This window comes from Pelobates fuscus, chromosome 10 (genome assembly GCF_036172605.1).
Source record: "Pelobates fuscus isolate aPelFus1 chromosome 10, aPelFus1.pri, whole genome shotgun sequence".
Taxonomy (NCBI): Eukaryota; Metazoa; Chordata; class Amphibia; order Anura; family Pelobatidae; genus Pelobates; species Pelobates fuscus.
In genome coordinates this window covers 17171787-17243875 of record NC_086326.1, presented here as the reverse complement: position 1 = coordinate 17243875, position 72089 = coordinate 17171787, and the positions used below count along the sequence as shown (strand labels likewise).

The 72089-nt window shown below is 42.8% G+C and overlaps 1 protein-coding gene across 1 annotated transcript; it reads right to left on the bottom strand.

Moving 5' to 3' along the window:
• Positions 1-46315: 46315 nt before the first annotated feature.
• PPRC1 (PPARG related coactivator 1) lies at positions 46316-68057 on the bottom strand. The gene is made up of 14 exons (XM_063435300.1): positions 67970-68057; positions 61751-61894; positions 61250-61402; positions 60824-60904; positions 57264-60315; positions 57108-57161; positions 55628-55685; positions 55257-55324; positions 53901-54738; positions 50806-50967; positions 50528-50585; positions 48594-48715; positions 47855-48006; positions 46316-46712 (listed from the first exon to the last, which is right to left on the bottom strand). The coding sequence occupies exons 1-14, from the start codon at positions 68048-68050 to the stop codon at positions 46609-46611; spliced, it is 5127 nt and encodes a 1708-aa protein (XP_063291370.1). The 5' UTR covers positions 68051-68057; the 3' UTR covers positions 46316-46608.
• Positions 68058-72089: the final 4032 nt, after the last annotated feature.

Below are 72089 nucleotides of genomic sequence, written 5' to 3'. Positions count from 1 at the left end.
CTCCATGGCGATTGAACTGTATGTATGTGATCTGAGCGCCATTCGGTAATAATGTGCGCTCAGATCTAAGCTATCTGGGGATAGGTAGAATGTGTATGTTATATGTGATAAATGTAACAGTATGTATTTTAATGTCTTTTATTGTCCTTTGTCTGCCATGTGGTTAATGGAGTTTTGCCTCTGCCCTGGGGGATAATTGGATTACTTTCCAATTATCTCCAGGACAGAGAGGAGGGATTGTGATGCATTGTGGGATTGTAAGCTTGTGATTGGTCAATGTCCAATATGTTTCCCAGTCTTCCATCTGGTCCCCTAGGGGAGTGTCCACCAGGTGGGAGACCTGCATAAAAGCCGGGCAGGTAGTCCCAGTAAATCAGTTCTACTTCACCCTCAATTTGGAGTCCTGTCTCTTATTGGGGGAATCTGCTACAAGGGATTGCTATGCTCTGCATATTCCCTTGCTATAATCACTCCCAAGCTCTTTTAAGAGCTCGTTCCTGCTTCGCTCTGAAGGAAGAGAGGTTCGGCCTGCGGTGGTTGTGGTGTCGGCTAGAGTGCTTGGAATCCTTAAGAAGCGCTAGGAGCATCCATCAACGGAGGTACCCAGTCGGGGTGCCAGGTGATCCGTTACACTTACTTCCTCTACGTCTCCTGAATACACCCCTTTGTCAGTTGCGCCTTCTGTCTCTTTAAGAAAGGGTTGACTTGGCTAGCGTGCAGCCTAGGACTCTTCTGTTCCATCTGACACGCTGGTTCCTGGTCCGCGGTGCCACTCGTGGGTTGCAGCACCGCTTGTCTCCACATCAACACGGCTAGTCGATGTCGGTGAGCGGGTCGGCCACGTGGAGCGGGGGGATGTGCTCCGGGCCGGCGTCTCTGTGTAGACAGAGGGAGACGCGGTGTGGGGGCGCGAGGTAAGAGTGCGGCGGAGCTGAGGCAGTTTCATTCAAAAAAATTTGTAATATTTGCAAATCCCATAACACCGCAGCATCCAGAAAGCGAGCATGAAAAAATCATTGCCGGGGGTCTTTGGAAATAATGCAAAAACCCCAGGTGGTGACAGAGCTGCTTTAAATCAAGACCTAAATATGAAGGACAAAACTGAGGCTAAGGTAGCTAAGCTGTGACAGATAAGGGGTCACAAAGCAGATCTACAGCAATTTCAGAACTGCAACTCTCATTATCCTTTGCCGCTCTTATGCAACATTGGAGGAGAAGCTCTTGAACAGTTAGGATTCAACCGTTTGGCCACGCCGATGTAAACAAGCACAAAATGGACAAATAACCCATTCAGGTTTCACGGGGTTATTCAGTAAAGTGGACTCAAAGTGAACTTCATATCGTAGATCAAAATAACCAAATTGTAAAAAAATATTTCAATTTAAATTTCTGCTCATTTACACCTTAGCGAGTAACTACGAATCCTTAATGTTTTTTCAGCTATTTTCTCAGAATTTTGTGGTGGTTAGTGTTTCGTGACAGTCAGGTGATTTTAACGCTTGCTAATGTGTGTTTACAGGTAGAACAGAAATGCAAACTTCCTGATAATTTTATCATTGTCTGTTTCTTTCTAAAACAAACACAAAACGCCATTTATTATCCGAGAATTGCAGACAATTACATACGTTAGCGTAAAGTCGCAGATTCCGAAAGAAAATCCCTAATTGCTATTTTTCCATCTAATTTAAAGCTAAAATTTCCCTTTTCAATTCTTTGTTTAGTGAAGAATCCCATAATCAGGCTACGCCCAGGTGTCTGAATACGAGAAGCAAATAAGACAAGCTCCTAAGGGGTAAACTTGGCAACCAAATGTGATTGTTTATTGAACTAAATGTTACTTTAAAACGTGCAAAACACAAAAGGACAACTTGTTTACTGATACATTCCCTTCTGAAATAACATTTCGCAGTCACTGTGTATTTCCTAAAGCTGCTCAGGCAGATTTTATAAACACCCCCGAGGCTGTGATTTGACTAGTGAGAGGTAGCTGAGATTTTCAAACCTTTCTTCCGAATCGCAGTGCTACGCTTTGGAAGTAAATTCCCTGCAGCAAAACTGCATAAAGACTTTTTAAAATTCCGCTTACGCCGTCTGCATTTGCAAGATGTTTTGGGTTAATAAATAACTGAAATTATGTGAAAAGAATGAACGGGTAAAGATTTGGTAGGTTTTTTTTGGGGGGGAGGGGTTTTGGAAGATTTTTTTAATTCAGCTACTAAGTGTAACACAATCTTAACAAATCCATACACTGTTCATCATTTCAGAAGTTGTGGTGCTAGGTGAGTAAACGACCAGGGACGTCAGCCCAAGGCCCCATCCCACATATATAATGACTTAGTATTTTATAGATATAGATGCAGAGCTTAAGGTAAGTATAACTCACCTGAGTTTCACCCTCAGATAAGACCTCCGGGGGTCTTTGTGTGTGTGTGTGTGATGGATGTCAATCTCTCTCCCTCCCTTGTCACTCTCTTTCTCCCCCTCCGCCCCCCCTTGTCACTCTCTTTCTCCCCTCCCTCCCTTGTCACTCTCTTTCTCCCCCTCCCTCCCTTGTTACTCTCTTTCTCCCCCTCCCTCCCTTGTTACTTTTTCTCCCCCTCCCTCCCTTGTCACTCTCTTTCTCCCCCTCCCTCCCTCCCTCCCTTGTCACTCTCTTTCTCCCCCTCCCTCCCTTGTCACTCTCTTTCTCCCCCTCCCTCCCTTGTCACTCTCTTTCTCCCCCTCCCTCCCTCCCTTGTCACTCTCTTTCTCCCCCTCCCTCCCTCCCTTGTCACTCTTTTTTCTCCCCCTCCCTCCCTCCCTTGTCACTCTTTCTCCCCCTCCCTCCCTCCCTCCCTTGTCACTCTTTCTCCCCCTCCCTCCCTCCCGTGTCACTCTCTTTTTTCTCCCCCTCCCTCCCTTGTCATTCTCTTCCTCCCCCCTCCCCTACCTCTGTTGTAGCGTGGCCGAGCTCTGTATGGTCTGCGGGTACAGGGAGCTTTTGTTTCCTGTACCCGGCCGGACTAAAAGGAAGTGCACACTGAGTGTGCACTTCCTGTTAGTCCGGCCGGGTACAGGAGACAGATGCTCCCTGTACCCGCGGACCATACAGGGCTCGGCCACGCTACAACAGAGGTAGGGGAGGGGGGAGGAAGAGAATGACAAGGGAGGGAGAGGGAGAAAAAAGAGAGTGACAAGGGAGGGAGGGAGGGGGAGAAAGAGTGACAAGGGAGGGAGGGAGGGTGCCCCCCATTCCCCCCTGGTTCCTACGCCCATGGTCTTTGCACAACATGCCCCTCGAAGGTGACAGACCTTCCTAAAGCTCTACCCAAAACCCAGAACCAGGTCTGTAGCGGAATGCAGTATTATAATCCACGATCTCCGCTGGTATCACAGGAAAATCCACAGTCAGCGCTAGAAAGCAAGGCAATATCCCATCCTCCCAATAACCGGACGAAACACAGTTTGGGAGTCAACTAACTTGCTTTATTCACAGACTTCCATATTTATGCAGTTCCCCTTGCAAGGGGTTTCCTTACAGATGTTACAGGGGATTTCTCCCATCAGGCAGTGTAATTATCCCAACAGGCATTGCTGCACGAGAGGGATACTCCCATTAAAATGGACGATTAAGTGGATTATCCCCTCGTGCAGCAAAACTGACAATTCACATAATATTCATCGCTTTTATACGAACAACCGTTCGGTAGATAGCTGGGGTCTGCGGGCACATTTAGTGAGAATACCGCTCAGATCCCAGCTAAACTAACCGAACGCCGCACGAAATACATTTAACCATCGAGTTCGGTTTGAAACTACCGAACGCCGATGGGGAACATAATGTGATGAGAGCGGAACTCCCGAACGCTCTGGAAGTCCAGCGGTGTTCGTATCATCGAGTAGCCGCTTTCAGTTCCAGGCACTCGACGACCGAACACCGCTGCAGAGACAAAGGATCCAAGATGGCCGACCGCCGCATGGTCGGTAGTCGAACGACGGCCACCTAGGAGAGCCTTTAATTACCGATTGCAACATTGTTGCAATCGGTTAATGAGCGCCACACGACTCTAAGTGTGTGGTCTACCTGGGGAGCCCGTATTCGTTTGACGAACCGCCCGGATAGCCGCGGTTCGTCGAACGAAGTGTTTGCATGCTGGTAGCTTACGGCTGCCAGCATGCGAACTACCATAATACAATACACACACAGCAAAATATACACAGTACCCCATACAGCCTACGGACAACCTTTCTACAGTACAGTCCAGAAGTGGCTAGGTTTGCCACAATGCTCCCCCAGAACCAAGCCGGCATACACAGTCTGATCCCAACGGATCGGCTTGGGGATGTCCTGGAGAGGACTCACAGATCACTTTTCAAGTTCAGTTTGTCTGGATAACCCGTCGGCGTTACCGTTTTGTTTCCCTGGGCGGTAATGTATGGTGAAGTCGAAGGGCTGCAGCGCCAAACTCCAGCGCAGCAGCCTGGCATTGTCCCCAGCCACACGGTTCAGCCACACAAACGGGTTGTGATCTGTGAGTAAGGAAAAAGGTTGTCCATACAAATACGGCTGTAGCTTTTTGAGGGCCCACACCACGGCCAGGCATTCTTTTTCAATGGCGGCGTAGCTTACTTCACGGGGTAACAACTTTCGGCTCAAGTAAGCTACGGGATGTTCTCCACCATTTGCTCCAACTTGGCTCAGCACTGCTCCCAATCCAAACATTGAAGCGTCTGTGTGGACAAGAAATCTTTTAGTTGGATCAGGAGCCGTAAGTACTGGAGCATTAGTTAAAGCATTCTTGAGTTGTTGAAATGCCTGCTCACACTCTGGGGCCCAGACAACCTGTAGGGGAAGGTTTTTGCGGGTCAAGTCTGTCAGGGGTTTGGCCAGGGTACTGTAGTTGGGTACGAACTTTCTATAATACCCTGCAGTACCTAGAAAAGCTAACACCTGGGTTTTGGTCCTTGGGGGGGGGGCCACTTTGCTACGGCCTCAATCTTGGCTGGCAAGGGTTTCTGTTGCCCACACCCCACTCGGTGCCCCAAATACTGCACTTCGGCCATCCCTATGTGGCACTTACTGGGTTTGAGGGTTAACCCTGCCTCTCCAATACGATCTAGTATAGCCCCTATGTGTCGTAGGTGCTCTTCCCAGGTCTGGCTAAATATGGCGATGTCATCTAAGTACGCACCGGCGTAATCTTGAAAGCCGTCCAGTAGCCGATCTACCATCTGCTGAAAGGTGGCCGGAGCGTTTTTCATTCCGAATGGAATGACCCGGAACTGGTACGGGCCAAACGGAGTGACAAACGCCGACTTGGGGATGGCATCATCGGCTAGGGGAATTTGCCAGTATCCCTTACACAAATCGATGGTAGTGAGATACTGGCCCCGTGCCATCTTATCCAACAGCTCGTCTATTCGGGGCATCGGGTAGGCATCCGACACCGTTTTGTCATTTAGCCTCCGGTAGTCGACACAGAACCGGGTCGTGCCATCCTTCTTAGGTACCAGCACTACCGGCGATGCACAGGGGCTATCTGAGGGTTCGATAACCCCTAGCTGTAACATCTCGTCTAACTCAGCCTTCATATGGGTCCTGACTGACTCTGGGACCCGATATGGAGCCTGTCGCATAGGTAGCTGTCCCGGGGTTTCGACTCGGTGGGTGGCCAGCGGAGTGTACCCAGGCAAATTGGAGACGGTAGCCCCTTTAGCTACGATCAGTGCTTGTACCTGGGCACGTTCCTGAGGGCTTAGCCGCTCCCCCAGCTGAACCCCCCGGTAGGGCTCTATCTGCTCTTCCGGCTCTAATAGGTCAGGTAGGGGCAGGTTTTCCTGATCCTCGGAGGCTGAGGCACATATCGCCGTCACGTCCTCTATCCTCTCATGGTAGGGTTTGAGCATGTTCACATGGAGCATGCGTCTCTTCCCTACCCCTGAGCAGGGGCCGATCACGTAGGTGGTGTCACATTTCTGTTCCACCACCTGGTATGGGCCTTGCCAGATGGCCTGCAGATTATCTGTGCGGACGGGTTTTAAAATCAAAACCTTCTGTCCCACTTGAAAGCTGCGGTCCCTGGCTCCCCTATCGTACCAGCGGCGCTGGCGTTGTTGGGCCGCCTGGAGATTGGTGCGCACAGTCTGAGTCAGTGCCTCCAGACGGTCCCGGAACTCCAGTACGTATGATACAATAGGGGTTCCATCTGAGCTATTCTCTCCCTCCCAGTGCTCCCTAATTAGATCTAATGGGCCTCGTACCCTCCTTCCAAACAGTAATTCAAACGGGGAGAATCCTGTCGATTCCTGGGGGACCTCTCTATACGCAAAGAGCAGGTGAGGTAAAAACCTCTCCCATTCTTTATGTGTTTCCCCAAACGTACGGAGCATCTGCTTCAGCGTACCGTTGAATCTCTCGCATAGTCCATTGGACTGGGGGTGGTAGGCAGAATTGACGATGGGCTTAATGCCACATATCTTCCACATATGTTGGGTGACCTCGGCTGTGAATTGGGTGCCCCTGTCAGATATTATTTCTTGGGGGAACCCCACTCAGGAAAATACCTTCATTAACGCTTCAGCCACTGTTTCAGCGTGAATATTCGATAGGGCTACGGCCTCGGGGTATCTGGTGGCATAGTCCACTATAGTTAGGATATATCGCTTTCCAGAGGGACTGGGTTTTGGTAGGGGCCCCACTATATCTACAGCTACCCTACTGAAAGGTTCTGCAATAATAGGGAGGGGACATAGCTTGGCTTTGTGGCGGTCACCTCGTTTACCGACCCGTTGGCAAACGTCACAGGAGGTGCATTATTGTCGCACATCCTTAGAAATTCCGGCCCAGAAGAATGCATGGGTTAACCGGTACCGGGTACGGGTCATCCCTAGATGCCCGGACAAGGGGATTTCGTGAGCAATTCGCAGTAGTTCCTGTCTATATTTTTGGGGAACTACTAGCTGTTTGGTTGTCACTGTGACGGACCCTCCTATTTCTCTTTCTGCGATGCGGTACAGTAGCCCTTTCTCCCATGTGTACCGCTCCCCCTCTAACCCTGCCTGGTCAGTGTGGACTCTGTCCCGATATATCTGTAGGGTGGGGTCTGACTTTACCTCTGCCTCAAAGGTAGTTGGGGTATCCCAGGACATGTGTGTCATGTGGGGGTCATGGTCTCTTACCTGAGCCTCAGAGTGCGTTGGTGGAGCCGTGGTGCGAGCCTGTTGCCGGGTAGTCACTGGATGGGCTTCCTGGTATGGAGCCTGGGGTATAAAAGCAGAAGTCATTTGGCCCAAGTCATTCCCCAGTACAACATCCGCGGGTAAATTTTGCATGAGACCCACTTCCACAGTCCCCTCTCCCACACCCCAATCCAAATGCACCTTGGCAGTGGGTAGCCTGTACACTGCTCCCCCTGCCACTCGCACTGCCACTGATCCGCCAGTGTGGGTTGAACCTGGGACTAAATGAGGTGCTACCAAAGTTAGAGTGGCCCCGGAATCTCGGAGCCCTTGTACCTCCCTACCTTCCAGGGTCACCAGCTGGCGATGATGCTGCCTGTTGTCAGTGGCTCGAACCGACATCACCTCGTGGACTACTCCTAGAGGTTCTTCAGTCTGAGTGCTCAATATCTCCTGGGTGGCTGGTGCTACTTGGTAATGATGAGCAGCGGCCCTTGGTGTCAAATTTTGTCGGACTTGGTTCCATGCTTGCCTGCTCCGGTTCTGAGTGCACTCTCGGGAGATATGTCCCCACTGTTTGCAGGTGTGACACTGGATGTTAGCCCGGCCGTTGTATCGGGAGGGAGGAGGTGGATTACTTAGCGTTGATCTAGGCAGTGGCTAGACTGTGGGGCCGGTAGGTGTAAAGTTACTGGGTGACACGGGGGGTCGAGGATAAGTCTTATTTAGGGGTCCGTGATGTCTCCTGGCATCAAAATGTTGGTCAGCTAGTCGAGCCGCTTCCGTTAGGGTGAGGGGTTTCCGATCTCTCACCCATTCTTGTGCCTCTGGGGACAAGCCATTAAAGAATTGTTCCAGCAGCATTAACTGCCTCAGTTCCTCCATAGTAGTGGCGTTGCTGGCTTGTATCCACCCTTGCGATGCTTGGTCCAGCTTGTGCGCCCACTCTGCATGGGAATCTTTTTCTGGTTTGCGCAAGCCTCTGAACTTACGCCGGTATGCCTCTGGGGTAATGGCATACCTCTCTAAAATCGCCCTTTTCACTTTTGGGTAGTCTTTGCTGTCCTCTCGGGGTACAGCGCGGTAGGCTTCCGCTGCCCTACCCGATAGTTTGCCTGCCAGTAGAGGTACCCATACGGCTGGTTCCAAGTCGTGCAGATCACACAGCCTCTCGAAATCTTGTAAATACCCGTCAATCTCATCTTTTTCTTCACAAAACACCTTAAATGCGTGATATGGGATTTTGGGCTTTACCTGTCCGTAAATGGAGGCAGTAACGGACTCTGCCCTGGACGGTGGTTCCGGTGTGCGGTTTGCTATCAGATAATCCTGCACATCTGACATCAGCACGGTCAATATCTCCAAGGGTACTGGCTGTGGCAGAAACTCCATCCTGGTTCTCAGCTCTTTCTGGTACGGGGTCTCTTCCATGGCTGGTGGAGGTGTAGCACTGCGAGCTCTGTCTCCCTCCATCAGTTCAGCGATCAGTATAATCAATCTCCATACGAATTGCCCTTTGCTTTCCTTGTTCGGTAGTTTCAGCTTACACGAACACCGCTTTTCGGCTGTAAGGTTGGATCCCGTCGCTTGCCACCAATTGTAGCGGAATGCAGTATTATAATCCACGATCTCCGCTGGTATCACAGGAAAATCCACAGTCAGCGCTAGAAAGCAAGGCAATATCCCAATCCTCCCAATAACTGGACGAAACACAGTTTGGGAGTGCACACTGAGTGTGCACTTCCTGTTAGTCCGGCCGGGTACAGGAGACAGATGCTCCCTGTACCCGCGGACCATACAGGGCTCGGCCACGCTACAGTGAGGGAGTGACAGGAGGGAGCGCTGAGCGCTTCCCTCCTGTCAGCCCCTCTCCTCATGCTGCACCCGGGCGGTGCACCCTCATGGATGCACCAGCCCGGGCAAAGCTGCAGCCGCCTGAGGCTCTCTGCAGAGCGCTCGGGCGGCTGCAGCATAAGGGGGGGGCGGCGGAGCTGGGGGGGATTTCACCATAACCTGTCCCCCCCACATGATTTGCTGGGGGGATGCGTGCCCCCCATCCCCCCCGGTTCCTACGCCCATGGTCTTTGCACAACATGCCCCTCGAAGGTGACAGACCTTCCTAAAGCTCTACCCAAAACCCAGAACCAGGTCTGTAGCGGAATGCAGTATTATAATCCACGATCTCCGCTGGTATCACAGGAAAATCCACAGTCAGCGCTAGAAAGCAAGGCAATATCCCAATCCTCCCAATAACCGGACGAAACACAGTTTGGGAGTCAACTAACTTGCTTTATTTACAGACTTCCATATTTATGCAGTTCCCCTTGCAAAGGGTTTCCTTACAGATGTTACAGGGGATTTCTCCCATCAGGCAGTGTAATTATCCCAACAGGCATTGCTGCACGAGAGGGATACTCCCACTAAAATGGACGATTAAGTGGATTATCCCCTCGTGCAGCAAAACTGACAATTCACATAATATTCATCGCTTTTATACGAACAACCGTTCGGTAGATAGCTGGGGTCTGCGGGCACATTTAGTGAGAATACCGCTCAGATCCCAGCTAAACTAACCGAACGCCGCACGAAATACATTTAACCATCGAGTTCGGTTTGAAACTACCGAACGCCGATGGGGAACATAATGTGATGAGAGCGGAACTCCCGAACGCTCTGGAAGTCCAGCGGTGTTCGTATCATCGAGTAGCCGCTTTCAGTTCCAGGCACTCGACGACCGAACACCGCTGCAGAGACAAAGGATCCAAGATGGCCGACCGCCGCATGGTCGGTAGTCGAACGACGGCCACCTAGGAGAGCCTTTAATTACCGATTGCAACATTGTTGCAATCGGTTAATGAGCGCCACACGACTCTAAGTGTGTGGTCTACCTGGGGAGCCCGTATTCGTTTGACGAACCCCCCGGATAGCCGCGGTTCGTCGAACGAAGTGTTTGCATGCTGGTAGCTTACGGCTGCCAGCATGCGAACTACCATAATACAATACACACACAGCAAAATATACACAGTACCCCATACAGCCTACGGACAACCTTTCCACAGTACAGTCCAGAAGTGGCTAGGTTTGCCACAATGCTCCCCCAGAACCAAGCCGGCATACACAGTCTGATCCCAACGGATCGGCTTGGGGATGTCCTGGAGAGGACTCACAGATCACTTTTCAAGTTCAGTTTGTCTGGATAACCCGTCGGCGTTACCGTTTTGTTTCCCTGGGCGGTAATGTATGGTGAAGTCGAAGGGCTGCAGCGCCAAACTCCAGCGCAGCAGCCTGGCATTGTCCCCAGCCACACGGTTCAGCCACACCAACGGGTTGTGATCTGTGAGTAAGGAAAAAGGTTGTCCATACAAATACGGCTGTAGCTTTTTGAGGGCCCACACCACGGCCAGGCATTCTTTTTCAATGGCGGCGTAGCTTACTTCAAGGGGTAACAACTTTCGGCTCAAGTAAGCTACGGGATGTTCTCCACCATCTGCTCCAACTTGGCTCAGCACTGCTCCCAATCCAAACATTGAAGCGTCTGTGTGGACAAGAAATCTTTTAGTTGGATCAGGAGCCGTAAGTACTGGAGCATTAGTTAAAGCATTCTTGAGTTGTTGAAATGCCTGCTCACACTCTGGGGCCCAGACAACCTGTGTGGGAAGGTTTTTGCGGGTCAAGTCTGTCAGGGGTTTGGCCAGGGTACTGTAGTTGGGTACGAACTTTCTATAATACCCTGCAGTACCTAGAAAAGCTAACACCTGGGTTTTGGTCCTTGGGGGGGCCACTTTGCTACGGCCTCAATCTTGGCTGGCACGGGTTTCTGTTGCCCACACCCCACTCGGTGCCCCAAATACTGCACTTCGGCCATCCCTATGTGGCACTTACTGGGTTTAAGGGTTAACCCTGCCTCTCCAATACGATCTAGTATAGCCCCTATGTGTCGTAGGTGCTCTTCCCAAGTCTGGCTAAATATAGCGATGTCATCTAAGTACGCACAGGCGTAATCTTGAAAGCCGTCCAGTAGCCAATCTACCATCCGCTGAAAGGTGGCCGGAGCGTTTTTCATTCCGAATGGCATGACCCGGAACTGGTACGGGCCAAACGGAGTGACAAACGCCGACTTGGGGATGGCATCATCGGCTAGGGGAATTTGCCAGTATCCCTTACACAAATCGATGGTAGTGAGATACTGGCCCCGTGCCATCTTATCCAACAGCTCGTCTATTCGGGGCATCGGGTAGGCATCCGACACCGTTTTGTCATTTAGCCTCCGGTAGTCGACACAGAACCGGGTCGTGCCGTCCTTCTTAGGTACCAGCACTACCGGCGATGCACAGGGGCTATCTGAGGGTTCGATAACCCCTAGCTGTAACATCTCGTCTAACTCAGCCTTCATATGGGTCCTGACTGACTCTGGGACCCGATATGGAGCCTGTCGCATAGGTAGCTGTCCCGGGGTTTCGACTCGGTGGGTGGCCAGCGGAGTGTACCCAGGCAAATTGGAGACGGTAGCCCCTTTAGCTACGATCAGCGCTTGTACCTGGGCACGTTCCTGAGGGCTTAGCCGCTCCCCCAGCTGAACCCCCCGGTAGGGCTCTATCTGCTCTTCCGGCTCTAATAGGTCAGGTAGGGGCAGGTTTTCCTGATCCTCGGAGGCTGAGGCACATATCGCCGTCACGTCCTCTATCCTCTCATGGTAGGGTTTGAGCATGTTCACATGGAGCATGCGTCTCTTCCCTACCCCTGAGCAGGGGCCGATCACGTAGGTGGTGTCACATTTCTGTTCCACCACCTGGTATGGGCCTTGCCAGATGGCCTGCAGCTTATCTGTGCGGACGGGTTTTAAAATCAAAACCTTCTGTCCCACTTGAAAGCTGCGGCCCCTGGCTCCCCTATCGTACCAGCGGCGCTGGCGTTGTTGGGCCGCCTGGAGATTGGTGCGCATAGTCTGAGTCAGTGCCTCCAGACGGTCCCGGAACTCCAGTACGTATGATACAATAGGGGTTCCATCTGAGCTATTCTCTCCCTCCCAGTGCTCCCTAATTAGATCTAATGGGCCTCGTACCCTCCTTCCAAACAGTAATTCAAACGGGGAGAATCCTGTCGATTCCTGGGGGACCTCTCTATACGCAAAGAGCAGGTGAGGTAAAAACCTCTCCCAGTCTTTATGTGTTTCCCCAAACGTATGGAGCATCTGCTTCAGCGTACCGTTGAATCTCTCGCATAGTCCATTGGACTGGGGGTGGTAGGCAGAATTGACGATGGGCTTAATGCCACATATCTTCCACATATGTTGGGTGACCTCGGCTGTGAATTGGGTGCCCCTGTCAGATATTATTTCTTGGGGGAACCCCACCCGAGAAAATACCTTCATTAACGCTTCAGCCACTGTTTCAGCGTGAATATTCGATAGGGCTACGGCCTCGGGGTATCTGGTAGCGTAGTCCACTATAGTTAGGATATATCGCTTTCCAGAGGGACTGGGTTTTGGTAGGGGACCCACTATATCTACAGCTACCCTACTGAAAGGTTCTGCAATAATAGGGAGGGGACATAGCTTGGCTTTGTGGCGGTCACCTCGTTTACCGACCCGTTGGCAAACGTCACAGGAGGTGCAATATTGTCGCACATCCTTAGAAATTCCGGGCCAGAAGAATGCATGGGTTAACCGGTACCGGGTACGGGTCATCCCTAGATGCCCGGACAAGGGGATATCGTGAGCAATTCGCAGTAGTTCCTGTCTATATTTTTGGGGAACTACTAGCTGTTTGGTTGTCACTGTGACGGACCCTCCTATTTCTCTTTCTGCGATGCGGTACAGTAGCCCTTTCTCCCATGTGTACCGCTCCCCCTCTAACCCTGCCTGGTCAGTGTGGACTCTGTCCCGATATATCTGTAGGGTGGGGTCTGACTTTACCTCTGCCTCAAAGGTAGTTGGGGTATCCCAGGACATGTGTGTCATGTGGGGGTCATGGTCTCTTACCTGAGCCTCAGAGTGCGTTGGTGGAGCCGTGGTGCGAGCCTGTTGCCGGGTAGTCACTGGATGGGCTTCCTGGTATGGAGCCTGGGGTATAAAAGCAGAAGTCATTTGGCCCAAGTCATTCCCCAGTACAACATCCGCGGGTAAATTTTGCATGAGACCCACTTCCACAGTCCCCTCTCCCACACCCCAATCCAAATGCACCTTGGCAGTGGGTAGCCTGTACACTGCTCCCCCTGCCACTCGCACTGCCACTGATCCGCCAGTGTGGGTTGAACCTGGGACTAAATGAGGTGCTACCAAAGTTAGAGTGGCCCCGGAATCTCGGAGCCCTTGTACCTCCTTCCCTTCCAGGGTCACCAGCTGGCGATGATGCTGCCTGTTGTCAGTGGCTCGAACCGACATCACCTCGTGGACTACTCCTAGAGGTTCTTCAGTCTGAGTGCTCAATATCTCCTGGGTGGCTGGTGCTACTTGGTAATGATGAGCAGCGGCCCTTGGTGTCAAATTTTGTCGGACTTGGTTCCATGCTTGCCTGCTCCGGTTCTGAGTGCACTCTCGGGAGATATGTCCCCACTGTTTGCAGGTGTGACACTGGATGTTAGCCCGGCCGTTGTATCGGGAGGGAGGAGGTGGATTACTTGGCGTTGATCTAGGCAGTGGCTAGACTGTGGGGCCGGTAGGTGTAAAGTTACTGGGTGACACGGTGGGTCGAGGATAAGTCTTATTTAGGGGTCCGTGATGTCTCCTGGCATCAAAATGTTGGTCAGCTAGTCGAGCCGCTTCCGTTAGGGTGAGGGGTTTCTGATCTCTCACCCATTCTTGTGCCTCTGGGGACAAGCCATTAAAGAATTGTTCCAGCAGCATTAACTGCCTCAGTTCCTCCATAGTAGTGGCGTTGCTGGCTTGTATCCACCCTTGCGATGCTTGGTCCAGCTTGTGCGCCCACTCTGCATGGGAATCTTTTTCTGGTTTGCGCAAGCCTCTGAACTTACGCCGGTATGCCTCTGGGGTAATGGCATACCTCTCTAAAATCGCCCTTTTCACTTTTGGGTAGTCTTTGCTGTCCTCTCGGGGTACAGCGCGGTAGGCTTCCGCTGCCCTACCCGATAGTTTGCCTGCCAGTAGAGGTACCCATACGGCTGGTTCCAAGTCGTGCAGATCACACAGCCTCTCGAAATCTTGTAAATACCCGTCAATCTCATCTTTTTCTTCACAAAACACCTTAAATGCGTGATATGGGATTTTGGGCTTTACCTGTCCGTAAATGGAGGCAGTAACGGACTCTGCCCTGTACGGTGGTTCCGGTGTGCGGTTTGCTATCAGATAATCCTGCACATCTGACATCAGCACGGTCAATATCTCCAAGGGTACTGGCTGTGGCAGAAACTCCATCCTGGTTCTCAGCTCTTTCTGGTACGGGGTCTCTTCCATGGCTGGTGGAGGTGTAGCACTGCGAGCTCTGTCTCCCTCCATCAGTTCAGCGATCAGTATAATCAATCTCCATACGAATTGCCCTTTGCTTTCCTTGTTCGGTAGTTTCAGCTTACACGAACACCGCTTTTCGGCTGTAAGGTTGGATCCCGTCGCTTGCCACCAATTGTAGCGGAATGCAGTATTATAATCCACGATCTCCGCTGGTATCACAGGAAAATCCACAGTCAGCGCTAGAAAGCAAGGCAATATCCCAATCCTCCCAATAACTGGACGAAACACAGTTTGGGAGTCAACTAACTTGCTTTATTCACAGACTTCCATATTTATGCAGTTCCCCTTGCAAGGGGTTTCCTTACAGATGTTACAGGGGATTTCTCCCATCAGGCAGTGTAATTATCCCAACAGGCATTGCTGCACGAGAGGGATACTCCCACTAAAATGGACGATTAAGTGGATTATCCCCTCGTGCAGCAAAACTGACAATTCACATAATATTCATCGCTTTTATACGAACAACCGTTCGGTAGATAGCTGGGGTCTGCGGGCACACTTAGTGAGAATACCGCTCAGATCCCAGCTAAACTAACCGAACGCCGCACGAAATACATTTAACCATCGAGTTCGGTTTGAAACTACCGAACGCCGATGGGGAACATAATGTGATGAGAGCGGAACTCCCGAACGCTCTGGAAGTCCAGCGGTGTTCGTATCGTCGAGTAGCCGCTTTCAGTTCCAGGCACTCGACGACCGAACACCGCTGCAGAGACAAAGGATCCAAGATGGCCGACCGCCGCATGGTCGGTAGTCGAACGACGGCCACCTAGGAGAGCCTTTAATTACCGATTGCAACATTGTTGCAATCGGTTAATGAGCGCCACACGACTCTAAGTGTGTGGTCTACCTGGGGAGCCCGTATTCGTTTGACGAACCGCCCGGATAGCCGCGGTTCGTCGAACGAAGTGTTTGCATGCTGGTAGCTTACGGCTGCCAGCATGCGAACTACCATAATACAATACACACACAGCAAAATATACACAGTACCCCATACAGCCTATGCACAACCTTTCTACAGTACAGTCCAGAAGTGGCTAGGTTTGCCACAAGGTACATTCCTAACCCCAAACAGGTTCTGTGAATCGCATTATGGTTATTTTAATGAATTCAGAGAATTATGTAAAGCTATATTTTTAAACACCTCACCTACTGTATTAACCCTACACCTACTGTATTAACCTCACACCTACTGTATTAACCCCACACCTACTGTATTAACCTCACACCTACTGTATTAAGACCACACCTACTGTATTAAACTCACACCTACTGTATTAAGCCCACACCTACTGTATTAACCCCACACCTACTGTATTAACCTCACACCTACTGTATTAAGCCCACACCTAAGGTATTAACTTCACACCTACTGTATTAACCTCACACCTACTGTATTAAGCCCACACCTACTGTATTAACCCCACACCTACTGTATTAACCTCACACCTACTGTATTAACCGCACACCTACTGTATTAAGCCCACACCTACTGTATTAACTTCACACCTACTGTATTAACCTCACACCTACTGTATTAACCCCACACCTACTGTATTAACTTCACACCTACTGTATTAACCTCACACCTACTGTATTAACCCCACACCTACTGTATTAACCTCACACCTACTGTATTAAGTCCACACCTACTGTATTAACCTCATACCAACTGTATTAACCTCACACCTACTGTATTAAGCCCACACCTACTGTATTAACCCCACACCTACTGTATTAAGCCCACACCTACTGTATTAACCTCACACCTATTGTATTAAGCCCACACCTACTGTATTAACCCCACACCTACTGTATTAACCTCACACCTACTGTATTAACCTCACATTTACTGTATTAACCCCACACCTTCTGTATCAACCTCATACCTACTGTATTGACCTCACATTTACTGTATTAACCCCACACCTCCTGTATCAACCTTACACCTATTGTATCAACCTCACACCTACTGAATTAACCCCACACCTGCTGTATTAACCCAACACCTACTGTATTATCCTCACACCTACTGTATTAACCCCACACCTACTGTATTAACCTCATACCAACTGTATTAACCCCACATCTGATGTATTAACCCCATACTATGCTGTAATGACCCCACACCTGCTGTATGAACACCATACACTTACTGTATTAAACCCACATTTGCTGTATTAACCCCACATCAGCTGTATTAACCCTGGGGCATGTTATCCATTTCATTCCACCTGCTAGAATTTTGGGCGGATTCCCCTTCCCCCCCCCCCCCCCCCCCACTCTATTACCTCCATCATGTAATGTATAGTGTAAATGTTTCCAGTGATGTCATTGATAAAGAGGAGGAGCCCAGAAACGCCATACCATTATTCTTTATATACATTTAATTCCCACGGTTACAGTAAAGCAAACATTGTAACTGCCAAAATACCACATCCATCTGCAGGACGGGGTAAACAAGCAAGCAGTGTTATTAAATGCATATTGCGTGAGAACAATGTGCTAACCCTTCAGAGACACAAATAAGGTGAAAAGGCGAGAAATCTATAGAATCGGTTCATTTTGGAATAAGGGCACGAGTTTGTCACTCTTCCAAAAAACTCTGGAGGAGTAACAATAGCAGTGAAACGGCGGGTGACTGTTGGTGAATAGTTGAAAAAAGCTGGTAAAATGAGCTCTGCATTGTTCTAGAGAAGGGCTGGCCCATTCATATTTTGGAAAATATTTGACAGAACAGGTTTTTGGCTCTAAACATGAAATGCTTCGCTTAACTTCAGCTAAAATACATGCAGTCAGAATTTAGAGTATTTTAACCCCTTAAGGACCAAACTTCTGGAATAAAAGGGAATCCTGACGTGTCAGACATGTCATGTGTCCTTAAGGGGTTAATCAATATTGATGTTTTTACAACGCGATGGGGGATGGTGTTTCTCATTTTGTATATTGGTAACATGTCCCTGGAGGGTTTATTCATTGAACTTCAAGTTGCGACTATTTCAAACCTGGATGCTAAATTAAAGGGATACTTCAAGCACCATAACCACTTTCCTGATTTTAAGTGGTCATGGTACTTGAAGTCTGTATGTACAGTATGGAGGTTTTACTACTTTCAGCCACATCTTTGGGGGCATCATTGACCTGCCAGAACAAGAGTTCCGGGTTGCTAATCTGAATGATGTGTAAATATGGCGTCTGATGTCAACATGCACGGCATACTGGTGCCAGACAGCCAATGGTAGCACACCCCCACCCAGGCCTTCCTCCTCCTTTGGCAATGTCAGCCATTGAGGAACAGGGTCTGGGGCCTGGAACACAGGAAAATGTTATCTTAATTTGTGCTTTTTTATCATTTGGGGGGATTAATGAAGGCTTACGGTTACACTGTATACATGGTGTGAGGAACAAAATTATGAATATGGCGCATGCATTATCCCATTAAAAAGTAACATTTGGTTTGTGACAATTTGTTTTTTATTCACCTCCACAGACTCTATTGTTTTGTTTTTAGGCACCTGCTTTGTGTTCTCGGCCGAGGGGGTGGGTGTAAATAAATAAAGCCCCTGTTTGCTCTAATATTTCCTGTCTTTTCCATGCAGAACATTTCCCATTACTCCCCTGACCGCAACTTGCTAATTGGCAACTCAGAGCCTACCTTATTGAATATTTGTAGGCTGCCTCATACCTGGCGCTGTAATTATAATGATCGAGGTAGATTATATATGTGCGCCACCTATTTGCATAATGTGTTCAATTGCAGGTCTCTTGCTAAAAATATCTGAAAACCCACTAAACGCACATGGAACCTAATGGATTTGTAAGAAAAAAACTCCCAAAACAGCTATTTTATTCTGTATGACACCTTTAAACATTACTTTACCCAAAATGTAAAAACACTGTTACAATATTCACTGTCAAATGAAAAATATAATATTACAATAAGAAGCTAAAAAAAAATCTAAAAAAAAAAAGAAATTCACTGAATGTGCGGAACTATTTAAAGAATTTTATTTTGATTTAAACATAAATCCCTGTCGGACAATGTTTCCAAATTAGTACTTTTTGCCTAAATTTTGGGTTTAGTGGATAAACCCCTCAGTTATTTGCATTTGGTCAGGAAGTACAAACGTAATTTAAAAAAATTACAAAGAAACTCTCTTCTTAATACAAAGCATGATTATATTTATTTTTTAATATCTCCTTACATGCCATGATACATAATATGATATATAAAAGCATAAATTTATTCACTAAACGCCAAAATGAAGTAAAATGAAAACTGAACGACATAGACAAAAATAACCGATATGGAAATAATTCTCCGGGTCTTTAGCAGGTTTATGAGGTAGATAAGGGGATAAATGAAAACACAAAAGTAATTATATGAGGGAAAAAAATTGTAAGTGTGACAAATTTGCCACGTTACCTGTGAGCTCGCAGGTGGCCCTGAATTCTTTCCGCACATTCGATGTATGAAATAGTTCTAGATCACTGATACAGGTGACAATTCACACCGCTTTACGCACTGCTACAATTATCAGTACAGTTCATGAAACAGTTTATTTATTTATTTATTTATTTATTTTAACAATTTGGTGTTCATCAACCATAGCAGGATTTGTTCCTGCGGAATAAAGAGAGGATCCAGCAACGTCCCTCGTAGCTGGGAGCCATGGCAGTTCAGGGAAGGATTCTATTGCCAGATTCAGCACTGGAGACCAATAACTTTCTCATGCCGGTGGGTAACACAGGAAAAGTGCTGCTTTGTAGTATAGTATACAGGAAGGAAATCCATTAGACTTAAAGGGACACTCCTGGCACCATAACAACTTCATTGGAAAACAATTTCCGCACTGGAAAAAAAAAATCCTCCAGAACTGCAGAGGGGTTAAATTGTTTGATAAAATAAACAAAGATTTACAGAAGACAGTAACGCGTTTTTTGGTCATTCTAGAGGCAATAAGAATGATTTGTTTATTGGACTAGATATGAGTAATGCATGTACACCTCAATAATCTTTTAATATTTAAAAGTGAAGTCCCAACACTCAGCTCAGCGCGAATGACTTACTAGGGCGATTCAGACGGAGAAAACAAATTCTAGACAGTTTGAATACATAGTAACCGCATCACTACCTAGCGCTTTTCATTGAAAAGAAAAGAAAGAAAGCATAACATTGCAAACACGTAGGGATATTTACTAAACTAATCATTGTAGAGAGTTAAAACCTAAATGGCAATATTGAAGCAACAATAGCTGATCAGGAAAAATTCTCCAACCCTGTTATAGTTACAGTTTGACTAGTTTTGCTTTTTTTTTAAGCTGCAATATTTTTTACAGCTTATTGAATAACCCTCATTGAGTGCAATGTGGAGCAAACCAATAAACATAACAATTTCATGCATGGATTGCCTCTGAGTTTACAATATTCCGTTTTCCATCGATGTGTTCATCCATTGCAGTTGCTCCTTAGCAGCACTGTAGTTTATGAGCCATGTAGGGCTGCTGTGCAGTGCGGAGGGTCGGAGTGTTTTACACTATAGTATAGAGTTTGATTACATTTTCAGAAGAGAATTCCCTTTGATCACCAGTGCTGGAGTGGGGAGCAATTAAAGTATACATACAATTTTTTATAAAAAAATTTTTTGTTTTGCTAATTAACATGTTGGGAGGTGAAGGTGTTAAAATACTTTAACACGAAGGTAATTTAAAGGGAAACTCCAGTGCCAGGAAAACATTCAGTTTTCCTGGCACTGTAGGTCCCCTCTCCCTCCCACCCCCCAATCCCCGGTTACTGAAGTGGTGAAAACCCCTTTAGTGACTTACCAGAGGCAGCGACGATGTCCCACGTTGCTGCTTCTTCCTCCGCGCCGCTCCTCCCTCTGATTGCGTCGGCCGGTGGGCGAGACTGATCCCGCCCACCGGCCGGGGAGACCTAATGCACATGCGCGCCAATGCCGAGCATGCGCATTAGCACTCCCCATAGGAAAGCATTGAAAATGCATTTCAATGCTTTCCTATGGGGAAATGAGCGACGCTGGAGGTCCTCACACAGCGTGAGGACGTCCAGCGACGCTCTAGCACAGGTTTCCTGTGCTAGAAACCAGGAAGTGCCCACTAGTGGCTGTCTACTAGACAGCCACTAGAGGTGGAGTTAACCCTGCAAGGTAATCATTGCAGTTTATAAAAAACTGCAATAATTACACTTGCAGGGTTAGGAGTAGTGGGAGATGGCACCTAGACCACTCCAATGGGCAGAAGTGGTCTGGGTGCCTGGAGTGTCCCTTTAAAAAAAATTTTTTTCAATAAATTGGGAATTGTGGACAATTTACACATTTTATGGAATTTAGACTAATATTTGTGAAATGGAAATTAGGGTTTTTGGTCCTGATATTTTCAATTCCTATCGCTTTTCTCACAATACCCAGATTAATGAATAGATTGTTGAAAATCAATCCTGACCATTTACCTGTATGTACCTGCACATTGTGACATATGCATTTTGGGGGCAAAATAGCTCACCTGGAAGAGTTCTCACCCAGGAATGAATTCGATAAAAACTGCAAATTCTGCTGGAGTTAAAATGAAATTTAGAAAATGTTGATCTGGATCTCTAAGTTGGACAAATTCTCCATGGCACATTCCCGGGGATGTTTGGGCCTCGATTTCCTAAATTATTTTTAAATTAATGAAATTTTACTGCTTAGTAAATAAATCGCCCAGCGCCATTTGGACTTTCGGATCAGTAGATTTGGGGCAGAAATATAAAGCAAAAGCGTGCATTTATAGATTTATTATCAATTATCAATGTAGTTATTGTCAAGTTATCACGCACCTTTATCAGCAGGTCTATTGATAATTTTATTTACATTGTCCCAAATATATATTCTTAATTGGGGTGGGGGAGACCAACCAATCTGGTACTTTGTGGTGGGTGGATGGCAAATTTTTGGAAGAATTGCAGAACCGGAGGAAACAAATGTGGTTATTTTTGTATTTCATCTATTTTGGCAGACAATTTTACATTTCTCTGTCAATCTTCCGTATTTCCCAGTTTAGCGAAAAAAAACAAACGAACTCTGCGTGCACTTCAGTCTGTAAAACTGTCAAATAAATGTAAACAATTTAATAGAAATATATATCATTCCCATCACGCATTTATTAAAAGACAAAAACAAAAAAAGGCTCTCCTCCCAGCCGCTGCTTTTTTTACGTGAGCATGAGAGTGCGTGTGAAAGGGTTACATACACCTTATCATAATAAAAACTTAAAGCCAAAAAAAAAAATTAAAAAAAGAACACATGGTGCATTTTGCTGTTGTAAAATGTAAAGTCATTCAGTCATTCCTAGACTTTGGAACTGTACAGGGCATACGCGAAGCATAAATATGTTTTTGTCAGACAATATAGATAACTTTTTCACTTGCCATAGTCCTTATCTTTTTATTTTATTTTTTCTGTGAATATGCCTAATTACTTATTAACAACTCTTCCCATACTGCACAGCCCTCACCCCCTCCTCTCGTGCCTGGGAGTTAAAAGTCAAATCTTATTAAATTTTAAAAAGGAGGTTATTTCCATAGACCTTTGGAAGGAGGTGGGTTTTTGCTCGGATGCATTTGCAAATTTTAGCAGATTGTCGTGGGGGAGGGGAATTGCCGTGAAAAGAAATTGGTTCCTTTGTTAGCTGGCTGTTGTGTCAGCATTACACGTGCAAAGAAAATGGCGCAGGGTGTCAAAATAACATTTTGACTTAGTTTAGAGATGTAACAACTACGTTACTTTTAATAATTGTGAGACATCAGATGTGTTAACAAATACTGAACCATTTCTCTACGGACATTTGTTTTTGTACTCCGTGTTCAGTGTATATATATATATAAATCTTTATCAAAACAACCAGCATAAACTGCGGGGATTATTCTCTGAAAAACTGAGCGAATCGAAAAGCACATTGCCAAATTTAACATAAAAAAGAGATTTTTTTTCCCCAAAGCTGCAGTTTTTGCCAAAATTTTACAATTTGGGTTTTTTTTTCAGATCACTAGAATTCACAAGGGATGCGCTAAACTGTGAATTTAGGAAAATTCAAATCTGGAAGGTACTTTTGACACTAAAATAGCAAAATCTTGCCAACAGCTGAGTTGGACTTTTTTTTTTTATAGATCTGCTATTGTGAGCTCAGATTTGTCATTCGAATTCTAATTGAGAGTTTAGTTAATGGACCACAGCGTGTACAAATATTTAACCTCTTGTAGATCAGATTAGAGAACATTAAAGGGTTAAAAAGATTGCGTACTTTTATTACCTGTAACGTTGTCCTGTAGATCAGTCACCTGAAGGTGTGACAAAACAAAATGCTTTAAAAAAATTCAAGGATTGCTACATAACTAAAAAAGGAAGAATGCTTGGAAATATCGTGCACAGTGTTTTACCTTGCATTTTGCTGCCGCACTGCTGTGCTTTGTGGAGCGGCAGTAACAAGCAGCACATATACATTACACTGCATATATAAAATGTGTATAAATCTTTAATTTACAAGCAATAAGAATAATCGTATGATTTTACCATCATTTATATTTATTTAGGCAATACAATGCCTGCTTTGCAGAGAATCGCCTTGCATCATTTTAAACCAGTATAATATGTGACTAGGCTGTGTAATTTAGCTTGTATTTTATTGTGGTACTTTGCATAATTTAAGTGTTCTGTTACTTACTTGAAGAGTCCGATTCAGCATTCTACTAATGCTTTCTAACTTAAAGTGCACGTATACCTTTTTGACCTTTCTTAAAGGGTTCACTTTACCATTTCTGTTCCGATTTAATATAATTTATTTCTGATATTGCCCTAGGCAGCTCACTATAGCTGGCAGAGATATGATCTGATATGTTTAAGTCACTTCCTGCTTTGGAGCAGATAGGATAATTTTTTTTGATAAAGGTATGTGCAAATTCACAGCAACCAATCAGTACAGCAAACATTTGTTTAAGGACAAGCACAAAGCCTCTCCCCAGAGCCGGCCCTGTCAGGTTATTTTGGGGAGGAGGTAAGAGGGAGGTGCATGGAAAACAAATCGTCTGCTATTTCTGGGCATTTGTCTTTTTAATGTTCCTGGTTTTGTTCCTTCTTGTGGACCCCTATGGCCATTTTGTACTCCTTTTCCCCTTTGTCCTGTTTGAGGTCCACACTGTCTTCTTTTATGAACCTTCTGCCACTCTAATTTTGTCTTTACTTCTACCAGTGATTTGTTTGCTCCTTTTAATCCTGTTGCCCACCTTTCCATTTAAATTTCCTTACCTTTTGCTTGTCCACTTTGTCCTCTTGTGTCCACTCCCCATTTGGTCTTTCTTATTTCACGATCGTACTTATTTTTGCCAGTTACTCCATTATGTCCCATTGACACTGTTATGTGTATTATCTCCATATACCTCTTGGAGTTCCAACACGTTCTTCTTGCTCCTGTGTGTCTTCCCTGACACCCCTCATTAAAATACAACAATCTTTTAAAATATTTTTTTTGTTCATTGAAGTATATGTAAAAAATGTAGAAAAGCTCAGCCCTACCTTTATTATATGACAGGATCCTTCAGCCATACACATACACCTTGGGGCGGACTGTGTTTGAGAACCTACAGTTAATCTCTATGGTCTTCCATGTTTCTGTGCATTGGGTGAAGCATGGAAGACCATAGAGACTAACTGTCGGATTCAAACACTGTCCAACCTACTAACCAAGGTTTATCACTTACCCCCCACAAAACATTCTTGGTCAGTTGCCGACCTGATTGGGTGCCACAGGGTCAGATGTGCTGGCTGCCCTGGCACCTAGTCTCTTTTAGAGAGCTGCTGCACTGTAGCGCATGCATGGCATCATAGTAAATAATAGCAGCTATTTAAGTACATACAATAAAACATATATTCAGCATTTTAGCAGAAGGGCCGGTGCAAGAATTTTTGCTGCCCTGGGCAAAAAACATTCTGCCGCCCCATTCGCTTCACAAAGGTCCTGTATGTTTAACCCCACAAGATAAAACATTGCCTTACCTTGAAGGGTTAAACAAGCCTCTAGTAGCTGTCACACTGACAGTCATTAGAGACACCTCCGCTACAATGCCATGTTAACTTCGAGAAGCATTGGAAGTGCATAGCGCTTGCCACTAATGCACATCAGGTCCCCAATACTCCTGTATGAGGAACATTGGGTTGGACCAGCATTGCCCCATCAGTGACATTGAGCGAGGTATAGAGGCAATCAGTGCAGAGAGGGGGTTTAAATTTATATAGGAACAGAGACACTATAGTGTTTAGAATACAGGTTTATATTCCTAACACTATAGTGTTCTTTTAAAAGTATTGATCTTTTATTTTTTGTTTTTTTTTATTAAAATGGTCCTTTTTGCCCAAATGCAACAAATGATACATACATACACACTCAAGCACACGTTCATTCACTCAATAGTCCACACTGACACAATCAGTGAGCAATGCACACACAATGCAGTGACTTAAGCAAACACACACATACACATTGACCCAAGCAGACACACACATACTGACTGATGCAGACTGACACACACACACTGACTGATGTAGACTAACACACACACACACTGGCCCAAGCAGACACACACATACACTGGCCCAAGCAGACACATACCAACACATACTGACCCAAGCAGACACACACACACTGACTGATACAGACTGACACACACACTGACCCATGCAGACACACACACAATGACTCAAGCAGACACAAACACACACATACACACTGGCCCAAGCAGACACACACACACTGGCCCAAGCAGACACATACCCACACATACTGACTCATGCAGACACACACTTATTAAGTCCCCCTCTTGCCTTTATTTGATGTTAGCTCTCCATGGGTCACAGGCTTGTAGACTGCGTTTGATTTCCTTGACTCCCTTTCAGCTCTGCCCCTCACTATCTTACCACCCACTTGACCCCGAGTACAGGGGAAGAGGCGGGAGCGATCACAAGATGCGCCCGTGCGCTATCAGCAAATAAAAGGTGTGGGGGGGTGGCTCTCTGATCTTTGAGGGCTGAGGTTGATGGCACCGGGTGCTAGTCTGCAGCTATGTAAGTGCTCCCTAGCGCCCGGTGCCATGACCTGCGGCACACAATTTGACCTGGGGCCTACCCTTAACAAGCTCCCTAGAAGGCCGCCTATAGGACGCGCCGGTCCTGTTTCCATGCCAGGACTCCACTACTGACCCAAAAGCACAATAAAAGTTGGCTCAAAATCATATAAATAAGCCACAGAAATCTTGGGATTCTGTCCTGTGAAGTGATGAAACAAAACTGGAACTTTTCAGCCCAATGGCTCAGCTGTATATCTAGAGGAAGAAAATTGAAGCATACGCTGAAAATAACGCTCTGCCTACAGTTAAACATGGTGATGCTCTGGGGCTGCTTTGCATCCTCTGGCACTGGAAACCTGCAGCATGTGGAAGGCAAAATGGGCTCATTGAGGTATCGGGAAATCCGAGGAGAAAACATCATGCCGTCTGTGAGGAAGCTGAAGCTTGGGCGTCATTGGACCTTCCAACAAGACAATGATCCCAAGCATACCTCAAATTCCACCAAGGCTTGGTTACAGACGAAGTCCTGGAAAATTCTACAGTGGCCATCACAGTCACCTGACTTGAACCCCATAGAAAAGCTCTGGTGGGATTTGAAGAAGGTGGTCGCATCACGCAAACCCAAGATGTTACATTTTATTTGTGAGGGAACATGACTCTGGGGTGTCCCTTTCCTATTCGGTTAGAGGTTAGAGATTGTCTCTACAAATGCGAGACATTCTCTATGAGCAGTAATGAGGACCTGCAGTGTGTATATCTTAATATAATTAAAGACCCAATTTCATCTCAGTTATCTACAAATCTCCAAATATGGAAATAATGAACTACATTGTAACTCTTAGCCCTCTTCTTACCGAGTGATTAGAAGAGAATAGGGCATAAAATATATCTGCAATTTAAATCACGCTAATGTATATTGGGAGATTTTTTTTTTGTTTAGAATAAACAGAACAAACCTCATACATGATAATTCACTGATAAAACGAATCAGATACATAATAATCAGTTATATATTTATATATTTGTTTTACTATTTTAACAACATGAAGTGTGTGTTCTAACATTGAACATACAGCGTTCTTATTACGGAGAATGTCTTGTTTTTTTTCTAATTCATATTATACATTTAGCCAATTTGCTGCTGGGAGTCTATTTAACCATTTTCCCATCTCCTTTTTATTTATTTATTTTCTTTCTTTCTTTTTTTTTTTTTTTTTTTAAAACATCATTTAATGAGTACAAACAAAATGTGCATGCATGTTTCTCAGAAACAGACAATTTCTCCTTTTTAAAATCGTAACTTGCTGGAACCCTAATGGAACAAATTATTTCATCAACATTTCAAGGTTTGGCCACAGGAACCTTTAAAAAGAAGAGAAAAATAAGGAATGTGCTCACGTGATCTGCAGTAATTTCACATCCAAAGTCATTATTTTTTTGCCTTAACAATAGGGCAATTTTCGACAGGCAGGAAACGCGAGACGGGGTCAGGTACACTTTTATCTAAAGATTCAGAAAAGCATAGCTGTTAATTTGCTTTGCTGGAGGAATAAAGCAGAAAAGAGAGGATTATACATGCCATGTCTATCTCGATACAAGCAAATATCAAGGAAAGACATTGCTGGAGCTGACTGGTGCTCAGTCTATTTGGATTAGGCTAACAAATGTGCAAATTGAAAATAATGCGGTAGAAAATTTAGCACTTGGCTGAATGGACAGCCCAAGCCATCATTATTCTGGGATCTCTGTCCCCAAAACCCAGCTGGTTATTTGGGCTGCTTTGTTTTGATGCGACAATGTGATTGCATCCTACATCTTGTCAATCACAGGTGTATGCAACATTTTCAGAATATAGAATAGTCTATTGCACGCGTGGAATAATAATGTTGAAGAAAAAAATCTAAACACCTAAATGACTTTAGTTTAATGAAGCAGTTTTGGTGTAGAGATCATGGCCCTGTAGTCTCACTGCTCAATTAACTGCCATTTAGGAGTTAAATCACTTTTGTTTCTGTTTATGTAGCCATAGTCACACCTCCCCTGGCTGTGACTCACACAGCCTGCATGGAAAAAATTGTTTCATTTTCAATCAGATGTGACAGCACAGTGTCTTTACATTAGAAGTTTTAGCGTCTGCTCTTAGCGGCTCCCTTCAAGAGATACCCTACACATATTTTCCAAAGCATAAAAAAAAGAAAAAAGTATAAAATGTCCCTACAATACGGCTCTGCGTGTCTTGTGTATACTATTACACGTCTCTTTCTGTACTCTCAGTTTGTGTGTATTAGTTGACCCAGCAGTAAATTAAAATCTCATCTTCCCTCCCCAAAACGCACGGCCTTACCTGCTTCTTACATGTCACTCTTCTTTTTTGGATCCTAATAATAATAATTAATTAAATAAAAATATTTAATAAGGGAAGGTAGACAAATAGAGGGAAACAGAGGAAGGGCAGCAAATAAAAATGCCACATTACGTATGAAAACGATATACTATACGATTATATTTAAATAACAGCGTCTCCTTTTTTCCCTCAGTTGGTCACTACTTACTTGATCTGATAATAAAATCAACATTAAGTTACTGCCCTCCTAGCCATCAATCACCCTTTTCCCATTAATCATCTCTTATTTTTCTAAATCTCAAAGTAAATGTGTTGCTCATTTATATGATCATATAGCCCTTATAAAATAAGGAATACAGCTGAACTAGCGGATGGCCTAAATTTGGGGGAAATGCCATTTTGTCAAAACCAGATTCACAAATCTACTAAACATTGACTAATTGCTGTTGTAGGCAGCACGCCCCCTACTTTACATTATTCTACATGCAGAGACAGGATCTGATCTTAGACATTAACGGCATTCTGCATTAGAATCTTTCTGTGTTGCTTTACGACACATACAGTATTTAACCCTTTTGTTGCTAGAAGTGAAACCCCATCTCTGGTAGCGTTATTTGGGGCATCATTAGTTTTGGGCTGGCTAATTTGCATGCACAATGTACCATTCATTGGTCAGCTGACCCTCTTAGCCAATGTATTGCAACTGGATCGGCTTCTAGTCACCAGAGATTAATTGAGCCTTGGAGGCACAGGTGGGGCACAGGTCAGAAGGCAAACCATTACCAGGTATTTTAAGCAAGGAGGGACACGGGTAAGAGACTATGCCTCATTACCGGGGCACAGTGCCAGGCTATAGTGGTTATACTGCTTGGAGTAACTCTGTATTAACCGTCCACAGGACAATTTTATGGTAGAACATATACTGTCGTGGCAACAGGGGCTCCTGAGTCCTGAGTTATAGTGACCAAGAGTGACTTTATTTGAGAAAAAAAGTATAATTTTCTGACTATCAATACGTTTTACTTGTTTTTTGAGCTTCTTTTACCTCTCAGCGCAGAGTACGAACATTCTAATCTGTTCCCGAGCTGGTTACAGAACTTGGAAAAATTCAGTTATTTCAATTGTGGTGATGGCTTAATTATAACTGTGCGAAGTTCTCCTCCGCCATAATGTGTTCTAATTAGGTAGGTGGAAACTGTTAATAAAATGTACAAACTCAAACACTTACAAAACACACGTAGGCAGTTGTTTGTAGTCTACCGTTATGTTTTCATGGTGAATTTTAAGCGGCCAATTGCATGTATCATGTTAAGTCTTAACTTAGTCTGGTGCTAATAAAAGCCAATTAGTTGAGTAGAATCATTGTAGGTATCTTTAGGGTTTGAATAAATGTTGTTTTTTTTTTTTTTTTTTTTTATTCTTTATTTTTTGTTGTGCATGAGATAAGAGAAGCATGCTTGCAATGCCATGACAGCAGTTACAGGATATTTGAAAACAAGCATAAGTTACCATTTGCATGGCATTCAGAGAAAAAGCACAATTTTATAAAATGTACACGACAAGCTAAATACAGGCTAACTATGTATGTCTATTGTGGTGGGTCTCGTTGGGATCATCCAGCTTGAGACAGTGAACATATAGTGATTATTAAGTGTGTAAGAGTAATTAACTAGCTAGACACGTCTGCTTAAGTGGCTTAACCCCTTAAGGACCAAACTTCTGGAATAAAAGGGAATCATGACATGTCACACATGTCATGTGTCCTTAAGGGGTTAAACTGAACTTTATCAAGAATATATGACATGGTGTTGAAGGAGCAGTTAGAGACTTGTTAGCCATAGATAGCCCCTGCTGCCTTAATTTAAGAAGTGTTGCACTGCTGGAAATCATAATTAATAAACAAACAATAGATGGATGGGGGGCACATTGTCATGTATATTTATATATATATATATATATTGCGGTGTCATGTTCTGAGAAGGCATGTCAGGCTGGCTGTTCCGATCCGCCTGGAAGGCAGTCATCCAATGCACTGTCTGGGTTCAGAACGTCTGCATGGGTACAGTTTATGAGGGTGGGTGGCCTTGTAGAATTGGTGTGAGGCGACTCTCCTGTCTCCGGCCTGAGATGGGACATACACCATGCTGCCACGAACTTGGTATCTGCTGGAGGCCGAGGTCTTTCCTGCCGGGTTGGTGCATAAGGTTCTGCGTGTTGCTCGTTTGGCCAGAGGTTTTGCAATAACCTACATTATTCTCCGTTTTATCATTTAGATTTGAATTTATTACAGTTTAGGAGTTTGGTGAGTAAACCTGAGAATGACGAGTTTACAGAGATCATTTTGAGGTGGATGTACACGCTACGTCCAATGGTGAATAACTGGCAATGGCATTGTTGTACTATATCTTCTTAGCTATAGGAATTTAACAAGAATAGTTTATGAAAAGCATTGAGTTTAGGATATATATGTATCAATATGAATTCCAATAAGAGGCTGGGTTACGCTAAAGCTGTATTGTAACAATTTTACACACATTGGTTTTAAAGGTACAAGTTGAAGGTCCTCATGTAACTATCAGTGGTCAATATCCAGTATGTATTTGGTTCTGTCTGATCAGTGAAAATATAATCCGTTTAGGCAGATTTCACGTGTGGGTGAGATTTTGAGATTTGCCTTTGTAAAGTCTAGGTTAACGGAGCCAGGATCCAGCACGGCTTGGAATATACTACAATGTTCCAAGAGGGCTATTACAGTTACAATGTAACTTGCTCGCGAAGTAATCACGTGACACAAGTTTAGTTGCTCTATGCTAGTTACTACCGATTGATGTATTTTGTAGACTTGCAAACTATGGTGTAAGGCTTGTAAAAGTTAGTAAAGATAACCTTACATGGCTTTTGATAAATTATAACATAGAGTAAGGGTTGTTCACTAAAGTGTGAATTATTGAGTTTTTATAGTAAATTAAATGTACATTTCAATTGATAAGAAAAACACTCATACTACGGAAAATCACCACGTCAGCTATGTTTTCAATTCGGCAACTTTGGTTTAAAATATGCGTTTCACTTTCAATTCACAATTCCCACTTCAGTAAATAACCACAAAATATATAAATATAAACAATTTATTATGGATCAAAATATTGCAGAAGTTACACAGTTGTGAAGTCTATTATTTAACTAGGTATGAACAATTCCAGTTGTGGCAAAACATAAATCTTAATATTAAAAAAAAAAAAAATCAAAGGGTTATTCCAAGCACCATAACCACTACAGTCCGCTAAAATGGTTGTGATGCCGAATAAATCTTGTCCTGGTTCCCTGGTAATGGGGAAAATCACTTAGTAATTTTCTCCACTCCTGGGTGAGCAACTGAGGTTCTGAGCTGACAGGCTCCGTCTACACAAATTTAAACCATTCATAAGTGATTTAATCCCGTAAGGTAAGATGGTGTCCATCAGGGCCGCCATCAGAAATTTTGGGGCCCCTAACACAGCTCAAGGTCTGGGCCCCCCTTCAAGCCCGCCCACAGGGTCCGCCTCCAAATCCCGCCCACAGGAATACACACACACTAACATATACAAATACTGAAACAGACATACACACATGCATAGGGAGATACTGACACACACACACATATACATGCAGACATGCATACTGACAAACATACATATACATACACATACTGCATACTGATATATACACTGGCATACATACACACACACTGTGGCATACATACACACACACACTGTGGCATACATACACACACTGTGGCATACACACACACACTGTGGCATACACACACACACACACTGTGGCATACATACACACACTGGCATACACACAGGCATACACACAGGCATACATACACTGGCATACACACATACATACACTGGCATACACACATACATACACTGGCATACATACATACATACACTGGCATACATACATACACTGGCATACACACATACATACACTGGCATACATACACTGGCATACACTGGCACACTGGCATACATACACTGGCATACACTGGCACACTGGCATACACACATACATGCACTGCTTTCCGGCTGCATTTTATTTTTAAAGGGGCCCGGTCGCGCTATTACAGCGCTGACCGGGCCCCTGAAGATAATAGGGCCCATTGGGTGGCCCTAAATGCTTGGGCCACCTGATGGGTCCCATCAGCGTGTGGGCCCCGGTGCAGATGCACCGGCGGCAGTTAAGCTAATACACGTGGGGCCCGGGCGGCCGGGCTGCCGGGCCCGTGACAATTGTCACGGTTGTCATGCCCTGATGGCGGCCCTGACGGTTGTCATGCCCTGATGGTGGCCCTGGTGTCCATAACCTCCAGGCATCATAATAGCAATCCTTGTTCCTTTAAGTCTAAATTTGTTGGGGGAAAATGTTTTAAAATGCCCCTCAAAAATTGAATAAATAATATTGGAATATTAAGAAATATAGATTGTAGATTTGTTCCAGCAATGTCTTCAGTAAACATTTCTAATAGTTTGTCACGTTTGTGCCGTTACATATGTACTTCAAAATTGTACAGTGCTGTGGAATAGGTTGGTGATATATAAATGCCACTAATGACAATAATAGAGTATACGTATTGATTTGTTAGTGATGTCACTTGTGTAGACCCTTTACGTGTCTGAACACAGAGTATTCTGTGAATTCAGCTCGAGATGGGATCACAGTGTCAAGGTACTACCCCAACTCTTAGATACAGCATACATAACAAGACCTTAGATTGGCCCGGGCTTTATGAGAGAAGCATAGAATCTAGAACATACGGACGGGGCCTGACCGCCATGCTGACTGGTTGCATGCAGGAGAGGCTCCTGCTGAATATGACCCTTTGCGCTGAAAATCATGGCTCATAAGTGTCATCTTAGCCTGAAAGTATAGCACAGGCAGTTGTTGGTGTTACTGCAGATTGGGAGTTTTTTGGCCCCTGAGCACTACAGAAAGCTTTGGAGGCTGCGGCCTACTCGGGAGATAAACAAATTATTTACACCAACAACAGATAAAAACAACAGGGATAAAATAACAGAAGCCCTAATCACTTACTCCTTAGGTTTTCAAAGTAAAACTCACTCAAAATTAGATTTGTCCCCAAGCAAGCACAATACACACTTCAGTATAATTAGGTATATACCCTGTGGATTACCAAGCCTCGCCTAGAGGTGGAGATAAGGCATGCCTATAGTAACTATAAGTGACCACTTCCTTGTGCTCCAGACCAACATCAATCCAAATGGAAACATATGGTTCTATCTCCTCTTATGTACTTGCCACAGAAATAATAATTGCATTTATGAATTTGTTACCATTATTCCATTCCATAGATATGTCACACTCAATATATGTGACCCAATATAGCGGACATCACAATCCCTTCCCCTATGGTTAAGTTATGCAAATCATGTTTAGGCTTGATTAGAAGATTGTGCTTGTCCCATTCTTAATATAATAAAAATAAGGCTTAATTATTAATCTGTGGGTAAGTATTAATGTTTCTTTTGGATATGATACTGGAACACAAGGCTACTAGCCACTAACATATCAAAGGACCCCCTATCTAAGAGGGAATCTAGACATATGGCAAATTAGAGAGTTAGTTTATATTTAAACCAGACTTCCAGGCCACTTATGTTTGACTTCTCACACCTAACAGAGTAGATCTGTTGGGGTCCCAACTTCAAAGAGGAATTTAGCATTTTTAACCCTTTATTTACCGGGGAGGGGGAGCATGAGGGAGGGGGGAGCAATAGTGCCAGGAATATAGCTTTGTATTCCTTGCACTATAGTATCCCTGTAAGTATTTTATGCCTCACGACTCCCTTAATACCATGGCATATCTTTTAGAGGTCTAATTTGACCTTGCCCTGTATATGCCCATATGTCTGTATTACCCTCTGAAATGACATATATTCGTACCTTTTGACTTATACCTAAAATAGGGTTTTGAGTGTAAAGTTCGTCCCTTATCTTTCTATGTAATTCACTGTATTTGCAAGTACACTGTGCCATACCCACAAAAAAAATAAAATCAACATTTTCAAGATAAAAGGAGAATATTGAACCCAATTCATAGTTCATATCTGTCCCCAGAGCTGGGTCATGAGAAATTCAGTTTGTATCTCACAGACGTTGCAATAAAGTAAAGTTTTAGTGTTAACAGCAGGAAGTAGGAAATCTCTTTTTGTGTTTATCTGTTCGAGGCATAAAATGTAGACAGGGAAAATGTATTCACTATAGCAGAATTTGTGGTGAGTGAAAACACAGGACAATCTTAGAGCAGGTTAGAGAAAATCTTATAACTGCTATTTTTGAACTAAAATGTGTTGTTAGTGCAACACAACTCATTGTTTAATGAACAGGCCTCATCCATTGGTCAAGAACGCAATATATTGGTGTCCTGTTCGAGTGACGAGGCTTTCACAAGGTACAAGACAAATGCTGATCAGCATTTAAAGAAACTGTATTCAAAAACACACTGGGTGAACTGCTGTTTGCGACAATGGTTGGACTTGGTACAGGCCGGGATCATGCCCTGCAAAAAAATATTAATTTTTACATTTTCTGAGCGATGGAAATCACAAAAATAGCCTAAGGAGTCTTGGAGGAATGAATCCCAGCATGAGCAGTTGGATGTCAAATACACGAAAGTCATTGCATGTGATATTACTCGCAGATTTCATAGCCCCTCGATGGCACAAGCAAAGCGATTACAATTAGGCTTAACTATAGCACTTATCTTCCAGAGAAAAGCTATACAAAATGAGCTATGTTATATCGAATTATGTGTAACTAGTTCTTTCACATATAAAATTCATACTAACCATCTATGTACAATGTTGTAGCATTCAGGGCAACGAAACTGGTGATGAACACTTAAAAAATATAAGGTCAGTGAATGGGCTGTGATAATTTACATGTCTGTGACGGTCATCACAGAGCGCGCAACTTTATTTTTTAGAAAGGGAATGCAGGGAAGCAGGTAATATATCTACCTACCTACAGCCAGAAGGAGGACATTTTGGTTTGGGAAGTCCGAGCTGCCACATAGACTTTGAATAAATGCTAGAAATCCCATCTTTTTTATTTATTTCAACTTTATTTTTTACCTGCCAGTTACGGTATCCGCAGAATATTTCCCAGAAGGGAAGAACTTGTCCCCCGTAGCCATATACCGTAGATGTTACACATACATGCCAACTCTCTGGTCCAGCGGATCATCATTTTTGGGCCTTGTCTTGCAATCCTGGTTTGTTTTTTTTCGGGTGTCCCACATAAGGAGAGATCAGATACAAATCCATATAATATACAGTGTGGCTGTTGTAGGGTATCTGGCAGTGTCTCTGCGTGGGTGTGTTTCTTGCCGTGAGTGTTTCTCTGTGTGTGAGTGTGTCTGGCACAGTGTATCTGTGTGTGTTTGTAGCATAGAATTCTAAATTCACTTTGAATTCTTGACATTTCCACTTCACTGACACCGTTCTAGGTTTTACAGCGGCTGTTAGAAGTCGGTAGCTTATAGCCCAAAGATTACGGCGCCAAATAGATCAACAATAAACATATTAATATAATAATTGGAAAATATTACACTAGAAAAGGTTCATGTCACTTTTGCTATTTTTCTCAAGATAATATTTGTTTTGTCTGTAAATCAAGTCCCAATTCATTAACCAAACACTCAGCTCGGTGTGCTAATCGACGGAAGGCAATAGAAAAAAATAAAGTGCTTTTCTTTGAGAATTTTGTTTCAAAAATTCCAAAAACCATCTCGAACAGATGTATCCTTTTTTATTATTGTTATTATTAGTGAGATAATAACGACTGTGAATCAAAAAGGTCACAGGAAAGGAATTTGCTTTAAACTGTAGAATAGTTTTTTTTTTTTATATAGCAATTTCATAGTTGCCATCATAGCAAGAGAAAGCCAGCGGGGATGTGCAATGAGAGGGTTTTTATTTGTACCCAATATAATTCCAAAGAGAGGTCTCTATTTGCTTTGCTGTCTATAGCTGCCTTTCTCTCAAACAAAAGCTGCATTCTTTGGCATTGTGGCATTCATTACATGCATGTCAAGGTTGCATACTAAGAATACTCTTGGTTTCTATGGGAAGCCAGTTTTTAATATCAGTGTACATGTTTTTGTTGAGTTCTCTGAGCATTTCGGTAAAACACAAAAGGTCAGGAGTATTTTGACAACAGTATACTGTGCATATTTCTAAATACTTACAATTTCATTGCTGCTGTAAAAAGAAACTCGAGCGTATTTGTGACATTTGAAGAGGAACCCAAAAAAATTCCATTCAAGTGTCACACCTTATTTTTTTTAAAGTGTATTTTCGCTTCTTTGTTTTTTTGGATTGCTACAAAGTCTCTGTTTTGTTTGTTCATTTGGCGTGTCCCTGTGTCCTGCCCATGGCGGTTTTTATGACCGCGCTGAGCAAATCCTGATGCAAAGTTCACAAAAGACCACCTTTGGCTTACAATAGCAGCCGTGGAATATTCCAAGTGATTTATTGCACTGAGCAAAGCAGACAAGTGAACACAATGACTAGGAATCTGATTCTTAAAATTAAGTAATCAAAGGAGAATTTCACTGAAAAACAAGGCCTGGGTTTAACCCCTTCAAAACCAGGATTAGACAAATCTCCTCGGATTTTGGACGGTCTTTACATATCTTTTGTGCTGAAAGAGTTAAAGGAAGGAAAATCCAGAAACATTTTCATTTTCATTTTTTTTTTAAAACAAACATTTCTTTATTTTTTTTACTGTGTGGTTTCTGTTGATTTTATGTCGGAAGGAATTGATTATTAAATCCAGTCACGTTTACACAGTAAGTTTAAGGCTGAAATCTCCTGAAGTAGATTTAAAAGGCACTTAGAGCAGAGATGCGTTTTTGCCATTAACTACATCACAACGTGTGCTCAAGGAGCTGATCTGGGATGTAGAGGGGATTGGAATACAGTTAAACAGATACTCCTTGGTTTCTTAATAAATCAATCATCACTGATGTCAAGGGGCAGTGCAATGTTTAGGGTTAATATGTTAAAAAAATGAATTTAAGGAGGTGATATGAAAAAAATTAACTAATTGAGAATTCAGCTACTATTAGGACGTTAAAGAGACACCCTAAGCACCATAACCACTACAGCTCGGTAAAATGCCTAAGCATGGGCAGCACTGAAAGACTGCACACAATGAAGGCGGATCATTCCCATTGACAGTTGCATAAATATAATGACTATTGGGGCGCTCTTGGTGCCATGAAGAGTCCAGGTTTCTGTCAAATCATTCCAAAAGAGTTAGACAGAACGAAGGTGGACAGCGTCCATAGAACAATACCAACGCTACTACATCGAACATAAACCGCTACTATGAGCTGCAGTGGTTATGGTGATCCTTATATGTCATATTTTAAGTCTTTGCACGCAGTGGTGAGTTTGAATACAGTGTGCCAATATGGCGCCCCCCATGTTTATTTGCTTAAGATATGTAATTTTAAGTAATCTGTATTTTAATCTGTAATTTTCTTTTTCGTGCACTGTTCAGTTAATATGTGTTATCCATACACCGTAGTATTTACGGCAACAGGGCTATTGCTATTATTATTATTATTGGTATTTATATAGCGCCAACCTTTTACGCAGCGCTTTACAATAATAAAAAAGGGCGGAACTTAACAATAAATGAGACAAATACCTAAATTTTAAAGAACAATAGACTGATGAGGACCCTGCTCAAACTAGCTTGCAATCTAGAGGAGGTGGACATAAAAAGGGGACATTGCAGGCACTTTCCTGGAGTCAGTCTCTACACTTCTAATTCCTGGGCTAAGTCCTGCTCACTTTGTCCAGTTACAAGGGGGGGGGGGGGGGGGGAGGGAGGGAGGGTTGCAATGGAACTCCTGGTACCATAACCACTAAAGCATGCTGTACCCTTAAAGGCGGAATATTCTGTCTGTGCCTCCCCACATTTTGATGATTACAGTTTGTTTTCTTGTAAGAACAGTTTGTGCAAAAATACAGTGGATTGTCTCCTGTGCGCACCTTTCTGAAAAGCCCAGATCTAGAGTGGTTGTAGATGCACTATGTTTTCCTGGAAACATGCTATTCCTTAGTGCTGTTGTACAGGACATGAAAAGAGCTGCCCTGTAGAATGTGTTCTATGCTCCCGGGTAGAAATGCATTCATTGATTAAAGCCCTTCGTTTGTGATTATTTCGAAATGGGAAGTATACCTTATGTATTTCCACAAAGTAGACATGATATATCTCCCAGAGCACATGGTGGTAAAACCAACATATCCTTCTTGGACTTAAATACAACAACTGGGTCACGGGTCGGGGTAGGGATTTTCTTTTTTTTTGTGGATATATACAAGATAAAAACGTGTACTGTACTGCCGGATATTAAAATGAAATCTTGAAATAGTATGGCAGCAGGTAAAAGACAATGGATAAAAAGGCAAGAGTCTTCAGAGGCCAGGAAGAGGTCGAGTTCCTACATCCAATCCTCACACTCTGTCTTCAGTTGTTGAGCTCTGCATATCCCGTAAGTCCACACCAATTATTAATTTAAGGAATATGTAGTTCAGCTGTGACAAGTGATTGGATATCAGCGGCCCATGGCCCTTGCAGCTCACTAGCCATTTGCCCGGTTGCCTTTCTGAGCCTGCTAATAGTCTACGAAAGTCTTTTTTTTAGACTTGTCCTGGATGGACACCTGGCTAAGGTGTTTGGGCTGTCTCAGATAAGGTTCTCCTACTGTAGCCAAAAAGCTGCTAACATTATCTTCTTATCGCTCTTCCCGTGTTGTTGTTTGCATTTAAGCAACTGAAAATGGTAACACCTTTAATACCAACTAGATAACTCAACATGATTGTTAAAATGTTACCATTTTTACGACCACGTAGAGCATGGTTGACCGAACTATCCCTCCCATAATGCCTTTCCAGCTGTAAAGAGATCATCTAGGCACCAAAAACTTTAGCTTAATGAAGTAGTTATGGTGTATAGATCATGCCCATGCAGTCTCACTGCTCAATCCTCTGACATTTAGGAGTTAAATCGCTTTTGTTTCTGTTTATGCAGCTCTAGCCACACCTCCCCTAGTAGTGATTCAAATAGCCTGCCTGAACAAAATGTTTTCATTTTCAAACAGATCTTACAGCACAGTGTGTTTACTTTGGAAGTTCTTGTAACCGCTCTGTTAATTAAACTTTAATCACACACAGAAGGCTCTAGCAGGCTATTAATAGAGAAATAGATACACAATTCCAACTTAAACAGACTGTGCAATAAAGTAAGTTTAAAAATTAGATCTCTCTACAGGACGTGTGTAGGGAGGCTGTGAGTCTCAGCCTGGAAAGGTGTGACTGGGGCTGCATACGCAAAGTGATTTAATTCCTAAATGGCAGGGAATTGAGTGGCGACACTGCAGGGGCATGATCTATACACCAAAACTGCTTCATTAAACTAATGTTGTGTTAATGCTTAGAGTATCCCTTAAAGGCAGTAAAGGCATTAAAGGACGTGTAGTTCAATAACATCTGGGTATCTACCGTTGGCCAACCCCGACATACAGTCCACATGACGTGCAATCACAGAATTTTGCTGTGATATTTTTAGAAGATCCTTAAAGCTCTATATAATCAAGCAGGGGTCTAGCATCAATTTATGTAATAAGATGATTAATTTCTGGCTTCACCAGGTAAGACATTATCTGTTAATAAAGAATTTGGATGTTGTATGCACTCAAATGGGGTATGCGAAAGTAGAAAGTACATGGCTATTTCTCCAGTTTTAAGCGATTTTGGGTTAATTTTTTTATTTTATTTTTTGTTATAAATGAAACTGTTTGTTTATTTAAATAAACCTTGCAAGTTTTAATCATCAAGTTCTTGAGTTCGGAAAATCAAAATGACAAATTGTAGGCTAAAATAAGCATGTCATAACCATAGCCACATTTTACCAAATCAGTTATTGTTTCTACAATGTCCTCATTCGGGTTTCAATTTGCTACAATTCTGTGTTCAGTGAATAAATCTCCTGGTGTTCAAATAACAAACAATGAAAAATAAAAAAAATAATACAATTTAGATGAAAAATAAAGGAAAAATGAAGGCTGAGTACATTCTATGTTTTATAGAAATACCTTGTGCGTCTTCAAATCTGTGCAGGCATGTTTCACATAACAAATACCTAATAATGTACCGTTCTAAAGCAATATATATCTTGATAGGATTTTATTTCTTGTCATGGTCAATAGGAAAAAAGAAATGCTGCATTCGTAAATAATTTCTTTAGTAAAACAGGAAAGGCTGGTAGTATACTAATAGCCAAGGAAAATAAAAAGCTTAAAAACCAATGAGCATTATATACAACTGGAATTTTAAAAAACAAAACCATTTGGTTTATACCCATGTTCTATTCACTGGTGCCACCTAGTGTCCATTTATGGCAATTTTCCTTTAACCAAACAAAATCTATTGATCTATTGAGATCAATAGAAAATAAGAATAGATTCATAAAAAGCTGCATACCAAATTTAATGTGGGCTGTTTTTGTAGCCAAAAACAAAAACGAAAAACAAATTTGCCTTGGTGACCAGCACTGATCAGTGAACCCCAAAACAAGCAGCTGGTATTGCACAGCGTGAGACTGTATTAAAAAAAACAAAAAAAACACAACCACATTTAGTTATATGCATCGAAACACACTTTCCAGTGGTACAAAGGAGAGCAGAAAGTATGGACACCGTGCTATAAGAGTATTGTCAGAAGAGAACATTCAATTAATAAATAGAAATACCTTTGTTCTACAAAATCATCTTCCTTATTCCAATATTGTTGACTGGGTAAGGCAGTGGCTGAGTGACAGGCAACAGATGGTTGTAGTCAATGGAGTATATTCGAAGCATGGGCTTGTCACCAGTGGGGTACCTCAGGGATCTGTACTTGGACCCATTCTCTTTAATATTTTTATTAGTGATATTGCAGAAGGTCTTGATGGTAAGTATGTCTTTTTGCTGATGATACTAAGATATGTAACAGGGTTCATGTTCCAGGAGGGATAAGGTAAACTAGATTTAGGTAAACTAGAAAAATGGCCAGAGATGTGGCAACTGACATTTAATGTGGATAAGTGCAAGATAATGCATCTTGGACGTAAAAACGTGTGTAAACCTTTTTCCATGAGATGCCCTGTTTTCTTTTGATAAGGCACAGCCAGGGCACACAATGCAAATGAAGAGGAGAGACAAACATTTAATTTCTTCTCTGTATGTTTTCTCTATGCTGACTGCCTGCTGCAAAGGACAGAGTTTAAAATAATTATTGACAGGGAGTTAAGATGGAGGCACCCCGTTGCAGGATAGAGGTTTGTATTTTGATATTTAATTAATTTTTTATCCCGCAGGTAGAATATTGCACATTCTATGTTTCTATTGATTATTTATGGATGTCTGGATTGACATAAGTAACAGATGGTATAAATAAGTCCCAATGGTTTTCTTATATGAGAACTCTGGAATGTGGATTGGGGGTCTTGTCCTTATATGGCTAGAGTTATACACTGACGTCAGTATGGGCACATCTATATAGTAACTAAACAAAGGGACACAAGCTCTCTGGCGGTCTCTCTCTCTCTCGGCTCTTCTTCCTGTACAACGATGTAACTCTCCCTTCAGGAATCCAGCAATTACAATCTGCTGTTGAACATTTATGATGATGTAACATGCTTTGTTGTTTTATTATGTATCAGTAACTAAGAATAAACCGTAAGTCAGATTGCGTATTAGTAGTTTTAATTAATTATAGACGTATATTAATATTGCGAGCCTTTGACCAACTGGAAAAAGACTGAAGAAAAGAAAATTATTACACCGCACAAACACATATTTGCTAAGTTGCTCCCGTTGTGCTGAACGCTCCTGGTGGAAGTCTCGCAGTCAGACTTTCTCCATTACAGATTTATATTGTGTTCATAGAGCGCAGCCCTTGCCCTCGACAAACAGTCATACTTTTCCTCTCTCATTAGTTTATGCTCCCACAATCCCAGGCGTCTCTTTGACACATTTAACTGTCTTCTTCGCCCTGCTGTGGCCACCCCTCAAAGTAACTTTACCTACAAGATTGAACAGCTAAGGAAAGAATTCTCCCTACCTTGCCGTTCTCTTTCTCAACCACACGTAGATCATGCCTTTGCTACCCTTTAGACTTTCTCCCTGGCTTTTGAACAAGAGGTGGCGGCGCTTCTTTTATCTTGCCCCACCACTTTCTCGCTTGATCCTGTCCCATCTCACCTATCAGATCTCTCTCCCCTTGTGCCTTCCTTAACACACATCTTCAACTGTTCTCTCTCTTCTGCCACTGTCCCTGCTAACCTTAAACATGCCACTGTAGTCCTGGAAAAAAACTAATCTCTTGACCCAACCTTCTTTATCTACTATCCACTATTCTACTATCGTCCCATATCCCTGCTCCCTTTTTCCTCAAAGCTTCTAGAAAGACTTGTCTGTACCCATATCTTTCACTTCCTAAAATTCCAATGCTCTCCTTGACCCTTTTCGATCTGGCTTCTGCCCTCTTCACTCTGAGACTGCTCTTATCAAAGTTACGAACAACCTAATCGCAGCTAAATCCAAATGCCACTACTCCATACTAATTCTTCATGACCTCTCTGCTGCCTTTGAGACCGTTGAATATGCTCTTCTTCAAACTCTTCAATCACTCGGTCTGTGACTGCCCTCTCGTGGTTTTCCGCTTCTCTCTCCCAACACAGTGTCTTTTTTAATGATACCTCCTCCCCTTTCCCTATCTGTTGGAGTCCCCCAAGGCTCTGTCCTTGGTCCCCCTTCTATTTTCTCTTTATATTGCCTCTCTTGGCAAACTTATTACCTCATTTGGATTCCACTACCACCTGTACGCTGATGACACCCAGATATATCTCCTCTCCGAATCTCTCCCCTGCTGGCCTTTCTTCCATCTCGGACTGGATGTCTTCCAGCTTTCTGAAACTCAATCTCTCTAAAACTGAACTCCTAGTCTTCCGTCCTAATACTGATCCCCTCTTACGCTCTCCCTTCAAGTTAGTGGCATCCACATCAGTCCACCCTTGCAAACGCGCTGTCTTGGCATCATACTTAATTCTGGCCTCACAACCAGTATGTTGCCAAATCCTGTAGATCATATCTTAAAAACCACAGACCAAGCAAGCGCCCCTTTCTTACGCTAGAATGCTTCTGAGGAGCTTGTCCATGCTCTAGTAATTGCCCACATGGATTATTGTAACCCTCTAATTGGTCTTCCCAAAAGCCATATTGCTTTTGGGAAGACCAATTAGAGGGTTACAATAATCCATGTGGGAAATTACTAGAGCATGGACAAGCTCCTCAGAAGCATCTAGTGCCGCCAGTCTAGTCGATCCTCTCACACCTCACCCCTCTGTCAGTCCTTACATTGGCTTATTGTATGCTATAGGAGTTAATTCAAAGTACTAATCCACACCTATAAAGCACTGAACAATTCTAGCCCCTCATATCTCTTCACAGATCCATAGTTATGCACCTTCTCGGTCTCTCTGCTCTGCCTGTGACCTTCTCCTGTCCACTGCTCGCACCCGTACGGCCAACTCACGCTTGCAGGACTTCTCACGGGGGCTCCCTTCCTATGGAATAGCCTGCCTACCACGATCAGACTCTCCCCGTGTCTTCAATTGTTTAACCCCTTAAGGACCAAACTTCTGGAATAAAAGGGAATCATGACATGTCACACATGTCATGTGTCCTTAAGGGGTTAAAAAGTGCCTTAAAACCCATCTCTTTAGGAAAGCTTATGGCCTTTCAGAGTAACCGCTTCCTCATATACCTGTCTCTTGTTCTCTCCTAAAGGGAGCACTTTACGCTCTCCTCCAGCTCTGCTTCACTCCCACCTTGTTTGATTATGATTTCCAGTCCTGCGTTTTACACCCCAACTCCTACAGACTGTAAGCTCGTTTGAGCAGGGTCCTCTTCAACCCATCGTTCCTGTAACTTTTCTTGTAATGGTCTCCTTTATTGTTAAAATCCCCCAGTTTATGATATTGTAGAGCACTAAGGAGTCTGTTGGCGCTATATAAAGGAGATAAAGAAAAAATATATATATATAAAAAAAAATCTTCGAAAGTTGAAATCTGGGTATATCGAAGAGTTTGTTCCTGTAACGGGTGGATTAGCCAGATGTTTTCCTGGACACATTCCACATGCTGATAGGCATGAAACAGGGATAGGGAATGAAAGCGCTACCCTGCTGAATACATCACGTTCCTGATAAAATTAGGTTATTTTCATTCCTTCATTAATTGATAAATTTCTTTCTGTCAACATATTTAGGCTCAGTTCTTTGATGTGCACATGCTAACCATACATTATTATACAGCTTTCTTCCTAAAAAGATACAATTCCTTTTCACAACTATATAAAGCTCTATGGATAACTACCATTCAAACAGCAAAAACACAAATACATTAAAACACTGCTTCTACCTCATACACACTCAGATCTACTGCTGGGACACGATCACAATTGCATTACACGAACCGACACATTTATGGATATATGGGGCACTTGCTGGAATATTACTTTGCATATTTCACCCTCAAATCAACTCAATGAGTATTGTAGTTGAATTGTACATGTAGGATTGTTTTCAAACCATGCAGATATCTTTTCAATTGAACTCCAAAATGTATGGATTGCCTGACTGTTCCTTTTTCTTCAGGTTCTGTCATACTTTATATTTTGACAATGTATTCAATATGCGCTGGCTTTTTGCAATGCTGTATGTTGCATATATACCCAATAAAAGGAAACTGAAAACCAAAAGAATTAAAACAAATTCTAACATCTACACACGCTACATTGTTGCTATTCAGCATGATCTGTTTTTAGATGATGCACTGAAGCAGGTTACACTACATGTTGCATCACTGAAGATTTAATGAGCCCACAAGTTGGAAATAGAACCAAGACTAAAAAATTATATAAATATATATATAATATATATATATAAATAAATAAAATGTGGATGACATAACCAGTGGATTATTCAATTCAACACTCGTACTGGAGTGGGTTAATCCCAGGTTTAACATCACGTATGCAAAAAGTGCCATGTTTTAGAATAGAAGGAAAAAGTTTCCACAGGGTATGATTAGTCTAGTAATTCCCATGTCACAATGTGTGGCTTCTCTGTCACATTCTATGGTACAGATACAGATGTACTCCGGCTTCTCAGTTTATGAAATATCTACAAGATCATGTTCTCCTGTGGATGTTACGGAATAAGGACCAGCACAAAGAAAGGATCATCTTAACTACTTTCCGATGATTTCTAGAATAGAGAAGTGCTTCAAGCCACCATAAAGTAACCTCACAAAGCAGAGAAACCAAACGGCCATTTTTATAGAAATAGAAGATTCGGAAGACAAACAAAATGCTCGGCACCTGTGTACGCTTCATATTTTACTTCTACAAACCGCATACAGCAGATAATTATCCACTTTTATTAGGATAGCGTTGCAGGCAAATAATGGATCTTGCAGATGATCTACCTTTATAGATTTGCCCAAAAAGATCATTATGTATTCATGCAGGCTGGGCGGCCAACTAGCAAATAATTAATGATCTACTGTATTGTGAGATTGAAAGCACATAGATGAAGGAATAAGCATGACAAACATTCAGTGCAGGAACATGACTGACCCAGCCCTTTCAACACGGGTAGCAAGGGAAAGCTGGAGAAATACTGGTTGGAAGGCGACAGGATAGAATCACTTGGCATCCTGTAGCGCCAACATTGCAGAAGCGGTCTCGCAACACCCTGCATCTGTCTCACGCAGTGAGGACCCTCATTACACATTGGCGCCGAGATTTTTTTTAAAGTGTTGCTGCCTGGGATTTCATTTCCCACTGCCAGACGGTCTCTGAACCAAGGAGAACTAGTGACCATGACCAATAGTTTAGGGAGGGGTGGAAAAAAAAACAAAAAAAACACTAAAAAAACAAAAAACAAAATTAAAACTATTCACTCACTTCAGTTTTAATTGAAACCAGAAGAGTGGATTCCAACTGAATTCATTCACACAAATAAAAGGATTCAGACTAAATAAAACACAGAAAAGCATGTTTAATTTAACTTTTTTTTTTAATGATTTTACCATAGCACTTTTTCCTCTTTATATACTATTCCTTACAATTTTGAGAATCCATATTTAGCAGTTGTTAAATAGGTTTAAAAAAATAAACAAAACAAAAAAAAAAGTCATTAAAAAAAAATCTAATGGGCTTATTTTTATCATTTTTGTGTTTTATTGGAAAAAGAAAATATAGACACTACCTCCCTCAATAAAAGGGGAGTCATGCTTTTATTTAGTAAATGGCCATCTCCAGTGTTTTGAGGTAAATTCATTTGGTTAATAGATATTTTCTATATAGATTTCATCGCTTGATGTTGCTTAGGCCTAATGTTACCTCCGATGGATCTTCTGCGCTTGTTTTAATAATGTGTCAAAATCAAGCTCTTTAAATTTACTCTTCATGGATGCAGGATCATAATCATCACGATTGGAATCTGTGAAAATTGAAACAGGTGAAGAATTAACCAGGTTCCGAGCTTCATATAACTGCAAAATTAAAATTTGTTACAATGGAAAGAAAGGGAGAAAAAAAAAAATTACTAACATGCAAATTCCACATAGAACTCTGACGGTTCGGAATAATGATGGGCCTTATTATAGCTAGGAGGATAGACCATTCACTTGCATGAAACCTCTTTGGGATGGCCACCATATTCACAGTAGCCATTTAAAGTGCCATCAGAAAGCTAGTCTTGCTGGGAGCAGCAATATTAATGATATATAGCAAATAGTGATGTGGAGGTATCACAAGGCAAGCAATCGTGGGGAAAGCAGTCTAGGCAACTGATATGCCCATCAGCATGTGGCCTCTACATAGAATGGAGTACATGCCCCGATCACTGATGTACCATGCTCCTGGAAACCCCACTCATGAGGCAATAGCTTGAAAAGACAGGATGCCTGATTGCAGAGGGAGAGTCACCGGAATCGCTACCTGTCCGCTAAGGCAATGAGATCACCCTCCTGGAGGCCAATATACTACAATGTGTTATAAAAAGTTCTAGGGTTAATGTTTGTGTCACCATGCTGACGAGTGTTAGTGTCTGGAAAGCAAGGAAAAAAAGCATATCAAAATGAGAACATCTACAATGAAAGGGAAACTCTGCTCCGCCCACGCTTCTCCCCCGCAGAAGTCAGCTCGCAGGGAGACCTAATGCACATGAGCTCGCATTAGGATTTTCCCACAGAAAAGCATTATTCAGTTGGCTGATAGACAGCAACTAGAGGAAGAGTTATCCCAAGCAGGTAATTATTGCAGTTTATAAAAACAGCAATAAATTACATACTCAGGGTTTAGGGTGATGCGAGTTCGCACCCAGACCACTTCAATGAGCTGAAGTGTACAGGGTGCCTACACTGTCCCTTTAAGATACAAAGTAGACCATTGAAATATGTGCTGCGTCAGTGTGAAGTACAGAGAGTTTTATTGTATTGTTGCATAGAAGTCTTTATATAGGCAGAATTTGTCCTTTATAAGATATGTCGGACACATTTATGAATGGAGGATCTGTATGGCTACTAAGGCAGTCATATAAGTGAATTGAGCAAGCAATAAGTGGAATAGGAGGTTTCTTACCCAAGTCAGCGTAGTTACTTTTACAGAATTGCCGCCTCCCACCAAAGCAGAGATCAAAGGGGAGTTCATCAGGGAGACGCAGCTTATGGCCATTCTCGATGGCGGTGAAGGCCTCTCCGGCGTGACGGTACGTAACAAAGCCATAGTTGTCACTGCAAGTGAAATAAAGCAGGCTGGTGAGTGCAAAGACAAGGTTGTACACACAAGCCATATGGTGGAAATGACCAAATTCTACAACTTCTACTAAAAGGTTTGTAGCCAGAAAGGGACAAAGTTATAAAGAATAGCATAAAAGTATTAGTGAACCGGTCAACATAGTGATAAACTAAAAATGTCATTGTTTTGAGTTACTTATTTTTTTAGCCCCTCCAACATTGCTGCAATCTTTATGTATATTTAGATTTAGTTTAACACACCCTGCTCCCATCTACCTCCTATGCAACCAGTCCCGATTACCCATAAATGGGGCCTTTCTGAGACCAATATTCTGGCAATGAAGACAGCATGTTGAATAGCATAACTATTTTCCCCTATAAAAAACCCAGACAGACATTTTCATTAAAGGAACTACACAGCAGGTAATGTAGAGGCTGTGCAGGAGTGCCATGTCTTTCTTGGGCATAGTCCTATTTTGTTTCAGGAGCAAATGAAAAGTAGCCAGAAATCTGCCCTGTATTCCATAAATTTTAGCTGAGATTATAATATAATTGCAGGGCATTCTGTAGGATCAAATTCTCACCCGTGTTCCCTGAAGTGAATGGTGCATTCCTCTATGTCCCCAAAAACGGAAAATCTCCTTTTCAGCTCCGATCGAGTCATGCGGTTGTTGATTTTGCCGATGTACACGACTCTCCTTTCCTCCTAAAAAAAAAAGTCTTAGTTTTCAGAAGTGCATACATCTCCGTAGCGTTAAGTGAAACCAGTCAGATAGAAAGAGCAAGATAAGGGAGAATATTCTTACTGTGCTGGACAGCAGTTATTGAATACACTGATTAAGGCCTTGCGGCCAAAATCTTGTGTCCTTAATTCCACAATAAACCTATCTGAATATTCTCCCTACACTGTGCAGCCTGTAGCTCTCCACATTTGGAGGTTAGCGGACCTCTACCACGGATCTCCGGTGTTACGAATACCGGTGTGCAACACTTCACTACTAGTCCGGTTATAGAATACAAATTAGCCTTAATGTTTAGGGTGAATTCAGCTCTTTGAGTATCCATTAGCTCCTGGGCAGAGAGAGAAATCAAGTTTGGAATGCAGAAACTCATGTCCAACACCCCAGCCAACATTGATAGCCCATTTTGTGATCACTGCTTTTATTTATGCCTGCATGCTGATGGCAAAAGTATAAACCAAGAATAGCAAAAAAAATTAGGTGTTTTAAAGGACCACTATAGTGCCCTGAGGGTGTCCCCACCCTCAGGATCCAAACTCCCGTGGCGCTGACAGGGGAGGAAGGGGTTAATCGCTTACCTCTTTACCAGAGCCGGGCTCCCTCGGCGCTGGAGACTCCCTCTTCCTTCATCGGCTGAATGCGCGGCAAGAGGAAAGCATTCTCAATGCTTTCCTATGGACGCTGGCGTCTTCTCACTGTGACAATCACAGTGAGAAGCGCGGAAGCGCCTCTAGCGGCTGTCAATGAGACAGCCACTAGAGGCTGGATTAACCCTACTGCAAACATAGCAGTTTCTCTGGCGAGGGGCGGAGGGGAAAGTGACACATTGAGTATCTCAAACCAGCCAGAAACAAGTGAAGTGCAGCCTTTAACACGTGCCAGAGCATTGAGGGTCATTGACACCCATTCAACATGTCGTGGAGAAAGGAAGATGACTGATGATGATTTCAATATGGTATGTATTCCTTTAAGGTTCCTACTACACATGTATTTGCTATGCTTTCATTTTTGATTTGTACTTAATAATTTAGGTTTTCAATGGTAAAATTTCTTGGTCAGGAACGGAACAAATGTTTATTACATTGTGTCTATGGGAAATTAGTTCTCATTTTATGAACTAGGCTACGGAACAAATTAGTTTGTAAAGTAGGGAACTACCTGTATTTCTAACACTAAAGTGTGTCTTTCACCCTAAAGTTGATCCACCTTCCTAGGGCGTCAGCTGGAGACAAAGTAATAACGCAAGTCTGGATTAAATAAACCTTTTTTATATCACATGAATTTGAAATAACAGGGTAAACATTTTAGAGGCATTTCCTGAATTCTAGATCGGTTCACAAAATAGAAATGGCTGCTCTATAGCAGGGAGAGGGCCGGGTAAGACCCGAGGGTAGAATGCTTGACATGCCTTCTGTAAACATTACCATTCAGCGCTATGAGCAGGTAATCTGTAGCCGGCTCAGACTTGGCTGAAGTTAAAAGCGGCAGCGTCACCCTGTATGACGATTTCAGAAAGTTTCTACCTTTCTAAAAAGGTCAGCCCGCAATAAAATTTCTAAAAAAAAACAGAAGGCATTCGAGACAAAGTAGGAAATGCTTTGCAAGATTCTGCCAAAAGTTGACTCCTAGAGTAAACAAGATTATGTGTAATTTTATTTTATCCATTTGACAATGTAGCATTAAAGCAGCAGCAAATCTCACTGGACCAAGAATAACTCAAACTATTCAATCTCTTTACTTTAGAACTGGAGTGAAGAAAAACACTTCTGGGTACTTACTATAGCTCGTTCCTTGTGCTGTATCCTCTGCCTGCTGTATCTTTCCCGAGATTCACATCTGCCAAACAAAAACAAAAGTGAAGAAATGTCCCCAAGTCAAACCCCATGGAACCAGCATGTCTATGCAACATCCAGATCTCCTGCTTCACAAGACGCTCTCCTAAACAGTACTGCTCTTATTAATGGCATAACAATATACATATTAAACAAAAATCTGTGCTTTGAAAATAAAGAGATGTTTATTTTAGCATGCACGATATGAAAAAGGACTAATTTACCTCCTGCTTCGACTCCTATACGTCTCCCGGGATCTGGATCGTGAGCGAGATCGACTAGAGGATGACGAGCATGTTCGGGAGGAGCACGAGGAAGAACTAGAGGAGCTACATGAACTAGAAGTGGACTCTGAAGATCTTGATCGACAACGCCTTGAACTGAATCTAGAAAAAAATAAAATTTAACTAGATGAACACGAAATTTATTCAGCTAAACTGCTCAGCATTAAAAAAAACTAAGACACCACAACTTGTTCAGGATGTCAACACATGCTAGACAAGGTCAAGGGGCAGACAGATGGACCGAGGTCAGATGCCATCACTATTGACCCTCACTGTGTGAGTTTTACAAGCTGCCTCGGCTGGTGGAACACTCGTTTTCCGATTATTTGAAAATTCTGTGCACAGTCACTGGATGCTCTAAGGGAAAGAGAGTTACATCTCGGGAGACTCTGCACAGAGACATTCTTTGCAACCGTAGGATAGCATGAAAATTCCCGCTACTGAAGGGATACCGTAATTTTCTTGGAATTTACACAATTCAATAAACCATGAATAGTAAATATTTGTTAGGGATCGCCCGATATGGATTTTTTTTAGAGCAGATACCGATAATCTGTGAACTTTCAAGCAGACAGCCGATAACTTACCGATACATTTACAGTTTTGAAAAATGTTTTTAACTATTTCTACACAAATCTACTGAACATGATTATTTGCAATTGTTTTTATTAAGATAAATGCACAAAATATACATGCCAATTTATGTTTTTACGAATGCAGTGTGTAATGGATGCAGTGAGAGTATTTGATTAGTGAATGCAGTGTTTAGTGTGTATATAATAAATGCAGAGAGTGTGTGTGTGTGTGTGTGTGTGTGTGTGTGTGAGTGAGAGAGATGGGGGGGGGGAAGGCATTTTTAAAATATTAAATTTTATAACTTTTTTAGTCCCCCCTCCCTGCTTCTTACCTGGCCAGGGAGGGGGGGGATATGGGATTCCCTATTGGTCTAGTGGCTTGGACTCTGCTGAGGGGGCTAGCAACACTCTTACTTCCCTTCCCAGTAGCTCCCCTGTAACTCTCGCGGCGTGCCGCTCGGAGCGTTGCCATGGTAACGCTCGGCAACACTGATGGCCGTGGGACTCGTGAGATTTAGACAGGGGAGCTGAAAGGAAATGAGGTAAGAGTGTGCTGTGGGCCCCCCAGGACAACGGTCTCCCTGATGGCGGCCCTGCATAAGCTGCAATAAATCGGTATCTTTATAGGCAAATACTGCTGAAGATTCAGAATATCGGCCAGACCGATAATTGGTCGATCCCCAATATGTGTAACTGCACTTTCAACAGCATCACTAGTTAGCCCAAAACAAAATTCCAGGCTAGCTAGTGTCAATTCTGTACGGTCCCTGTCTTTGGGGGAAGTGACATTAGCCAAGCAAGATTGGGCTGCAAGGAGAAATTGGACTGTGATTAAATGGAAGAGTTTTTCAGGGTTAATTTATACATTTTTGGGACCAGACCATCTCAGTAAGGATTACTCTACCCAAAAGCAGTATTTTATGAAAACACTTTTTAGTTGGAGAAACTGTGCAAATTTTTACTGTTTAAACAAACAGCAATACATGATGGGCACTACAAGGTAAGTAAGGTTACGGACATATCCAGGTTGATTTTTTATTTTTTTGGTTGTGTCTCATAAGATCACCCCTTTAGCCATTTTTTTTTTTTTAAATCAAAATGTACAGCGGTACGCAGTGTTACAGAAAACCTGTCCAAACATTCAGATCAACCAACACTGATATGATCGCGAACAGCAAATTGCTAGCTGGACTGAAAAGGCTCATCCCAACTTCCCGGCATTTGAGAGTGCAGAAAGTCTGGAACAGTCTATGCAGCACGCAGAGACATTCTATTTTTACACCAAATACCAGAGAAGCAGCAGTCACATGGCACAAAGGAAAACAAATGGGTGTCCCATAAAGCACTGCTCCAAAGTTTTGCTTCGTTTGTGAAGAGCTCACTGGGAAACTAGTGAGGTCTAGAATCTTGCAATCAGTAAATTATAGTGGAGTGATAATTTGTAAATAGATTTTATTGTATTACGTATACACACACACGTTCAAAACCAGGAGACTAAAATTCGTTCCAGCCTAATAATGGTGGTTTGCCTTGAGCTCTACACTTACACTGAGGATCATGGAACAGCCAAAAGAAGCTACATCACTATTTAGTAATTAATCCCCAACAAGAACTTGTAAAAGCAGGTTTGATATTCTGACAGAAAACGTACAGAACACTAAACACAAAAAGGAGCTAAGCTAAAGAAGTGAAAGTTTTTTCAGGAAGTCTGATTTCACACCCTCTTTATTTCCTGTTCAAACACCTAAAAAACTAAGTTTGGAAGTGAACCTCAATAGATCTTAAATACTATGGCCTGCAGAGCAACAGGAGAAAGATACAGCAATGCTGGCTCACTATGTATAACGAGTCAGTGACAGTCAAGCCCAAAAGATTGTTTTATGGTGCCGGCTAAAGCCAAAACAAAAAGCGGTTCACCCAACTAATTTACTCTGAATCATTACACGTTCTCAAACAATCCAGTGTTATAGTTTCTAGAGTACTCATGTATTAATTACAAAGTAACAGTATAAAAAAAAAAAATTATACTAGGTTTGTAAAGGTAAACAATAAGTAAAATGGCATGTCAATTTAAAAGATACACACCAACACTCAATGCATGGACTCCACCATACTTCACATATCAAATCAGTAGGAGGGAACATAAGCAAATCCTTGCACTAAAAACCTACAAATATGGAAACAGCAGAAGCTCACTGTCCAACTGAGGCCACCAGCCTGACCTTGACATCCACAGCTGATCAGGATCAGGTGTGAGTGAATCAGAGTTCGTGTCTACCATATGATCAGTGTCAGCTTAAGGCAAGGAGTATTGGAATAATGCAACCTGCTATGAAGGTGCAAGGCTTTGGTCAAAGAGGAAACAAAAGAATGAAATGTGACTTTTCAGAACTATTCACTACAGTTGCTAGTCTTAAACTGGAACGTCAAAATAAATCAAACAACTGCTCGATTACTTACGTTCTTCTCCTTTTTGATGGAGGGGATCTAGAACGAGACCCTGAAAAGGACGATGATGAAGAAGACCTACATGAATGACTATCACTAGATTTTCTCCCTCTTGATGAGGATTTTTCAGGGCTTGGAGAGACCTTGTATTTCCGATAGCAGCGCAGAGACCTCCGGGAAACAGAGGTATTATCCCTTCTGTCCTCAGTTCTCGTATCCAAACTTTCATTTCTACAAGGGGACGAGTCAGGAGACATGAACACTGAATGACCCTCAGCTTCTACTGCATTATTAGTCCTGTGATCCAGTGGCTCTCTGAGATTTTTTTGGACAGTATTACTAGGTAACTCGGAGTTTACATTGCAGCGTACACTTTGGTTCAAGACACTTGAAGGTGCAGTTGAGGTTGCTTTGGGCAGCTTTGGGCAAATTTTGTTCTCGGGTCTTTTGTTGAATTCTACAATAGGCATAATCATAATATTCTGTCCATGTTTAACATTCCAGCGAGAACCTTCACATGTTGAAGACGCAGTGGATGTGATGGTTTCTACTTTTGACTCCTCTGAAATTGGACACTTCTCAGTCTGGGATGCAGGAAGAATACAATAATCATGGTCACCGGATGCCACATGGACAGGTTGAAAGGTCATTTTGGAAGCCGGCACCGGATTCCTGTTTCGCAGCTTGCTCTGTGGTAGAGGCTGTGCTTCTATGAGCTTTGTCGTCTTAACGGGAGAAGCACAAGTTCTTTCCTGCACACTTGCCAACAGCGGCTTGGATTTTCCAGACAGGGGCCTGGCAATAACTGGCTTCCACAGCTGATGTGGGGGAGTTGCTGGAGGAGTTAGGCCTGCATAGGAATAAAAGACCGTTTGTAAACAAAACAGGGATTTCATATTATGGTCACAAAGAGCAAGTTACTTAGTATTTCGACAACTTTGTCAAGTGCATTATAGTGAGGGGGGCGGTAAATTCTCTATTAACGTTAGCATTTATGTGGTGCCAACAACCGCGGCACTTTACAATTAGAGAAAGGAGATATTTAGTGGTGAAGAAGCTAAAACAAGCTCACTAATCCGGATTTAAGGTCAGCTGATATAATTCATTATGTCTCTTGTTTAGGAACTCTCTAAAATCTAACTTAGAGAAAAAAAAATAAATGGCCAACAGGCTATCAAAGTATGAAAGTGAGCTATGAATGGTGTTGCCATATTTGTCAACTTAAAGGGAAACTATAGTCTTAGGAATATAAAGTTTTATTCCCAGCACTAGAGTACCCTATATTCTGGCACACAGCCATTAGAGGGGGAGTGAACCCTGCAAAGTAATTATTGCAGTTTATTAAGCTTCACACCTTCGTAAACTTACCAGCAGTGCTAGCCAACTCAGGAGCCAGAAGTCTATCCAGGATTTTCTTATCTACTGGCTTTTCAGACCTTTGAGCAAAAACAAAAGAAAATATTTCACATTCACATACAACTTTAAAGAAAGGAGGAAACAAAAAAAAAAAAAAAAAAAAGGGAGGGTGAGAATTTTAGAAGCTCTTGCATTTAACAGAATAAATGTTTACGTGAATGCTTAAAGGAGTACTCTGCACCATAACCAGCTGTAGTAGTTATGGTGCTTTATAACCAAAGTAATAAAACATGGAGAAAGTGGATTACATTAATCAGCAATGATATAGGTTCTCCAGTGTGTGATTGTATTGCAGCTGTAGGGTAACCCTTTCATATACTTACCCAGAGTTTCCTACAGCCAACTTAGAGTCAGGGCTTTGTGCAACATGTTCATCTTTAGCTGCAAAGAATTAAATCTGTTAAACTAGAATTGACACATATGCGTTATTACAGCTTAACATTGTATTTTACAATCACAAATGACTTCCAGGAGCCATTAGAGTTTGTATAAAATTTTTAAGCACTCCGTAGAATTGTTTCTCAGATCTCTACTTTGTTTTTTTGAACTTTGAGGATGGTTGAATTTTTCCGTTTAAGTAGTAAACTTTGAGCTTTATTGAACCACAGAAACCTTAGGAAAAAAACAGTTTTCCCAAGTTTCAAGATGTGCAGGGTGTAACAGCAATGGAAAAGTTTTAAATCTCTTTTAGAAATAGGATGTGGTGACTAAACGTATCCCAAAGTACAAGTGAAACAGAACAAAAAAAAAATTTAAGTCCTGGTGAATTTCTATAGGATGTACAATAGCAGATTTACGTAAATGTTGCTGAGCATGTGCTTCTGTGTAATGCAAACAAAGCACATTCTCCTACCGAGAGGCAAGAGGCCACTCATTGGCTTTTGAGAATAGGGGATGGTTAAAATGTACACACGCTTTTGTATACCTTAGTCAAGTGGTTTAATTTCACCAACTGAACTGGTGAGAGAGGGAAAAAAAACAAAACAAAACAAAAAAACACTTTGTTAGACCAGAAGAGGAAGGCTGGTGTCACCAAAGAGTAACTAGTGGTAAATTGTAAACTAAACATGATGGCATAGCTATTTAAAGACACAGCGTACTTTATGTTTTAACTATTTGTATTCTAGTGTTTTTGAGCTTTTACACTTATAAGGTGCTGCTATTATTTGTTTTAATATCTTTTAGTCACTTAGAAATTACTGCGCCATCTTTTAGCTTGGTTTCTTTGTATATTAAACTAAACAAAGTTTAAATTAATAAAAGGAGGCAATGACCGGAATAATACGCCGTGGACTGCAGTAATTAGGTTTTTCCTCAGTCTGCTGGCCCACTAATTTCAAATCAGTGGTCAAAAAATTTAAAAAGGTTTTCTTATCTACACAACTTGAACAGAAAACCCATGATTACTGAAAATAATGTATTGCATATAACAACCTCTGTGTGTGTGCGTAAGCGCATTATATTTTTGTGGATATGCAGTCCGCGACAGCCATACTCCGCGACAGCCGTCTTATCTTGTTTGTCGAAAGCATTACTAATCTGCTGGACAAAATACAGTCACTTTCTATGGGTGCATGTGCCTACTCATGATTTCAGGATTCCCAAACACACATTAGCCCTTTATTACAAGCATGATTTTGTGTCGTAAATCCCTGATTTATGTTCAAAATGCTTAAAGATAGCCACCCTCATATAGCAAGGGTAAGGTAAGGGATACATTGAAGAGTATAAACATCGATGCCTCTCTTTCTGCCCACTAATGACTTTACTGTAAGTAAAAGGTGAATACACATTAACACGTACCTTCTGTCTTCTCAAATTGTTCCAACAGGCTAGTAAGATCAGATGCTTCAATACCTATTTGGGTGGGGGGGGGGGGGGAGGGGGGAAAGGAATACAAAAATTAGTACAACAAAACAGTAAACGCAATTTCTGATATGCATGAAAAACCAAACTTGCCTTCTTCACAAGTGATCACTTTCCTAGACGCACTGTGATCCCCTGCAGCAGATAAAGAAGTGGGCAATCTTGTCTCTTGAGGTGGTGCAAGTGTAGACACCTGGGCTAGTTCACTGTCCTTTATTTTAGGAATTTCTGCTGCAAGAGGTTTATCAACAGCCACCTGTTCCAGGGTCTTCGATTCCACTGCTAAAACTGGAGCAGACACTTGGGGCATCTCTGGTACTACAACCAAGCCAGGATTTGCCACGATTGGAGTTTCAGACCTCTCACAACGAGCTAGCTGTATGCAAGCAGAGTTCAATGGTTGCTGGCACGCAGGGGGAGACTCTTTAACAGGTCCAGCAGGTTCTGGTGTAGATTTCATTTGAACAACTTTGCTTTGTGCCTTCTTCAAAAGTTCCATTATTTTAAAGACAACCTGATTTGCAGATTTCATGTCTGGGACAGGCAAATTGGTCTTTTTTGGGTCTGGTGGCAGAGGATCAGGGTGTTTTTTTGGCAACTGATTGATTGTTGGTTTATTTGGACTAGACTTTTGGACCAAAGAACATGAATGTTTAACTGGTGTTGGGGTTTTATTCTCCAAAGGCTTAGCATGAGCTTTGCTCTGCTTGATATTATCTTTTACAGGTTTTACTATCTCGGTGGAACTGGTCTCTTTCCATCCAGGAGGTGGTCTAGATTCCTGTACACCTGGCATACTTATTTGATTGAAAGGCATAACATTTTGGCTGTAACTCTGAGCGGCTGCCTGAACATCGTGAGAGATCTTCAGTTCAGGCTGCATATGATTGTTTGCCAAATTTGACAAACTCTGAGGGATAGCACCAACTATATTTCCAGCAGAGGCTTGAACAGGTATCCCTTGATGGACTAAAGGTGGCTGCCAATAAGAGGGTGGAAATCCAGGTGGCCAGCCGGCTGGTTCAGAAGAATGAACTGCTCCCATTGCAATTGGTGGTGGCGGGAAGTGAGGCCAAGTCATCATTGGTGGTTGCATAGTTATGGCATGCGTAGGATCTGGAGGAACACAATTGTGAAAAGATGGGACTGCAGGAGGAGTGGGATAATAAGCAAGGTGTGAGGATACAGGCCATGTTGGTGGGTAAAAAGCAGTTGGCACATTTTGCTGCAATGGTAGGGCAAAAGGATGATTGACCGCAACAGATGGGTTCATCACTGCAGGTGGTTGTGGATGAACAGTCTCATGAGTGGAAACAAATGGTTGAGCATGCATACAACCATTTGAAAAATCTTGGCCCAAAGGTTTATCAGCCTTGGTACTTGAACATGCAGTTTCCTCCAAGGGACGTGTTGGTTTTGTTGACTTGGAGGGTAATGCATCCTTTCCTGGTAGAATCAAACAAGGAATTTCTGCCAGCTCTGTTGGAGGCTCAGGGATCGATGGCCATTTACTGCCAGAGGAGTTTTCACTGTCTCGTTCTTCAGCATTTGGCTTTCGGTTCTGCAGTCGTTTTCTGTATTCACTTAGACTGAGTGATTTGGGTTTCAGATCCTTGGCATGTAATGTTGATTCTCCTTCAGAACCAGGATTCTTATCTTCCATACTGGCATTCTCCTCCAGTTGGATGGCAGAAGGAGCCACCACCAAGACTTCCTCTGGAGTCTTATTTTGGACACTGGAGTCAGGCGCATGAGTAACATCTTGTGAGTGTTCAGATGTAATCATACCAGACACCTCACTTCTGAAGTTATTTGGTTCCAAACAAACGTTAATATCCCCATTCTCTCCAACCAATGCTGGCTGATCATTTTCCAGAAGACATGGTTTTTCAGGTTTTTTATCATGTGTTAGCTTCTTCTCTGAAGAGTGCAAATTCTCCAAGCTTGCTCTGGTTCTCAATTTAGCCCTAGTCATTCTAGACGTTCGAAGCTCCATTTCAGCATCCTTTTTAGCCTGATCCAGTTGTTTTATAAGGAAATCTGACTCTTGCAACAAGGCGTTGCTTGGACGCTTTAAGGTAGGTGGGAGGACTTTCTGGATAGATATTTTAGCTGATGCTAGCTCTTTATTTTCATTAGAGTTCTTAGGTTTAATTTTTACCTTTAGTTTAGAGGATTTTCCTTGTTTTTTCTTTATTCTCTTGTGGTTTACAACAGTATTTTCACACTCCTTTTGAGCGCTACAATCTACTTCATTATTCTTTTGTAGAGAGAATTCCTCTCCTTGTTTAAGCTTCCCATCACTGTGCTGGGCCATAGCTTCATTATTCTGTATAGACCCATTTCCCAATTCAGATGGGACCTCTAGTTCTTTCTGACAAGGCTTGTCTTCTCTTAAGGATTCCTGATTTTGATTATTCTGCTCATTTTCTAAAGAGAACATTTTTAACTTTTCTTCATTATCCTGGTCAGTCAATGTTTCAAGAGATTGAATTTCATCAGAAGCCTTTAGAAAGTGTTCCTCGGCAGCAAGTTGCTGCTGTACTGGAGAACATTGTTCTTCAGAAGATCCATTTGAGTAGTGTGTCTGGATTCCAACCTCGGAATCCAGCTGCTCCATAGAACATAAATTGATAATGTTGTCTTCTGAGTCACAGTCTTCCCCTGGGTGTTTCATCATTACAGGGACTTTTATACAATCTCCCTGCTCAGACACTATCTCGAGAAAGACAGCATTTTCCAAAATATCTTCATCCACCTCTGTGTCCTCTTCATCAAGACATACAGTGAGGGTTGGAAGGCAATATGGGTGCATATATTTCACCAGGTCACAAAGAGCAACATTTTCAGTATTAATGACATAAGGGGTATTTTGCTTCAACAACGCCTCCTGTTCAAAATCAGTTTTCATGAATGGAGAGTCAATTACATCCTTGTCAAAAGTAATCAAACTGCTGGTTGCCTCAAAGGCCTTGCTGGGGCTGGCAAGTTCTTCCTCTTCTCCATCACTACGCTGCTGGGTGGGCTCTGTCCTGGCTCGACGTGGCAAGCAGTTTCTAAAACTTTTCAGTCGGTTGCGTCTTTTTGGGGTAGACGTGATCCCTTCAAGACACTGTTCCCAATTTATAGATACAGAACGATCGTTCTAGGATAAGAAAAAGGATAAAAGTATAAGAAGCTTACAAAGATAAATGGAAAAAAAAAAGAATTCTAAACAGACAGATTACAAACAACTGTAGTTACTACAGTTGAGTCATCCATTTTAAATTTTGCAGTTATATTCGGTTTGCAACAGTTCAGTGAATAAACTGAGTTATGGTATTGACCAGCCACTACACAAAAAAAAAAAAATTATATATATATATATATATATATATATATATATATATATATATATATATATATATATATATATATATATATATACACACACACATATATATATATACACATATATATATATATACATATATATATATATATATATACACACACACACACACACACACACACACATATACATATACATATACATATACATATACATATATATATATATATATATATATATATATATATATATATATATATATATAAACCTGATAAATATTTGCCATGATTTAAATGCAATAAAGTAATAAGGAATACTGTACCTTGCCAGAGCTGGGTCTATGCTGTTCGTCCATTAAGGCAATATCTGTTGGTGTACGAGAAAGGCTAAGAAACTTCTGAAGCTGGTGAGATAAGGAGGAGGAAATAAATTAAACAGTTTAAGATTGACCAATGTATCCATTTGTAATTTAATTGCAGGTGACAAAGGGTTACCACTACCAAAATAGCCATCCACTGAACACAATACATCCATGCACGTTCACAAAACCTGCAGTCACAATTATGCTGCTTGGGGCATTATGAAATACCTCGCCAGAATGACTTTAAATCTTATGCAAATTGCTAAATTAGCTGGCGGTTTGGTTAGTGGGCATTAAACATTTGGGGCCTATTCACCAAGGAATTGTAAACCATCAGGTGAAATGTATTGAGCCGAACGTTCTGATTATGAATAATTATAAACTCACAGCAGAGCCTTCACGATCTTTTGAAGACACCAATAGCTCAGTATCCGGAATCGTGTCAAATGGAGACATGTTTTCATCATCGGTGTTGTCAAGAATCTCAGTTAAGGCAGTCAGAAGGGATAACTCATTCTCTTCATCAAAATTACCTTTATTCTATAAAAATAAATAAAAAACATAAATAATTTGTTTAACTTACTGTTAACATACAAAGTAAAAAAAAAAGTTTCATATTCCACAAATGAACACTCCAAGGACTAAGGATGCACCAAGAGGAAAATTCTGGGCCGAAACCGAAAAGTCAGGATGCCCTTGGCCAAAAACTCCTCTCCCTCTCCCTCTCCCTCCCCAATGATTTCTAAAAAGTTTTTCAATAATTGTAATAATTTTTAGATTTAATGAATTTAATTAATCTAATATGAAAAACTTCCCTTCTTTTAGTGGTCCCCCCTTAATGTTCCTCTCTCTCCTCCCCCACCCAAAAAACACAAACGGACGCCTCACCTGTGTGCCAGGATCTTCAATGACAGAAATAAGGGAGGGATCGACATAACCATGAAAGGTCCCTAGAATCCCTCCAGCGTCCAGGGATGAAAGCGAAAGGTCAGAGAGTCCCGAACAAGGCTCATCATCTTCAAAAACCTGGCACTGAAAAACACCACAATGACAACAGTAAGCCAGAAGTCAACAAAGGTTTGTAGATGCACTAGTCAAACTTGGTTCATTTGGAAGCAAGTTCCAAGAGTCCTGGCTCCCTGATAGTCTGGTATTTTGACAAGTCATAAAGCAGTGATTAGTAACACCCCTCTCACATCAGAACGCAAAAAGTTGTGAAGGTGGCAGGATAGAGTACCTGGCACGGAACATATATTAAAGGGACACTCCAGACCCCTTAAATAGGTTTAGATTGTTGGAGTTCTGTATGTGTGAAGTGAGTCTTATTCAGTTTGCAAAAAGTTCAGCTTTCAATTGAAGGTGACATGACTTAACCGGGTTACACACTCCTAAACTGATCCTAGCAGTCAACAGCATGGTCTTGGGCATGCGTAAAGGTACAACACTGAGTTCAATGGAGGGCCTTGCTTGTCCGTGGAAATCTGCACAGATCTCTGCTTGAATCCCACAGCTGCCACTTGTGAAGACTACTGGCACTAGACAAAAGTTTAGGGTAAACCGCTGCTTCAGCCTTAAAGGACCACTATAGTGCCCTGAGGGTGCCCCCCCCCTCCCGCCAGGCTCTGGAGAGAGGAAGGGATTAAAAATTTACCTTTCTCCAGCACCGGGCGGGGAGCTTTCCTCCTCCTCCTTCCTCGCAACGTCATCGGCTGAATGCGCATGCGCGGCAGGAGCATTCAGCCGGTCGCATAGGAAAGCATTTACAATGCTTTCCTATGGACGCTGGCGTCTTCTCACTGATTTTCACAGTGAGAAGCACGCAAGCGCCTCTAGCGGCTGTCAATGAGACAGCCACTAGAGGCTCTGGAGGCTGGATTAACCCTCAGTATAAACACAACAGTTTCTCTGAAACTGCTATGTTTATTTTTAAAAAAGGGTTAATCCTAGAGGGACCTGGCACCCAGACCACCTCATTAAGCTGAAGTGGTCTGGGTGCCTAGAGTGGTCCTTTAAGCTTGTCCATAACAAATTTGTCCCGATTTTGTCTTGTATCATCTTTGGATTGCAATCAAAATTCCCCACGCAGTCAGCTTTTCATGAAGATTATATCGTTATGTTGTAAAATGACAGATGGCTTTAAAGAATCACTAGTTATAAAAAAAAAAAAGTTTTAGTTTTGTCACCTGTATAGTTTTATTACTGCCCCCGCCTCTTTAAATAATTGAATGATTGCAGCGATTGATCATCCTCAATGACGTTTGCTCAATGTTATGTTTCTCACACAAGGCAAATACAGTTGTGTTCAAAAGTTTGGATACCCTGGCAGAAATTGTGACATATCGGCATGGATTTTGAAAATATGAAAATAAAAACTTAAAGGACCACTATAGGCACCCAGACCACTTCAGCTTAATGAAGTGGTCTGGGTGCCAGGTCCATCTAGGATTAACCCTGCCTGCTGTATACATAGCAGTTTCAGAGAAACTGCTATGTTTACATATGGGTTAATCCAGCCTCTAGTGGCGGTCTCATTAAAAAGGTTAACTTCCCACACCTGTGGCTTTTTAACTTGCAATTTGTGTATGTGTATAAACAGTCAATGAGTTTGTTAGCTCTCACGTGGATGCACTGAGCAGGCTAGATACTGAGCCATGGGGAGCAGCAAATAACTGTCAAATGACCTGCATAACAAGGTAATGGAACTTTATAAAGATGGGAAAGTATATAAAAAGATATCCAAAGACTTGAAAATGCCAGTCAGTACTGTTCAATCACTTATTAACAAAGTGGAAAATGTAGGGATCTCTTGATACCAAGCCAAGGTAGACCAAGAAAGATTTCAGCCATAGCAATTGTTCTGGATACAAAGAAAAACCCACAGGTAACCACAGGAGAAAAACTGTCTGCTCTGGAAAAAGACTGTGTGGTTGTTTCAACTCTGGGGAGATCTCAAATGTGCGGTTCATGCAAGACGACCAAACACTTTGCATGACCTGCAGGCATTTTGCCAAGACGAATGGACAGCTATACCACCTGCAAGAATTAGTGGCCTCTTAGTCATCTATTCCCAAAAGACTGCACGCTGTCATTTTTGCTAAAGGGGACAATACACAGTATTAAGAACTAAGGGTATGCAGACTTTTGAATAGGGATCATTTCATTTTTCCTTTGTCGTCATGTTTTCTTTTAGGATTGTGCCATTCTGTTATAACCTACGGCTGAATATGAATCCCATAAGAAATAGAAGAAATGTGTTTAGTCTGTTCACTCGTGTGTTCTTTAGAAATGGTACATATATCACCAATTCTCCAAGAGTATGCAAACTTTTGAGCACAACTGTAAGTGGCAATTGCCACAATCTTTATGAAATACCCACATTGACTGTGTTGGAATTTTGTCTTCTCAAACGATAGAAGATAAAGTAGGTACTATTTTGTATTATGCCTTTTTTTGTGTGGGAAAAAAGTGTAGCTGTGGCCGCCAAGTTGTCCCTTCCCTCACAACTGAAGTTTTCGTGAAAAGTGCATTGTATTGTTGACTAGGAGACCATATCAATGGAGGCTCCAGATGTCCTCTCCATAGACATGCCCAGGCGTACAGCACAAACATGGGCTCCTAGATTATACACCAGGAGCACAAGAAAGATGCCAGCGGGGGACAGCATCAGTTAAAGGACCACTCTAGGCACCCAGACTACTTCAGCTTAATGAGGTGGTCTGGGTGCCAGGTCCCTCTAGGATTAACCCTTTTTTTTTATAAACATAGCAGTTTCAGAGAAACTGTTATGTTTATACCGAGGGTTAATCCAGCCTCCAAAACCTCTAGTGGCTGTCTCATTGACAGCCACTAGAGGCGCTTGCGTGATTCTCACTGTGAAAATCACAGTGAGAGCACGCAAGTGTCCATAGGAAAGCATTGTAAATGCTTTCCTATGCGACCGGCTGAATGCACGCGCGGCTCCTGCCGCGCATGCGCATTCAGCCGATGACGTCGCAAGGAAGAAGGAGAGGAGGAGGAAAGCTCCCCGCCCGGCGCTGGAAAAAGAGGTAAGTTTAACCCCTTCCTCTCTCCAGAGCCCAGCGGGAGGGGGTCCCTGAGGGTGGGGGCACCCTCAGGGCACTATAGTGCCAGGAAAACGAGTATGTTTTCCTGGCACTATAGTGGTCCTTTAAGTATCTCATCTCCACTGCACCTATGGGCCACCAGAGACCAAGCAGACCTGTCTCCATCGGGGGTCTTTGTCAAATATGCACATAAGGTGACAAGCTGGATTTCTGTATAGAAATCACTAGATCTTGACAAAGACAACCATCACTATGAAAAGCTCTGTACCAGAGTTTTGCCATCAACTTTTCTATATGAGAAGCATTTGACTGGACAAAGTCCACCACCAACAAGAAGTGGTGGATCTTCAATAGCTGCACACGCCAATTCAGAAGATAATGATCAACATGTTTTTAAGGCTTCTGCAATTTTTTGATTTTACACACATTTATTAAGAGTTTTCCCATCTTATGATAATGTGGCCAATGTATGTGTTGGTTAGGATCAGAAATAAGTGAAACGGCCATCTAACCACGTATACAACACGCACAGGTTACAAACACCTGAGGTATCAAGACTGCCATCACTTGGTTTACAATGTCAGTTCCAGCAAAAGGGAGGGGAGAGAGAATATACTGCTCCAGCAGGAAATAAGAAAAATGAATAAAATAGTGCAAAGAATGGAAATTAGATGAACCTTCACTGTATCTTTAAGAGCTCATGGAGATTCTGTTTTCATTATTATTGCCATTTATATAGTGCCTACGGATTCCGTAGCGCTTTACAATATTTGGAAACAATTAGACCATGAGAGGGGGATTATGTTCATAAGTAAGGGGTTCAGAAAATACTTGATGTGTCTAAGTAACACAATTCTGATTGTACCAGCAAATGGTGGCGAAATCCCCCAAATCTGGTAGTCAGAGGAGTCACCACCCTGATAAATAAATACAGTTTTCTAAACTTCAAAATTTCTCATCTCCACAGGGTACAGAATAAAAGGGATTATGTAAACAAACGAAAAAGTGCAAAAGAATACAGAAAGCCCCCTTCACCAGAGAGCCATTATCCTTAGGAAAGAATTACCCACAAGGCAAAATAAAAAAACACTACATGAGGGTTGTTTTATACTAAAGTATGTCTAACAATAAAAACACATTACTTCTGCCCATTACTCTACCTAATCCCATTAGTGAATAAGGTGTCTTCTTTAACTAAGCATGTTTAATACTCTGAAAGATTGGCAAATCTAACAGCGCTCAGGTGGTGTTTGCCAATTCCTCCACCTTTAGAACTTTACAAAACAAAATCCTTATTAAAGCAAACACGCCATGGGATGCATGTATATTCCACACAATACTACATAAAACACCAATAAGGCTTTGTAAATCGTACAGCACTAAATAATCTGCGGGCATTTTATATATAATCCAGCCTATTGTTATAGGCAGCTTACAGATCAATCAAAAAAATAAGGAGAAAGACGAACATTAAGATTTTATTTTCCAGACCCAAAACAGGTACATCCATAGTATTTATAAAAAAAAAAATTAAAAAAAAGTGTGTAAGGTTCCATAGCTGCATGTGGTTTGCAAAACCGAGTAGAAACAGGACATTAAAGCAGAAGGTTAGCAACAAGAGGCAATGGAATCTTTACTAACAGCAGAACACCGTGTACAACTACTACACTACCAAGTCAACTTATTTACAATTGTTGCTCTTGCATTACAATGTATCTATCAACCCTCTAGAAGTGCAGGAGGATGCAGCACAAACATGGTGCAGCTCTCAGTACACACTGCACGTGTACCAGCAGAGGCATGCAGAGAGTGAGGCTGCAAGAGTGAAACACGTGGATATTAACAATCTCTGGCACCTCCCTAAAGACCAGCAGGGAGAGAAAAAAAAAAAAAAAACCTTGCAACTAAGGAGGCTGAACTTAGCAGGGTGTGAGGAAGACATATGGGTTAAAACAACCACTGAACAAACATGAGGTTATTTTAAAAACACTGCCAGGTGTTAAAATACAAGGCAAAAAAAAAAATATATATATATATACGCCTGCAATATACCTGCACTCACATATTGTAAGCACAGCATGGGGTACTATGGTCTACACCAGTTATACTGCCAAAACATTGAATAAATCTTCCCCTAGCATGTTTAGACAGATCAGAGGCTGGCTGAGCATGCTGAGGGGTGTAGTCCACAAACATCTGGGGGTGCTAAGGTTACTGTCAATGGTGCAACCCCATGAAATGCACAACAAAACTGCAACATCCTGCCTCATGGCTAGCTCGCCCTGCCTCATGGCTAGATCACAACTTCAAATACTTTTTGAAAGCTTTTTAAAAAGGTCAGCAATCAAATATAAAGTTCAGGGTCTTCATGTAATTAGAATTGTTGATAATGTGTGCAGCTAGTTCTCCCAGGTGGCAGTACATGGAGAGTTAGTAAAGTTTGGGGAGAGCATAGCCAGCCCTGCCCAGCCCCCTGTCAGTCAGTGTGAGGGTCCCAGCTGGGATAGTGGGGTGTCCCCTGTCTGGGAGTTCAGGACTGGGATAGTGGGGTGCCCCCTGGCTGGGATAGTGGGGTGCCCCCTGGCTGGGATAGTGGGGTGCCCCCTGGCTGGGATAGTGGGGTGCCCCCTGGCTGGGATAGTGGGGTGCCCCCTGGCTGGGATAGTGGGGTGCCCCCTGGCTGGGATAGTGGGGTGCCCCCTGGCTGGGATAGTGGGGTGCCCCCTGGCTGGGATAGTGGGGTGCCCCCTGGCTGGGATAGTGGGGTGCCCCCTGGCTGGGATAGTGGGGTGCCCCCTGGCTGGGATAGTGGGGTGCCCCCTGGCTGGGGGTGCAGAGCTGGGATAGTGGGGTGTCCCCTGTCTGGGGTCCCCGGCAGCCTGTAACCCGCCGCTGTGGCCTGGCTCGGGCGGCTCCTCCAGACAAGCATGGCTCTGGATCCACGTGTCACCGGCAACCAGGCAGCATGGCGGCTCCCAGCCACAACAGCGGCAGCCACGGGCCCAGCCGGGGCCCCCGGGGGGCGGGGACACTCATACCGTACCTGGAGCGGCCCGCCGGCGGTGAAGAGCTCCATTCCACCGATGGTTAAAGTCTCCTCTCCCGCTCCCCACCGGGCAGCCATCTTGGACTCTCCAGCTCCAGCGCTTTGCCGGCTGAGAAGTAACCACGTGGTGCTTGCCGCATGGGAGGGGGCGGGGCCTGTCAGGAAGATGCCTGCCGCCGCCATCTTGGTTGGGGCACTTGTTATGACTCATTTTATTACTGGAGTCTGGGGGTGGTGAAAGGAAGCCCAGGCTGAGCTGTAAAAACAGTTTCACTGGCGGAGGGTGCAGCAGGAACAGGCCCCACTGGTTTAATTGGACTGTTATTTAAAGTTTGTAACTTTCTCCCAGTTAGGACTTTAATAAAAAAAACTATTATATTTGCAGAAACTGGATGTGTCCACATTGTTCTTACTTTGCTCATCACAGAGGATTTATTATAATAATAATACTAAACTCTGAATTGCAGTTTTTTTTAATTGTTTTTATTTGGTAATTAATTTATATACATTTGCTAAAATTACTAGCAAAAGTATAAAAGAAAATGTGTTTGTATATGGATGTGGACATTCGTCACTGATTATTTTATATCGGTGTGCAATTTGTTCTCAAAACAAGTTTTACATTTTGTGACAAGTTATTTAGGAGGTATGCAAATGGGACAGGGTGGGCTAGCGATGTAGGGGGGGCATTTGTTATGACTCATTTTATTAATGGAGTCTGGGGGTGGTGAAAGGAAGCCCAGGCAGGGTTGACTCAGCCCTTCATCCTTCCGAGGTAGATAAAATGAGTACCATTAAATTGGGTGATAGTAACAACCCCTGGATGTTGGGCTAAGGTAACATCAACCAGAGTAATCTGAATGTACCTTTCCTGGTTAAATACTTTGTTGTTATTATTTAACTGACGCCGCATGTGTTGACGCCAGACTGGCACGCCACAATAAGAATGTGTCAGCTTGGCGTCAGCACAGGATACAAAATCGGTACACAACCCTGAAATCGTGACCGTCCTGCCAAAAGTGAGACAGTTGGAAGGCCTGGGTATTTACTCAATAGACTCCAAATTGTCAAAAATTCGAATTCAAAATTAAGGATAAATTAAGTGATCTGGAAAAAAAACTCCCTAAGATCCACACTGATCTAAAAGTGACACTTTAGGCACCATATAGTCTTAAAGTAGTGGTTCTCCTGTTTGTAGTCAGTCCCTGCAGGCTTTTCAATGTAAATGCTGCCTATATTCAATGTCTCCACGCTCTGCATGGAGGCGCTGAACTATCTTCATTGATTCAATGCATGGGAAAACATTGGATTGTCTGAGATCATAAAATTTAAAGATCTCAGCCACAGATGCAGGGCCAGCCGCAGCAAAATCGCTGCAGCATAGGAGAAAAGGTGAATTTAAGAAAATCACCTTTAATCTCTGGAGGATGGGGGGCCAGGGACCCAATGCTGCATTCCTGCACTATAGTGTCAGCGATACATGTTTGTATTCCTGACACTATAGTGTATCTTTAAATACTCAACCATGATGCTGCATGCAGAAAAAGTATAAAGTTTATATGACACTGTGGTAAATGTAATTTTTACAACATGCACAATTTCACATGCATATCGTTTAGAATGCACACCATGCCCATAATAACATAACAGACTTCAAAATACTCGTGCTTGCTGAATAAAATTGACTAAATAATGATTGAAATTCAAGCAAGGATTTTCGCACATCACTTGTATTTTTGATGATGTTTACAGTTTGGAAACTTTGTCTTACAATTTAATTAAATGGACACTATAATCACCAGAACAACTACAGCTTATTGAATTTGTTCTGGTGAGTAGAATCATTCCCTTAAGGCTTTTTGCTGTAAACACTGCATTTTCAGAGAACATGCCGTGTTTACATTGCAGCCTGGGGATACCTTCACTGGCCACTCCTCAGATGGCTACTAGAGGTGCTTCCTGGGGCAGTGCTGCACAGTGTGACTGCCATTTAGTGTGTCCACCCTCAGCATGGAGACACTGAACTTTCTTCATAGAAATGCTTTAATTCAATGCATCTCTATGAGGAGATGCTGATTGGCCAGGGCTGTTTTGGCTTGTGTTGGCTCTGCCCCTGCTCTGCCTCCTTGACAATCTGACCCAATCCAATGCTTCCCTATGGGAAAGCATTGTGATTGGCTCAGAACATCACTTCTGATTATGTCAGCCAAGGAGGCAGATTATGGGCAAAACCAGCAGCTGCAGACTAGAATAAAGGTAAGGTGTTACTATATTTTGGGGGGCTAGATGGTGTTTTTACCACTATGGGGTCAGGAATATATGTTTGTGTTCCTGACCCTATAGTGTTCCTCTAACACTTTTATGGAGTAGCCCTCTGAGTGTCTGCACACTATGTCCTGATGCCAAGGCTTAAAAACTTTATTTTTTATTGTATACGCTTATATAGTTTGCTAAATGTTGGGCAGACACAAAGTATCCGTAACATTATTTACAGATTAAAACATGATAGTGTTCTTCACTAAACTCTAAACATTTTCAAATCAAAAGGAAATTAAAAAAAATATTGTGTGGAAAAATTCTGCAACTCAACCATAGTCAGAACTTGGCTATTTTCATCTCAATTTTCCATTTGTAATAAATACACCAGTATTCAGAGTTTTGTAAATAACCATGTGACAGTTTTATTTCACACAATGGATTACCCCCCTGCAATGAGTATAATGAACTGCTCACACAGAGCTGAGTAATGGTTTAATGGCTTTATTACATATTTTAGTGAAAACAGGAAAGTGACTTTGTTTAATGACTGAATTATACTTTGTGTTCCCTAACTCATTTTGTTCTATTGTCTAAGATCACTGACATTTCTGACGTTTCCCATGATACTTAGTGCTGGCTGAGCATGATGGGAGCTGTAGATACATTGTGGGTTTCAGGATTGGCCCTGGTCCCAGCCAGTTCCTGGGGCAGGAGGAGGGTCTGTCTTACCCCCCAAAGACCAGGTTTTACATGATACTTGGTGCTGGCATGATGGGAGTTGTAGTGTAGAGTCAATGTGGGTGCCCTGGTCCCAGCCAGTTCCTGGGGCAGCAGCAGGGCCTGTCCTCTTCCCCCCGACAACGTTTCCATTGATACTTAGTTCTGGCTGAGCATGATGGAAGATGTAGTTCAGACAATGTCCCTGGTCCCAGCCAGTTCCCGGAGCAGCAGTCCTTCCTGGCAGACCAGGTTTTCCATGATACTAAGTGCTGGCTGAGCATGATGGGAGTTGTAGTGTAGATACATTGTGGGTGCCAGGATTGGCCCTGGTCCAGCAGGAGGGACTGTCCTCCCCTGGCTGATCACATTTCCCATGATACTTAGTGCTGGCTGAGCATGATGGGAGTTGTAGTGTAGAGACATTGTGGGTGCCAGGATTGGCTCTGATCCCAGCCAGTTCCTGGGGCAGGAGGAGGGACTGACCTCCCCTGGCTGATCACATTTCCCATGATACTTAGTGCTGGCTGAGCATGATGGGAGATGTACTGTAGAGTCATTGTGGGTGCCCTGGTCCCAGCCAGTTCCTAGGGCGGCAGGAGGGACTGTCCTCCCTGGCAGCCCACACCGTCTGCACTGAGCTCAGCTCACACAAACATGACCTCAAGTGGCGCGAAAGTGAGTCACTTTCCCGCCCCGAAGCCGATATCTGCATTCTGATTGGCTCTCGAGTGTTTGACGCACATGCCACGCCCTACCATGGTGACTGTGTTGGTTTTATTTCCCGCGAGTCTGGGCGACGGCCATGTCTGCTTGCGTTCCACGTGGTGAGCTAGCTGATGCGGAAGTGGGCGGTCCGTGGAACGCACATGGGGATTGTCGTATATAAAGCCCTTTAATAGGAGGGGTAAATGGAAACAGACCAACTCAACAGCTGTATTCCCTGCAGAGTCTGAAAATCTAACCAATAATAAAAGAATGAGGAGCACAAGCAAGAAAAACTTTAATATTTGTATTAAATGAATAGAAACATCTATATCTTACCCATGTGCAGGTCACAGCATAATATCAAACATATAGATATCACATCAATGGCAATAATAATAATAGTAACAATGTATAAATAGGATACAGCATAATA

What these genes read in the sequence shown, in the direction of transcription:
- PPRC1 (XM_063435300.1), bottom strand. Translation starts at nt 68,050, where the DNA reads ATGGCTGCCCGGTGGGGAGCGGGAGAGGAGACTTTAACCATCGGTGGA. An exon ending in TTGGCTGTAGGAAACTCTGG is followed by an intron (nt 55,325 to 55,627) that starts GTAAGTATATGA and finishes TTTTGCTCAAAG; the next exon opens with GTCTGAAAAGCCAGTAGATA. An exon ending in CCATCAAAAAGGAGAAGAAC is followed by an intron (nt 50,968 to 53,900) that starts GTAAGTAATCGA and finishes ATTTTTTTCTAG; the next exon opens with ATTCAGTTCAAGGCGTTGTC.